Source organism: Dreissena polymorpha, chromosome 2 (assembly GCF_020536995.1).
Source record: "Dreissena polymorpha isolate Duluth1 chromosome 2, UMN_Dpol_1.0, whole genome shotgun sequence".
NCBI lineage: Eukaryota > Metazoa > Mollusca > Bivalvia > Myida > Dreissenidae > Dreissena > Dreissena polymorpha.
The window spans coordinates 132854453-132926541 of NC_068356.1; the positions used below are offsets into that span (position 1 = coordinate 132854453).

Here is a 72089-nt window from a genome sequence, read left to right on the forward strand (position 1 = left end):
TCCATTCATTTCCAAAGTAGCTGTTAAGTAACCTATATATTTGAAACATACAGATCATAATCACGTATATTTTAAAATTACAAAATTCAACCGTAAGTTAATATTTTCGTACGATCTTTGATAAGACGGACCCCTGAAGTTCGCATGGTGGTTAATATAATTGTACAGTTTTTTTTTTTTTTTTGGCTTTTGTTCTGTTGGCTTTTAAATCCGTATAATGTTTCATACAACCTAAAAGTCACCTAAAGATCCAAAATTAAGCTAATCAAACTGAATAGAGACACAATGGCGATTATAGTTCATTATATTCAATGCATGTTTCAAAAGTAAAATAGCGAAGTCAAATGCTAAAAGTCAACTGAATACAGAAGATAAAGTGACGGAACATAACTAGAGTGCCGGCTCTTAACATTTTGAAGCTGAACCAGACCAGAACAGAACAAGTGTGAAGACGTACTAGGTGGTATCAATTTATAAAAATCCGGATTTTTTTTTAAATAATTCGAAATCCTAATTGAGCCAATATTTTTCAATTAAACAACACTTACATATGAATCATCTGAATTTTGCGTTTTACAAATTCATTGAATTTGCCAGTGAAGTCCGCATAGGCTAATCAGGGCCGACAATTTCCACCTACACAAGGTTTTCGTTTGAAAGAGACTTCCTTAAGACAAAAAAATTCTCGCAAGCTGAAAGTATTGTTCCTGATTAGCCTATGCGCACTGCACAGGCTTTCTTACTTGTTATTGTTGCGAATTCGTTAAATAAATATTCTGTGTTTTAAACATGCAAATTCAACCAACAAATCTATGGTGTGGAATTAAATGTTACACTTTGTTATTCTACCCTAGTGGTACGAAAATGATCATGCAATTTAACTTACGATTGATTTGCCATGGGGTTGTCATGTATGAGTTTGTAATAAAAAAAAATACAATGTTTTAATTAAAACAGATATTTAAAAAAAATATCAAAACTTCATCTCCATTGTTTGTTAGTTGCGCAGCTACTCCCCTTACCTAGTTATGTCAATTATATCGCAGTTGTGTCCCTTGACGATCTCGCGCCGTGATTGCGAAAACAATTCGCCGGAAGTTAGCCTCTTTACCTCCGTCTGGAATATCGGTTCAATGGAGACATGTCAAAATTTGGGAATTACAAGAATTTGGTATGATTTATTCACATACTAAGTTTTGGCGCGTTAGATGAAATATTCGTATCGTAGGACGTAAAATTGTGAAAAAATACGGATTTCCATACAATCCTAACCTGTGATCCGATTTAACAAATTTTATAAGATATGACAGAAGAAATCAGACATTTCTATTGTATTTCTTTCAATTTTAAATACAATAAAGATTAGGAAAAAAATATGCTTACAAAACGGTTTGCGTAATTTTTTACAAAAATGCATTTTCTCTTTAACGCTTTGTTCTAATGGGGCCATTTCTTCTATGAAGTAAAGATAAAGTTATACAATTTATATGTGGAATTTTTGACGTAGCTCTTAAAGGGGCCTTTTCACAGATTTTGGCATATTTTGAAGTTTGTCATTAAATGCTTTATATTGATAAATGTAAACATTGGATCTTAAAAGCTCCAGTAAAAAATCAAGAATAAAATTAAAAAAAGGAAAAAAAGTAGCCGGTACCTGGGCTCGAACCAGTGACCCCCGGAGTCCTGGAATTAGTCTGAAGTAAAAACGCTTTGCCCTCTCGGCTATTCCGCCGGGTTGACACAGGTGAAGTATTTTATACATTATATAAGAAATCATCGTAGTTTCGTAAATTTAAACGACAACAGAACTCTCCAAATTATTCAATCGTTTCGCGTTGCAACGCGTTATAATTTTTAGGTTTTCAAATCGTCAAAAGATACATATAATGTCTATATATAACTATGGTAAATGTTCAGTAATACTGTTTCCTCACAAATATCATAACTAGAACGAAAATTTGCGAATCTGAAACAACTTCAATTTTGTCAATTTACCAAACCGTGAAAAGATCCCTTTAATGGGAAGACATAATTTAAAAAAATCGCCAAGTCGCGAAAACATGTAAAAATAAAGGTAAAATTTCGCAAATGTTCAGGGGAGATAACTGGAGACTGTTGACACATTTGAATGAGTCAGTGTGAAGAGCAATTTTAATTTTTTGGGTGGTTTAAATCCAGTTTTATACATATATGTGATCATTTTGGGCCTAATATTACCAATAATCAAGTTATTTTTGCATAGTATAATAAACAATCAAGAAAATCGGTCCCAAATTGAGCGGTCCGCAATATTTTACCACGAGTTTGCGTTACCTCCCTTGACGATCGTGCAGGCCAGCAATGCGTGTCCCTGACTAATTACTTGACAGGATTGAAGCGTATACACTAACAGTGTAACTTAAAATACATTTTTGAAAGAAAATCTAACCCCACATTAAAAAGCACTATATATTTGTTAATATGACAGAATTGAAGATTGCATTAATATATTTTACATATATTAAACATTTCACACAGAGAAGGAAACCCGGTTTGCTGCAACAGTGATGTATACGAGTTATTTAGAACTTCCCCCTCCTGGATTGCACGCTGTAATGAATTGAAATGCACCTTTTTATGATAATAATGAAAAATACTGTGTCTTTTTTGCAAAAAATACCTCATTAAGAAAATATAATGTAATAATATAAATTTTAAGTGCATAATTGTGTTAATTTACTATACCTGCACAATGTAATTTCATGACATGAAAGTTCATTTATATGACATTTTATGACAAACCATTTTTTCAAATGGTTATATATGTACATTAAATAGCACATGCTAATCAGGGAAGACACTTTCCGCTTTTATTGTATTTTTCGTTTAAAGATCTCTCCCCTTAACAAAAATCCAGTTTAGGTAGAAATTGTCGTGCCTGATGAGCCTTTGCGGACTCCACAGGCTAATCTGGGAGTACACTTTATGCACAGGCTAATCCGGTAGGACACTTTATGCACAGGCTAATCTGGGAGGACACTTTATGCACAGGCTAATCTGGGAGGACACTTTATGCACAGGCTAATCTGGGAGGAAACTTTATGCACAGGCTAATCTGGGAGGACACTTTATGCACAGGCTAATCTGGGAGGACACTTTATGCACAGGCTTATCTAGGAGGACACTTTCTGCACAGGCTAATCTGGGAGGACACTTTATGCACAGGCTAATCCGGTAGGATACTTTATGCACAGGCTAATCTGGGAGGACACTTTATGCACAGGCTAATCTGGGAGGACACTTTATGCACAGGCTAATCTGGGAGGACACTTTATGCACAGGCTAATCTAGGAGGACACTTTATGCACAGGCTAATCTGGGAGGACACTTTTTGCACAGGCTAATCCGGTAGGACACTTTATGCACAGGCTAATCTGGGAGGACACTTTATGCACAGGCTAATCTGGGAGGACACTTTATGCACAGGCTAATCTGGGAGGACACTTTATGCACAGGCTAATCTGGGAGGACACTTTATGCACAGGCTAATCTGGGAGGACACTTTATGCACAGGCTAATCTGGGAGGACACTTTATGCACAGGCTAATCTGGGAGGACACTTTATGCATAGGCTAATCTGGGAGGACACTTTATGCACAGGCTAATCTGGGAGGACACTTTATGCACAGGCTAATCTGGGAGGACACTTTATGCACAGGCTAATCTAGGAGGACACTTTATGCACAGGCTAATCTGGGAGGACACTTTATGCATAAAGCTCATTTTCCCAGATTGAGGCTCATATATTTTTTGTTTAAATAATAACATTGTGTACATAATTCGAAAATTGGGACTGTGAAAATACTAATGTAAATAATATACACTAAATATATCAATAATACCTAATTTGTCTACACTGTTTTCTTAGTCTCTGATCACCAAAGGATGGAATATAAAAATAATAATCCTGAAATAGAGATAAAAATTAAATAATACATGGTTTTACTTTATCCCACATTACTGCTGCATTAATTAAGATGACAAATAGTGAAATTTAAATAAAAATTCAATACTTTTAGATTCATTTAAATACAATTTAAATGCAACTAGAAATGGCGCGGCAGAGGACGACGCGTATCCCCACGCCGCATGTTTGACCCAGTGGCGCCCCAGAGTTGGTAATTGGGCCATGCATAGTTGAGATGACCGTATTGTCATAAGAGAAGTTCAGTATCAATTTGAAGTGAATCGGTGTAGAAATGAAGAAATTATAGTAAAAGGCAATTTTGGGTGGGCGTGGCCAATGTGGGCGGGGCGCCCCAGGGTTGGTAATGGGGCCATGCATAGTTGAGATGACCGTATTGTCATCAGAGAAGTTCAGTATCAATTTGAAGTGAATCGGTGTAGAAATGAAGAAATTATAGTAAAAGGCAATTTTGGGTGGGCGTGGCCAATGTGGGCGGGGCGCCCCAGGGTTGGTAATGGGGCCATGCATAGTTGAGATGACCGTATTGTCATAAGAGTAGTTCAGTATCAATTTGAAGTGAATCGGTGTAGAAATGAAGAAATTATAGTAAAAGGCAATTTTGGGTGGGCGTGGCCAATGTGGGCGGGGCGCCCCCAGGTTGGTAATGGGGCCATGCATAGTTGAGATTGACTGTATTGTAATAAGAGAGGTTCAGTTTCAATTTGAAGTGAATCGGTGTAGAAATAAGGAAATTATAGTAAAAGGCAATTTTGGGTGGGCGTGGGCTATGTGGCCCATGGGTTGGTAATGGGGCTATGCATAGTTGAGATTAACCGTATTGTCATAAGAGAAGTTCAGTAAGCTCAACTATGTATGGCCCAATTACCAACTCTGGGGCTCTACGCCCATAATAGGCCACACCCACTTAAAATTGTCTTTATCCCCACGCTTTTTGAAAAGGTTGATGGGTCTGTTAATTTTCTGATGATGATTGATCTGTTTAAAAATATGCATTTCACCATAATTAGCAGATTTGAGTTTTTACATTGATAATCGAGCTACGAAGTTTTTACATTGATAATCGAACTATGAAGTGTTTACATTGATAATCGACGTATTTCTCATGTTCAAGATTTCCACTCCTCAGACAAATAAGTCCATGGCTCATACATTCTCGTCTAATGATGATGGACAGACCCTTTATCTCGAAAGAAGCTGATACACAGCATTCATTACAAAACGTATGGAGAAAATGGTGCACAACAATACGCAAAATGTTCTTTTATTGTTTTATTTGGTTTCATAATTACTAAAGTGGTCCAAAGTTTAACAAGCATAATATCAAATAATCAAGTTTACAATAAAATTACCTAACCTTTGTAAACTAAGTGTCATTTTTACACAACAATGTAGTTATCATTGAAGCATTGAGCGGGCAATTGTTGAATCTTCAATGAAAATGTTATGCAAATACAACATTTTTGCGCTTAATCCCTATTTCGTAGATGAACATAATCTCAATTCTTCAATAAAAGCAACATGTTCTAAGAAAGTAACACTTCTTAGAGAATTTAAATGTAAAACATGATTGCATTTTAATAAAACAAAAGTTGTTTAGCTGAAGCAGTTTTTTAAAACGAGTAAAACTGTAATTAAAAAGTTGGGTATAAAAAGGAACAAAACCGAACAAGAACAGCATAAACCCTGTTTTCACATAAACCATTTTCCATTTTTTCTGAGTTGTATTATGTCTATGTTTTTCAGTAATGTTAATTTATTTCAATGTTTATGTAAAACAATATGTAGACTTTTCTTTCTTCTAACTGATATTGATCCATCTTTTCAATAAAGGAAAGCAATAAAATTCAGTAAACATTTTGCCAAAATAAGTCTTAGTCATTTATTGCACACGAACATATTTCATTATAGACGAAAAGTTTTGGTAAACATATTCATCAGCCTGAAATGTGCCCTTGCATTAAGAAAACTAGTTTTAATGGATCATGTCAAATTGCTCTTAAATTGTTGACCAAGAACTTTGTATTATCTCAAATATGTTAAATGTTTATGCAATTAGTTTGATTACCATGACATAATTATGATAATATGATATGATATTACCTTGATATTATGTTTGGTCTTTTTAAGGGGGTGTTGAGCGTTAAAGCTGTACAATTTATTTCTCATATGAAATTCTTTCAGTGTCAGCACTTGATTCAGTATATTTGAATATCTTAAAATCTGCTTCATGTCTTATACTGTAATTTGAAATAAAACAATCTAATCTTAAATAACCCTGTGTCATTCTTCCCATTAAAGAACAACTCGTGAAGTCTAGTGTTAAAAGAAAAGAAGCCCTGCATCACTCAATACTTTACAATTATAACCTGCTTGCAATATCAGCAAAACAATCATGAACAAATGCAATACCCGAAAAAATGTAAATATTGCACAAAACATTTCATACAAAAACACACACACAACATATACAATTATTTTGTCAGCATTAAGATAGCTTAAACGGCTACATTTATAGATGCTTCATACACTGAAGGTTTTGACTATATAGCTCCTTCTTATATCAGATGAAATTGTCAAGCCGTTTGGTGGTTGTAGGGGGTTTCATTACGTTTAAAAGTAGGAGCATGATTTTCAAATGAGGGGATTTTTAGTTTATTTGTACTTGTGATTCAAAAAAGAACAAAAGTAACCATGTGTTTAAACAATTTTGGTCAAATAAGCAAGTTGATCAATCCGCCACCTGGGTTTAACCACTGCATCACTATTGGGTCATTTCATTCTGTTAACAGGTGAATAGTGGGTAAGAAATAATTTATCACAACCATAGAGTATAATCTTCTTCATTTTCCAGACTTGAAAGCCCACCTAGACTATTTCCTTCTGTTAACAGGTAAATAGTGTGTAAGGAATAGTTTTTATCCTATTACCAGATGAAAATCGATAGTATAACAACGATCGTATAAACTTTAGCTTTATACTATCGCTATTTTTAGACCATGGTTTTCCGATCTCTATCTAAAGAACACTATATGTTTCAATGTGACGTCATTGCAAATGATGTCGTTGAAATAAACAAACACCTCGGAGTCAACTTGAAAAACCAGCGCTGTCTCTTTGAATGTTAAAGTATTTTTACTTTTTTTGAACGATAAACGACCACAAAATAATAGGATAAATAGAATATTATGTGAGTGTCGGATAGAGATCAAGTTAATCACGCTCGGCTCGAAACTATGTAGCACTCGGCAAGCCACGCACTACACGTATGATAAACTTGATCTCTATCCGACACTCACATTATATTCTCTATATAATAACTATAGAGTATTATCTTCTTCCATATCCTCACATGTTAACCCAGTAAGACCATTCTTTCTGTTAACAGGTAAAACATGAATACAAATAGTTTATAATGACTATATAATCTCCATTATCCACACTAAAATCACTAACATACTTAAGTCAATACATGTCTTCTGACTCAACTTTGAGTTTTTATCTCAATTTTTGAGATGCCTTTGACCATCATGCTCACTTTGGTGTTCATTAGAGTCTTTTGAGTTTTGAGTCCAACTCAACCCGAAGTTTGAGGAGGAATATGAGCATATTCTTATAGCTGAGATTTGTTCTTGAGCTGAAAGACATTCCTGATACTCAGCTGAGTCATCTTCTAATCTAATCATAACAAATTGAGAATGTTTTTGATAATGGGCCAAGGGAAATATCAGCTGTGGATCACTTTACTACGGCTATGAGATGACCGTGGGTATATGGCAAACAGTGACAGCTGTATCAAGGCTAACATTGCTCCCAAGAAGTTGGGGACCTGAAAATAGACAAGTACTTAGTTGAATTTGTTTGAACAGTTATTTTGTATGCATAAAAACTATCAAAGAAGAAAACTTAGTGATCTATATTTAATCAAAATAATATTTTTTATCTGCAACAACAAGATTTGCTCTATGTGTATTCAAAAGAACAATACTTAGTGCTCAATGTCTTTTGGAGGGAACAATACTTAGTGCTCTATGTCTTTTGGAGGGAACAATACTTAGTGCTCTATGTCTTTTGGAAGGAACAATACTTAGTGCTCTATGTCTTTTGGAGGGAACAATACTAAGTGCTCTATGTCTTTTGAAGGGAACAATACTTAGTGCTCTATGTCTTTTGGAGGGAACAATACTTAGTGCTCTATGTCTTTTGGATGGAACAATACTTAGTGCTCTATGTCTTTTGGAGGGAACAATACTTAGTGCTCTATGTCTTTTGGAGGGAACAATACTTAGTGCTCTATGTCTTTTGGAGGGAACAATACTTAGTGCTCTATGTCTAATGGAAAGAACAAGTCTAAGTGCTCTATGTCTAATGGAAAGAACAAGTCTAAGTGCCCTATGTCTAATGGAAAGAACAAGTCTAAGTGCCCTATGTCTAATGGAAAGAACAAGTCTAAGTGCCCTATGTCTAATGGAAAGAACAAGTCTAAGTGCCCTATGTCTAATGGAAAGATCAAGTCTAAGTGCCCTATGTCTAATGGAAAGAACAAGTCTAAATGCTCTATGTCTAATGGAAAGAACAAGTCTTAGTGCTTTATGTCTAATGGAAATAACAAGTCTTAGTGCTTTATGTCTAATGGAAATAACAAGTCTTAGTGCTCTATGTCTAATGGAAAGAACAAGTCTTAGTGCTTTATGTCTAATGGAAATAACAAGTCTTAGTGCTCTATGTGTATTTGAAAGAACAAGACTATGTGCTCTATGTATTTTGAAAGAACAAGACTTTTGGCTCTATGTCTAATGGAAAGAACAATACTTAGTTCTCTTTGTCTTTTGGAGGGAACAATACTTAGTGATCTGTCTAATGGAAAGAATAAGACTTAGTGATCTATGTCTTTTGGAAAGAACAAGACTTAGTGCTCTATGTCTAATGGAAAGAACAAGACCTAGTGTTCTATACCTAATGGAAAGAACAAGACTCAGTGCTTTAAGTCTATTGGAAAGAACAAGACATAATGTTCTATACCTAATAGAAAGATCAAGACTTAGTGCGCTATGTATATTGAAAAGAACATGACTAATTGCTCTATGTTGGTTGGAAAGTTATTTGTTAATTTGACACGAGGCCATCATTAAAAATTTGTAAAATTAGTCCCAAATTGAAAATAAAAATGTAAAGAATGCTATTAAGTTTTCAGTAGTCATTTAAGGAAAACAGTGGCCAATTAGTTTGATAGCATTTGAAACAGGTCATCTGAGATTTATCAAGTGATCAAAATAGACAAACATATTTGAATGCATTTGATAAAGGGAGTCTGTATTTGCTGTATCCCTACAGGCTGTACATGTAGTAGATTTTGTCAATTATTTCCCCTCCATTTAGTTTTGTAGGAGTTATTGCCCTTTGAACACTAATAACTAGCATCATCATGAAGCATCCATACGTTTCACTGATATTTTGGGTTGAATTAAATTACTTTTTTAAAGTTAAGTAAACTAAACATTTGAATTACAGTTGGTAAAAACAAAAACAATGTGTATTGTATGTAAATTCAACTTTAACATTACCTGAACATTTCTGTCCTCAATGAGATATCCATACATAGAACCAGTAACATTACCTGAACATATTTGTATGCAAGAGTTTTCCATACATGGAACCAGTAACATTACCTGAACATATCTGTCTGCAATGAGTAATCCATACATGGAACCAGTAACATTAACTGAACATATCTGTCTGCAATGAGTAATCCATACATGGAACCAGTAACATTACCTGAACATATCTGTCTGCAACGAGTTATCATTACATGGAACCAGTAACATAAGTAATCCATACATGGAACCAGTAACATTACCTGAACATATTTGTCTTCAAGAGTTATCCATACATGAAAACAGTAACATTACCTGAACATATATGTCTGCAATAAGTAATCCATACATGGAACCAGTAACATTACCTGAACTTATCTGTCTGCAATGAGTAATCCATATATGGAACAGTAACATTACCTGAACATATCTGCCTGCAATGAGTAATATATACATGGAACCAGTAACATTACCTGAACATATTTGTCTTCAAGAGTTATCCATACATGGAACAGTAACATTACCTGAACATACCTGTCTGCAATGAGTAATATATACATGGAACAGTAACATTACCTGAACATATCTGTCTGCAATGAGTAATCCATACATGGAACCAGTAACATTACCTGAACATATCTGTCTGCAATGAGTAATCCATACAAGGTCCAGAGCAGGCCAAGTAGAAAGTTGGCAAGAATCAACACAAAATGAAGACTCTCAGTGCTTTTGGAATGTACAATGTCCGACTGGAATAAAAAAATACTGTGAAACAAAAATAATTAGAAAGACACAAATATTGGTGGATTTTAGTTGATCAGCTCAACCAGGACAATAATTGTTTAACGGTCATTAACATGCAAAGTCTAATATCATTAGTTAATGTAATATACTAAATGTGTGGATTTTTTAAAGATGATACAATTTTATAATAATTCAAACACATATATGATTTCAATAATCAAATTAATCTCAATCAACTAAATTAAATGGATTCACATTATAAACTGTTGTATTTTGTGCCTTAATAATTTGTATTTTACCAGCCTAAAAGCCTCCAACAACAAACAAGAGAAGTTTGTAGACAAGAAGACCCCCCTTCCCCTTCTACCAGACGTGTCTTGTTTTAAGTTGCCAACAAGTATTTTTTAAAGATATTTAAACATATAATAGACCAACTACTCATTGATTAAAAGATATTCATACCAACAAGGCTTATAAAAGACGAACATATTCACCGCAGTCCGAAAGACAGGTATAATCTCCTGCCATACCTTGGTGACCTTCAAATGGTGACCTTGTCAGTGAAGTGGATTTACTGCCACATGCGTTCTGCACATTGCATCAATGTGATCAATATTTAAGGCATGAATATAATTTACACATGAGAATTTAGGCTCAAACATTCAACCTTCACATGTGACCTTGACCTTGGCTTGGCATGCATTATGCCTTCAGCCCATTGCCTTACTACCTTTAACATTTGAGCATAGTTTCATGAAAAGCCTTCAAATGGTAAGGAGGATATGTGCAGTCACAAAATAGGGGTTTGATTATTTTGCATTCAGATGTGTTTTTGGCCTTGACCTGGCATGACTTACGCATCTTCACATTGTCTCCATGACCTGAGAATTTGAGTCAATTTCAAGGACAATCATATAAAAAAGTATTATCTGTAGCGGACGTGAAAATCTTTTCGATAGTTAGGAATGACTCAGACCGACAAATGGAAAGACAAACAAACAGATGGATTAAAGGCATCTTAATATCCCCCCTCCCAATAAGCAAATAATTTATAATCAGTTTATATAGTCACATTTAATGCTTACAATCTTCAGAAGTATGTTTCCCAATAGCAGTCTTCACAAAGAAAAATCCTCACCGATCTTGAAACCAAAATTTCAGATACCTAGTTAATAGTTAGTATCACAAATATTTTACCTAGTTTAATCATTTTACAGTAAATACAATGAAAACAGTCTTTTTCTCATAAGCTTTATGAAATCTTGAAGTTCATAATTACAAGTATTAATAAAGACCATTATGAAGACTGCTCAAAACAAGAGAGAACACAAACAGTCACTTACACTTTAGTTTCATGGAATCGAGAAGTTCATGTTAACAAGTATTATTAACATAAATTGTAGGTCATCTTGGTGAAGTGGATATGGTGTCCGTCTAGCAACTGTGAGGTTTCAATGCCCTCTATGAGAACTCTCCCACAAAACACCAAGTACTGGTTTTACCAAGGAAATTGACTCAAGAGCGTTTCAATAAGCCTTTTGCTTACAATGCCATCAAGCTAAAAATTTTTTTTTAAGTATTATAAAGAAGACTGCTCAAAACCTACCAGAGAGACCAAGGGTGCCCCATATCCAATGATGGTCAGGCAGACACAGTATGACCCAAGGTGACTCAGGGCCAGCTGTCCGTCCGTCTGGAAGTGTTTAATGTACACTAAAGGGCTGACAATCATCACAGCACCAAGGAACAGAAATTGATTGAACTGAGGCTGAAATGGCACAGAAATCTATTAAACTGAGTATGAAATTTTGAATATATGATAATTTGCATAAATGTTCAATTTTACAGTTGTGCATTTTAATATAAAAAAAAATAATATATATATATATATATATATATATATATATATATATATATATATATATATATATATATATATATATTATCTTTTTTTTAAAGAAAATCCTGGTATGTGAAACCATTAAGTCACTAAATACTCAGCATCTTTTAGAACTAAATGATGTACAAATGTTCAATTACAGAACCAAACAACAGATGTTTGTAATACATGTTTGTCCCCCAGCTCCCACTTAAAAAATGTGCAAAGTTCAACAGCAGCAAGCAATACAAATCAATAAAAGGATATTTGAATCTGGTTTTAACAGGTTTTTTAAGTAAACGTAAACACCATATATATATTACATGCTTTAACACATCAACCCCATGAAGTACCATAAAATCGTACATGTTCTTATCAGGGTATAACGTGTCAAATGGCCAGATAGTGTTGTATCACACCTGAAAGTGTAGACAGTTTACTTATAATTATTTTAAGAATAATGGAATTCCATATTACAAGCCCTTGTGACCTTGACCTTTGACATCACTATGTGCCATCCCTAGTAACCATCATTCCAACGTGCATGGTGAAAGCATTCACAAGATATAATACAGAAACTTAACCCTTAGCATGCTGGGAAATTTGTCGTCTGCTAAAATGTTGTCTGCTGAATTTCCAAAATTAGCATTTTCTTCGATTTTTTTCAAAGAATACTATAAGAATAGCAAACAGTTTGGATCCTGATGAGATGTTGAAACTTATTTATTTTTTTATTTTTTTTATAAACTGGGAATATGCTGGTCCTATTTGGGACAAATATGTTCTTTTTTTTTCCATTGGGAATGGCCTGTCCCTCTAATTTGAACGAAAAACACACACTGCAGTCTGTCTCACAGCATGCTCAAGTACTTATGCCACTTTGATAATACATTCTCTGTCAGTGATCTCCCATCATGTTTCCAAACAACAGAGATTGGTGAGTATTAACTTACTTCAAATGTAAAACTTCAATTATATATGCATAGTAGTTGCTGTAAGCTGTTTCATGTAAACCACGACCAGTACTGCAAATGCTTACATAAAGTGATAAGCATAGTTAAGTGAATAGTCATAAGTTCATAAATGACTTAAGGATTAATAACCAAAGAATAAAAATACAATAGTTACAAATTGAAATTAACGATGGTTAACTAGATTTTCATGTAATTTCCTAGTTAAATCATCTATACCCTCTTTAATTACATACAGTCTCCAACTTCACCTCTCTATGCTGTTCTGATGCATGGCTATTAAACAGCACTGACTTGATCTTATTTCTACGCATCAAAACTCCTTATAATGTTTAAACAACTGTCATTTAGAGATTGCTAAAACATTATTTATCAAACTAGTGTAAATATGTTTTCCAAATGACTGCCTAAAATTGCCAACTGAAGGTTAAAAAACAAAACAAGCAAATTTATTTAATATATTTTTTTAATATCCCCCGCCAATAATACATTTTGTGACGGATGGACGACCAAATTCTCTTTATACCTCCGCCTTTGGCAGGGGAAAACAAAAATTGCAAATAAGTTTCAACATTTAATTAATTACGCTTTAAAGCACTACCAGCTGAATCCCAGTAAATATAATACTTCAAAACACTTTTTTTTCTCAGTTTAAAGTATTTGTCAACAAAAAAACACAGTCCAATTTCACAGTTTTAGCCAAAACTACAAGAATTTTCCAAATGCAAAAGAACCTCATTCCAAAAATGGTGAAACAAACACTATGGATTGACCAACAGATCAACAAAAGCAGTTATTCCAATTTACCCATTCTCAAACTCTGTTTGAAGCGGTACAATAAATCCTACCTTTTTAGAGCTGTACCTGTAGAAGACAATGATATATATGAAGTTCAAGATGCTACCAAACGAGTTTGTTGCTATCACAACAGTGTTCTGCACCATTAGACCGTACTTGAGCCAAACTGCGCACCTGTAGAAACAGAAATGATTCAGCCTAAGTTAACCCTTTGCATGCTGGGAAATTTGTCGTCTGCTAAAATGTTGTCTGCTAAATTTCTAAAATTAGCATTTTTTTCGATTTTTTTTTTCAAGGAAAACTATCAGAATAGCAAGCAGTTTGGATCCTGATGAGACGCCACAAAATGTGGCGTCTCATCTGGATCCAAACTGTTTGCAAAGGCCTTCAAATTCGGGTTCCAGCGCTCAAAGGCTTAACACAATGATTTGGTTACACAACAACCTCGCTCTGGGAACCTGCGCCTATCCGCTCTGGGAACCTGCGCCTATCACTTTCTTCCTAACCTGGATTTTTGCTATGATGAGACTTCCTTTAAACAAGAAATACCCTTAAAGCAGAAAGTGTTGTCCCTGATAAGCCTGTGCTTACTGCACAGGCTAATATATGACGATACTTTAAGTACATGCATTAAGCCCCATTTTTACCGACTGAAGCTCAAATAATTACAGAATTACAAAGCCTCAAGATATCTTCACTAAGCTCTACGAAAGATGCAGTAAATCAAAGTCAATGTCTTGCAAGTTTTTTATCAATGACAGGAATATGTTTAAATAATACATAAATGATTAAATACAGATAATACAAATTGGAAAAAGTACCACAAATATTTTTAAACTACTTGAATATTATTTTAAATAACTTCCACATTAGAGTTTCTCCTATTTGGATACAAGTATTTATTTCAACAAAAATTATGGCTTAGCATACATTTTGGAACTGCCCTAATGTTCTAAAGTTAAAGATAAATCCAGGTATACATATGCTAGAATGTATATAAATTGCTTTAAGACCATTTTCATCAAGTTAATACAAGTTTAATTTTTCACTTATATTAAGGAATGAAACTTCCAGGTGACTACTGTCACAATCGCTAAATGTCTTAATATTTGTATGTCTTAATATTTGTACTTGCATAAATATCTCATTAGTTTTTATTTAATAAGTAGGCTAATACATGCAATACTTACGCAACAAAATAGGATATAAAAGTGAATGGTGACATGTCCCCTGTAGATCCTTTCTTCACAATCCCATGGCATACGTTTCTGAAAAAAACAGATTAATGTTAAAATTTAACTTTACTTTCAGCCTTAAAAAAGAAGAAATGTATAACCCCAAAACTTGCAGCCATGGTGTAAATATGTGCAATTAATAAGAGATTTTGTAATATTTTATAGTGATCTTTCTCCCCTCAGGACTGACTGTAGTGTTGTGTTTTTTCCACCCTTTTGGAAATGGGGCTGGGTTCCTTTGCATTGGGAAAAATTTAGATGTTTTCATTAAAATTGGTACATAAGTTTTGTTATTTTTTTGCTAAAAATACTAAAATTTTTAGAATACAAGTGATTTCACTAGAATACAAGTGATTTCACTAGAATACAAGTGATTTCACTAGAATACAAGTGATTTCACTATTATATTAACTAAGGCTTAACGTATAGAGCTGGATTTGAGATTAATTCAATGGAAATATGTAGGTCTCATTAGGGAAAAATATATACTTCTTTTCCTTTGGGAATAGGCCCCCCCTGTATTTAGTATATTTATACGATCTTATTTTATTGCAAAGGTCTTGTTTGGATTTGGTTTTAATATTACTAATGTGACCTTAACATCTGACAAGATTAATGAAGGACCTCAAATCAATGAGCTTCATCCTGTTCATACCAATCAGAACAATAACCAGTGGGTTTATTTCTCAACATTTTTGAAATGAGGCTGGGTCCCTTTGGATTGGGAAAGAATCCTAGCGTTTTGACTAAATTTGGGAAATTAGTGTTGTTGATGTTTTGCTAACAAATGCTTCAAAATTGAGATCACAAGTTTTTTCAATATTCTACTTATTAGGTTAAACTTATAGAGCTGGATGAGAGATAAAATAAATGTTGAGGTCCACAAATAAAAAATTGGGGAGGGGGGGTCAATTGGGATTTTTTTAGGTCCCATTTGGGAAAAATATATACTTTTTCCATTGGGAATTTTTCAAATCGAATTAAAATTACTTGGATGATCTTAGCTCAAACCATTCTTAAAATATCCTGCTGAACAAAATTGTCAATGGAGAAAATAATCATCATGATACTTGCCTGAATGGCATTAACTAAAAGCTGTGTAAAACTCAGAATACCCCAATACTTTTCTTGACCCTTAAGTTGTCTAGTCATTTTACTAAGAAGTTTTACGAAGCAATATAAAGAAGTGAAACTCCAGCTGCTGGAGCAGTATTGAATTTTCATTAAAAACAATTAGTTGGTCCTTTATTTAAGGCAAGTGACCGATTGCCCAAACAGTACAAAACAGCACAATACAGCACAATACAAACCATCATAAACACAAGCCTTACAATAAATCTGACAAAGTTAAGCACTCCAAATTAACCCTTTGAATGCTGGGAAATTTATCTTCTGCTAAAATGTTGTCTGCTGAATTTCTAAAATTAGCATTTTCTTTGATTTTTTTCAAAGAATACTATCAGAATAGCAAACAGTTTGGATCCTGATGAGACGCCACGTTTTGTGGCATCTCATCTGGATCCTAACTGTGTGCAAAGGCCTTCAAAATTCGGTTCCCGCACTGAAAGGGTTAAAATTGAGTCCCACTAAAGGAACATGGGGCTTAATGCATGTGCGTAAAGATTTTTCCCTTGATAAGCCTGTGCAGACCATACAGTCTAATAAGGGAAAAAACTTTCCGCTTGTAATGTATTTTTCTTTTAAAGAGTCTCTTCTTAGTCGAATCCACTTTAGGCAAAAAGTGTCGTCCCTGATTAGCATCAAGACTGCACAGGCTAATCTTTGACGACATACATTAAACACATACTTTAACCCTTTGCATGCTAGGAAATTTGTCGTCTGCTAAAATGTCGTCTGCTGAATTGCTAAAATTAGCATTTTCTTCGATTTTTTCAAAGAATATTATCAGAATAGCAAACAGTTCTGATCCTGATGAGACGCCACGTTTTGTGGCGTCTCATCTGGATCCAAACTGTTTGCAAAGGCCTTCAAAATTCGGTTCCCGCACTGAAAGGGTTAAACCCAAATTTTCCCAAAGGGAGGCTCATTTTGAATTTTACCAGAGCAGATTCTGTAATCATACTAACATCCCGACCAGCTGGAAGCTGAATGAGGACATGGAGCAAAGCATTCCGACTATTGTGGTCAAATCCATCTTGGAACTAGCTCAGATCTCCTGCTGAAATACAGACGTACAACAAGCGAGGGTGAGATTATATTGTCTGTTAAAAACTCCACAGACTGTGCCATTACTTACTATATCTAGTAGTGACTGAGTGCATAAAGGATGTTGTACATCAAGAAAACAGGCACCTTAACTTTTGTGTAGTTATCTTTGCATTCAACTAGGTGTATAAACACTAAAGTAGGAACAACAATATCATAATAATACTATTTTTAACAATTTAATGTACAAAGCAAATTCGTGAAAAAGTATTACGTACCCTACCAAAAGGTCCACACATGTACAGTAGTATAAACGATCAAATAGTTCAATACAAATTCATGTTGTTATATAAAACCGAAATTAATTTACTATTTCCAACATCATTTCAGAAATTTGCCATACAAAATATTATGAACTTTTCAATCAAATAAAAATTGTATTTAATCTTAAGTTTTCCAGAGACCATTTTCATATAACTCTTTTGACTACTGGCTTGTTAAAAGTAATGCAAGTCACTCAATTTTGCAAAAATATATATTTACTACCATGATGCTTTTATAAACATGAAAGATGCACAAAACATGTGCAATATAGTTATTAGTGCCAAAGACATGATGTGCAAAAAAAAAGAGTCTTATATGTTATATACACATGCAGTTAAATATGATTGCCTAATTTCTTCAGTGCTTTTCACAAGCTTTTTAAAGTTCCCTCTTTGGTGCACTTGAACTTCAACATCAGAGTGTGGAGTGCTTAACTTTTACTGATTAGTAACTGCAACTATCCATTCTTAAGATCAAAGTGTTATCCACTTTGCAGGATATTTTGAGAGCCGATTTATGATCCTCTTTCATTTACATCTATCTCATCATCCAATTAAAGCCTGCCAAAAGGCGGAGCGTCACTGTATTGGAAAATAGTCAATTGGTCAATGAGAGCCCAGGCTGTGCATGAGCGACAGCACTTGTATGCATTCAATGCATGGAGTAGTCATGCAAACAACGAGTGACGTAATTGCCGTGTGTGGTTTGTGACAGTTTGTTGGCTTTGTGACTGTAAGGCTACAGTGTACACCTCAAGGATGAAATCACAGCTAGTTACTTAAGAGACTGATGATGGTTACTGGGTGTTATATCTTGGAAATTGTGCATTTCATGCATAATATGGTTTAAATTCTTATTCCACATGTAAAGCGTTTTAACAAATTATAGTCATTTTTGTACAATTACCTTTTATATGCATTAATATGTAACATGGTTGCATATTAATATGATTATAGGTGCTACCTTATTTACAGGCAAAAGCTTTTTTGATAACGATGTATTTTTTAAATAAATATATGGACATTATTGTGTTCAAAATATTATAGTTGTTTCAATAATAAAGTAATGCATCCAAAAAAGTCAATCTTCAAACGAGTAACATGTTCCTAGCTTTAAGATCTAGCATCTTATAATTGTGTGTGTTTTCTAGCCGCAGAAATTTAAAGCTGGTTCAATGGCTGCGGTATAGTGGATATGGCGTCTCAGTGATATTTTTACAAGTTTTCTCATATGAGTCCTGGGACTCAATAACTTGCAAATCTATGAGTCCCCGAATTGGAAGAATGAGTCCAAATATTAAAAGATATTATTTTTTTAGAAATTTCAATGCATTTTTTGTGACTCGCATAATTCAAAACTTTGCATCTCCAGAGGTTTTTGTGAGTCCAGGACACAGGACTCGCAGGTAAAAAATCACTGGTGTCTGCTAAGTCACTGGGAGGCCTCTGTATTGATCCCTTATGTGGGAGCGTTCTTTAGATCACCCTAAAGACACTTAGTACTGGTCTTACCAAGGAAACAGTTTGTTTCAGCAAATGTGTCAAATCAACATAAGCTTGCTAAAGCAGTTGATTTTAATTTAGCATACATTGATTTAACATAATCAAAATAATGTGAAGTGTCAAATCAATTTTGTTTGACAGGATTTTTTGTATTATCATTATGTGGAACAGAAAGACAGCATACTTGTTTTGAAAATTAAAATAGTTCATAAATACAGGTATCTTGCAAGGTTCTAATTTTCTTTCGCAAACTATTGGCGAATAGTTGAAATTTTGTTGACACTAAAAAACTAGCCATTTTGTAGCAATTCATAAATCACAGTCTAAACTGCATACACTTAGTTTGTAGCTGTATAGTTACAATTTGAATGCAAATAAACATAATGTTATATCATCCATATGTTTTTATTTAAACATTCAAATAACACATACAATAAGATATAGATTATCAGTAATCATATGAGCTTATTTATATCAGTCATTGTTCTTGGCTGAGCCGCTAGCAGAAGCATGTAAATGATGTTAGTATATATATTCAGTACATATATAAAAAGGTTTGAGGAATTGTTTGGAGATATAAAACACTTCACATCATTCATTTGCACATAAAATAATAGTAGCACAATAAGTAATACTAAAACGCGATCATCAACTTACAAGAATATTTACGTATATGAAATTACAAAGTGATGTTATCTTTTGAAAAACTGTGGAATCTATGAAGTAACATTTTATTACCTTTTACAAAATTAACAATGCTGATTTTTTACGAGCGCATAAAACATTTATCATGGAACAACAAGTAACAACGAATTTATTAATTACCGGTACACAATAGAAAGGAAATGCATATTAATGGCATTATGAATTAACTAAACAAGCTTTTTGCTAATGTTTAGAATTACATCTTACTAACAAGGGACAAAATTGTCACAAAACCAGGTTTTCATTGTGAAAAAAAAATCTGATAAAGGGAGAAAACTCAAACTGAACTTTTGAAATGACCAAAAAAAATTAACCCCCTTTGTAATTTTTTTTTTTTTTTTAATCTATTTTTAGTCGTGGCGACCTTGACATTGGAGATATTGACGTGATTCTTTTGTGGGACACACCGTCCCATGATGGTGAACAAATTTGCCAAATGATTTTAAAATCTCACAATGAATGACATAGTTATGGCCAGGACAAGCTCATTTATGGCCATTTTTGACCTTTGAACTCAAAGTGTGACCTTGACCTTGGAGATATCGACGTAATTATTTCGCGCGACACACCGTCCAATGATGGTGAACAAATGTGCCAAATGATTTTAAAATCTGACGATGAACGACATAGTTATGGCTCGGACAAGCTCATTTATGGCCATTTTTGACCTTTGAACTCAAAGTGTGACCTTGACCTTGCAGATATCGACGTAATTATTTCGCACAACACACCGTCCAATGATGGTGAACAAATGTGCCAAATGATTTTAAAATCTGACAATGAACGACATAGTTATGGCCCGGACAAGCTTATTCCGCCAGCCCGCCAGCCAGCCCGCCCGCATTCGCCAATCTAATAACCAGTTTTTTCCTTCGGAAAACCTGGTTAAAAATGATCACAACACAGTGTTTTACATACTTAGTTTTTTTATTACTTATTTTCCCTTTTTCGTGGCTTTTTAAAGCGCTTTTCCCCATCGCCTAGACATCAATGGTTTTCTTACTGACTCGACAATGTGCTTTTCGAATGTCATTTGTTTTCTGTACCCAGGAATATTGCCTGGTTTGAAACGACACTTTCGCATCGCTGCGTTTTCACTCGCGAAAATTGATCACAATAGAGAACCTCTGACGTTGTACACATAATCTATGACGTGTACACATAACGTTTTGTACTCAAAAGTGAACAAAACTTTTATTTCGTACTCAACTTTTTGCGCGAAGGAATTTATGATAAATTTTCGTAATATTTCCCTTAAGAACGATATAAGTTTATAATTAAAGCCATGATAAAAGTAATTTTGAGCAGAAATAAACATTTTCAAGGCTTTTTTACTTGAAATAAGCACTTTTCAAGCACTTTTTCAAGGCCAACCTTTGTACAAGGGCTTTTCAAGCCTAAGACTCGCTTTCAAGCACTTTTCAAGCCCTGTGCGAACGCTGAACCCTTTGACAATGTTTGCACATCTGATCGTAGAATGCAATAGCTGATTTTTGTTTATGAATAGACAGATTTAGACTTTTCAAAGTTCTATAAAAGTTCACACATGTTCCATCCAAGTAAACCAACAGAACCAATAAATAAGATCACCACAGCTAACAACTGTGTGTATAGCTTGGAAACGTTGATAGTTCAGGAATCCCTTCTTTTTTGATTTCTGGAAACGAAAACTGTCAGTGTTGATCGATAGAATGGCGTGTGTGATGCCCAGCTCTTGCCTTGGCAGAACAGCTTCTAAAAACAGAAAACCAACAAATATCTTAAAGTTTGATAAATGATGCAGACACTTTATAAATGTCATGTTTTTGTTGTTGATTTTGAATCTGGGATATTTGTTTAGAAAGATTTTGGTACGAAAATCCAACGGTATAAGATTTGGAGGTTTTAGGCCTAAACTTTATATAGTGATGTGTTACCATTTGGGATGCGAGCAGACTCGGTGTAAATACGTTTAAAATAAGCTAAAAGACTAAAAATTTAATCGGAATATTGTTAAATTTTGTGAATAAATGTGTTGCTGATGGGTAACAATCAAAACTCACCAGAATATTGCCCATGATCACACGTAAAACAGCTGACTGAGAGCGAATGGAAAATGCGTCACGAATTCTGACAAGTAAGCACCGGACGCTGTAGATGCGCATTGGTTGGCTTCCCTTAAAATTTTGATAGCTCGAAATCAACGCCGATGTACATGAATTCAATGAATCAATTTTTTAAACAGTTTTATTTATTGTTTAGTAAGAATAATAATAACATAAAGATGTTGAATTTATAGAATGAAATAAATTCGCAACTAAACAAACGGAGGCAGAACATGGACAAGATAAGTATACAAGGGAGGTAATTGCATCGCGAAAATATATGTCGCGTGTCGATTTGTTTTTAGATGCATCCCTTGTCTATTTTTTTTGGTCTAAATTTCCATATGTATGAACGGTCAACGCCCGCTACGCGGGCTTTTGCCCGTATTCATGTATATAAACGGGATAACATAATATTTACACTGTTTAAAAATAGATGTAAACAATATCATAGTAATATCAATTCTTAAAAGATTTAGACACTACTTAGTAGTGTTTTCATAAAAGGTGATATTTATATAAGGCTGGAATGACATATCTATGTTACTTTGGGCCACAAACCTTGGACACTGTCTTGTTACTGAACTTGTCGAAAAAGTTTATTAGAGAAGGCTTTCATAACATAAAAATTAAGTAACGATTATTAGGTTGAAACTGCGCCACAATCAGTTCTAGTAACTCAATATTTTTGTCCGAAATTACCCCCATGTCCGAAATTACTGTTAACTCAAAACCCCTACTGTTTACAGGATTCTAATAAAGACGCAAATCTACCAAATCTAATGATATCATAAGACGTTAGATATTTTTCTGAAATCCTCACTTTTAAACAAACATTTAAGTAAATATTCACACATACAATGCACGTCTTAATGTTTACGTCTACGTCAAGACAAAGCATTTTGTGACAAGGAATAATACTGCTGAGGTTACACTATAGCATAAATTGCTGAGGTTACACTATAGCATAAAGCGAGCGTCCGTGTACATTTTTCGTATAAAAATTTTAATAAAGTTTTGATTACAATTATCATTGTAATTATAATAAGTAGAATAGTGTCTTCGTTACTGTATAACTTTCTCTATTGCCGCTTCCAATGGCTCGCAATACATCTACACAAAAGTATATTACAAGAAACCTTAAATTGCATGTTGTATTTGTTTTAAAGGCTCTATAAAGGTCACAAATCCAATTATTATGCATATCAACTGGTCTAATTTTTACCGGATTTCAGTTACTCTTTAACACAGTTTAGGTACAACGTTGTCAAGAATTATGGAAGATAAACCCGTTTCATAATTGGAAGAAATGTTTACATTTTTGCAACTAACGTGATGTGTAGCCTCAGAGCGTTGACATATGCTAAAAATAGCCGAAAAAAATTTCAATTTTAATTCTATTTTAACAACTTTTTACCAGCAGAAAGTAACTTATTAGATCACTACAAACGTGTTATCCATTTAGAAGAGACCTACTTTGTGAGTGATACCGGAAAACGTTAAAAGTCATCGTTATATTTGTGGTGACCTGAGTCACTTTCTCTTTCGCGAGTAAACAGCAATGTAAATAAACTGATTGTTTGTAAACACAATTGACTTGGAGGACACTTGAGTTTGAGCTCAAAACAAGTTGTAATGCTCATTTTTTTATTATTATGTCCAGTAGCATATATATATTGTTTTTTGATAACCTTTATAAATAAAATATGAAGAAAATATTTAAAAATATGTAAGTAATTACGTATCTTCACCTTTATAGAGCCTGTAAAGAACCAAAAGACCTTATTCGCTAATCTAGGCATCAAATAACAAATACAAATAACTTTTTTCTTACAGAAACACGCGTCCGTACCACATGATTATTCGCACATTGAAAGAAACCTTGAGGTCATTGAAATTTAAACACTATTTTATAACTGATTGATACAGTTAATTTTAACGTCATGTTACTCAGCGGAAACAGAATGTAACAAGGAAGGCAGTATATCAAGGCAAAATACAATTGTCATTTGCCTACTATAGATAACGTCGCCGAAAAGATAGAGCAGTAAGGTTGGCTGAACTTTGTGCCGTTGACTTTTTTCAACGATGCCCAAATTAATAAGAACTTGCACTGACATGCAGGATCTTCCAGATCTATACTTGCCAGTAAAGGCTTCGGTTACGGTTGTACCAGAATAACCCTCACTTGTTTCCCTTCTTTGCTTATAGAAAACAAGTCGAGTGTCGAAGTCAAAAGTATGATATCGACTCGCAATTAGCATGTCTCGCCTGTCCAAATTATCCTTCAATTACGAAACAAAATATGCGTACTCCTCTAAAATTCGCCAGTGTTTGATATTAAAGTCGTTTCTTTAGAAATAAAAAATTCTTCGCCTTCTTTTTACACGATTTTAAAAGCAGGGTCTATACAGCTGCAGCGATTCATCTCAAAGACCGCATCCACTGGCTCCTATCTGGGAGACGGACTAAAAATGGCCTCCGTGACACATTGCACGTGGCCTTAAAGTTAGACGATTTTCGTGAACACACCACAGTGGCAATTTATCATATAATGACTGGGGGTTAGTTCTACGCACGCATACGGCCATATTCTTAATCATAATCGTTCATGCTTCTATACAATGACGATCATTAAAACATGTATAATGCGTATTTGGAATGCCTTCCAGTCGTCCTTACACATCTGAATCAACCAACGGGCATTTTCAATCTTTCATTGTTTTGCAATAAACAACCATCGGGCATATGTAGACTATTTTGTATCACATTTAATAAGATAAATTGGGTGCTTAAATGTATAAATTGGGAAAACAAAACAAATTTTAAACAAGCGCGCATATGTTGCAGAACGCCAGTAGATATTATTAATAACAATGAAATTCCCATAATTTTTCTGCTCAGTAAACGTGCGTTGTTGACTTGTTTTTGAAACATATGTCACGCGATGGTTACATATAAAGTACTGTTTTATTCAGGTGGCTTTAATTGCGGAAAATGAATTCAATTATATTGGTGGTACTGAGTGGAATTGTATTTGTGTCGAGTAAGGAAATAATAACTTTCATATTTAACAGTAACTCATTATTAACCATAAAAAACCTAATATCGTCGAGACAAGCTCAGATTATATACACGTAAATTATATTGAAAACATTGATCGACACAAAATTAAATACTAGTTTATATAGATGTGCTGCATTCTTGCCGACTTAAGTATTGATGTGTATACTAGTACGTATTCAAACATGTCTTTTGTTCTGCAGCAGATTCTTGGTTGAGATTGCAAAAGACCCCGTAGGAAGGAGACCCATCATCCGTTAAATTGCCAACCATGAAATTGTATGAGCCTCGTTCTTGGAAAACTGGGCTTAATGCATGTGCGTAAAATGTCGTCCCAGATAAGCCAGTGCAGTCCGCCAGTGACGACATTTTCCGCTATTATGGAATTTTGCGTTAAAATGACGACTCTTCTTAACGAACATTCGGGCTTGGTGGAAGATGGTGTCTTTGAGGACGGCACAGGCTAATCAAGGATGACACATTGTGCAAATGCATTCAGCCCAGTTTTCTCCGAACGACACACGTGCATCAAGCCAACGTTCATATAATTAATACTTAAAATTTCTTATAAAGTAAATGTATATTGGATTTCGTTTGTTTATCACCAGTTAACAGGCAATCTAGCGAACTGCGATTCTGGAAGCAAGAATATAATAGGATCGATGATCGCTCATCAGAAGCATATAATTATGATACTAATGTTAACAAAAGTACATTAGGTTTTCTTTTTGTTCCACGGCGGTTCCATGGGACGTCACGATGTCGGATACTGTGAACCCCGGAAGCAATGAAAAGACAGGGGACCACCCATACGCGGATGTACTGCCAGCTATATAAACATTACATAATGCTAAATTGGTCGTTGTCGGTTCAGATACTACTTAAATGTACCCCGGGTACTCTTAAGTATACAAAATGTATACAGAGAACGGAAAATATACTTAAATGTTTTCAGCCATAATCCAGATGTACGTGTTAGTATATTGTTCGTACACCGGGTACATTGTAGTATACTTAAGTGTACCCGGGGTACTTTTAAGTAATATCTGAGTCGAAAATGACCAATCGAGCTTTACTAATTAAAGTAGTATACACCATTTTATTTCTTTTCTTGTTGAATATCAGTCGCAGGAGACGAGGTTCCAATATGTGAACCCGGAAGCAAGGAGAAGCTTCCTCACCCGCGGGAATGTCAGCTCTACATAGACTGCGCCAGCACAACGGAAGTTCCCTGGTTGCCGGGAGCCAAAACGCGAGAGTGCGAGTATCCATTGCTGTTCGATGAGCGGACACGGTTGTGTCAAGATTTCAGGACCGTCCACTGTGGTAGTCGCTCGTTGAAGGTTAACGCATGTGAGTACCTTACTTTTTGAACGTTTTATTTACATTTCTAAATTGGAATACACATGTTTCAAGCTCAACCATTGATAACGTTACATAAACTAAAAGCCACTGTTATTACCGGTAACACATTCTTTACCACAAGCACTACATTGTTAGTTCACGTATTCGTATACATTATAAAGGAAAGGTCCGTGGTTTCTTTTGAGTAACTTCGAAGAATAAACATCGTCAATTGAATAATATATGATAAAATTGTGTCATAAATACACTTACACTTATGTTGTCTATTTCCTAGAATACTGTTACAAAAACCTACAGTGTTCGAACATGCATTTATTCATTCATTCGGTTAATTTGTTCATATTAATCTTTTTGGTACGGGGTCTGCTTTAGTCACAATTTATGTTTGAATGGCGCCGTGAATTGCACTTTTCAATAAATATGTACATTTTTCTATTTTATATCATTCCAATCCTACAGTACTGAATTTCATCAAAAGTCCTAACAGTAAACAATTTTTCCGCATTCTGGTTTCATAAATTTCCATTTTTCATTTTGTAAAGGCGACTATTATGGAAACCAATGCAACGGCCCCAATTGCCGCCCCTGCGACTTTTCGTACCCTTCCTGTGAAGGTCGTCCGGACGGACGCAACGCCATCGAGTGGAAGTTGAACTCCCCGATGTACGCCGTTTGCGACAGTGGTCGTTTTATCGAGGAGGGAAAATGTCCCGCCGACACATCCGGTGCGCCCCTGTTGTTCAATCCCGCGTTACGTGAATGCGACAAAATGGAAAACGTACTTGGTTAGATGCTGATGACAATATCAACACTGGTTAGACGACGCACGATGAACCAAGTATAGCATATCATGGCAATGGAACTTGACGTATTTCTTTTATTTTATTCAGTATAAATAACGAAGTGTGATCTTCATTGTCTCATATAAGATGCGTTAATACGACGATATAAATAACAACATTGAAAACGAACACTATACCAATTATTTATTTATTTTAATTATTTTGATTGCAATAAAAATCTGCATCAGAGAAAAGCCAAATAGGAGGATCAAAGTCCACGTAAAACATAGTTTATTGAAAGTGTCTTACGTCGTGAAAATGAATGCGGACACCTCCATGTTTTAAGTCGTTATTGCCGGTTATGTTTATGTGGTTTTCTTTTGTACCAACAAATATTTTCACCATTACCGGTATATAATTATATTATGTGTTCATACATTGGCATGGGGCGTTTAGTTATGAAATATGTAGAGGCATGCACACAGAAATAACAGAACACGGCACATAGAAGCTACTTAAACAAACAAAATTTAAAGATTGTTTTGCTGACAATTCTCTGAAATTCTGTCACTTTACATTTTTTTCTTAGCGTTTGCAAGAAATCAACCATGTTATATTATAGTTGTAACTATAAACTGAACGTGCTTTTATGACTTACATCAATTTGATCCATTATTGCGCAATAATTCTGGTAATTTATCATAGTGATTGACGCGGAAAATTGAAAGCACTAGAATTAACAAATGGTAGTTCTTAACGGTGATTTATTAATACAGTACTCGACATCTTCTGCAATACAGCGTCGATGCACTTCATTTTCAGTGACGTGTTTGAATGATTATGTGGTACATGTAATGACAAAACATTTGGTTTTATTCGAACGCAGCAGCGAATAAACATCCAAACACACCTGGATTGCTCATATATATCTTTATTTAAAGAGAGAACTTTATTTTAATGATAATTAAGCAAGAAATGGCCAAGTTTTGATATTTTTCTCACGATAACGAGGTTATCATTAATTATAAACATTGCCGTGTGCAAAGCGTCTTATAAATAGCATATGACGATGTTTGTACATAATAGACGTGCCTCAACAAGCAGTTTCGATTTGCTATACGCCTATATATGATCATTCACTAGCTCACTTGACGTATGTTATACGACCTTGAGAAATAACCGATTAAGGTAGGTAAAGTTTGTGTTGAATTTACTATTGTGTGATTTTAATACGTGACCGACTTTTCATAAAAATAATCATAAATAAATTATTTATTTATATAAGATTATCAAAGTTATCTACATTCTCCACATGCATTAATAAACAGTGTTGAATGCTATTATAACGATATTAAAATGAAATGCAATATTCAGTTGTATGCATCATTTACAACTTCTACACTTGTGTCTTTTTGTACGTAATTTAACATTAGTAAATCTGAATCACATGGGCACATGTAGTTATTTCCAGCACGGTTATTCACTGATTATTAAATAGTTTATAGGCATTTATAGATATAATGCAACGTCTGTTAAAGCATCTACCCGCGCTCGATTGGTTATTGTCGGCTCGGGTACTACTTACATGTACCCCGGATACTCTTAAGTATACTTACATGTACCCCGGGTACGGAAAATATACTTAATCGGATCGGATTTGGGGCGGGAATACAACTCGGGTACAGTCTAACATCGACCGGGTACGTTTAAGTATATTTAACGTACCCGGGGTACATGCAAGTATACCTAAGAGTACCCGGGGAACAAGTAAGTAGTACCCGAGTCGACAATGAACAATCGAGCTCTACTCGTCGTAAATTAACCCATTTATGACTGGTGGACTCTCCAATCCTACTTAATTGGATCAAGGTATTTCCAAAATTAGGGATGTCTCGTATATTTATTTCTATTTTTAGAATATTACTTACTGAAAGTCATTTAAGCAAACAGCGCAGACCCTGATGAGACGCCGCATCATGCGGCGTCTCATCTGGGTCTACGCTGTTTGCAAAGTCTTTTTTTCTAGACGCTAGGCATAAATGGGTTAAATGAAATAACACATAATTTTAAAATATGCGCTTTATCTATAGTTATAATACTTATGTACATACACATATTAAGCTTCGTTATCGGTATGATGCGGCTACATATGCGACTAGTCGATACTTGAATGCAAAATTTCAAGGTCAACATCGAAAATTTTATACAGTGCAAATATCAAATAGCAAACTGCATTCAAATATTCAGTTGCTCTATAGCTGAGTAAGCAAACCTCATTCAATTTTTTATCGATTATATAGTCAATATTTTACAAGCCGTAATAGATCGAATGCTTTACACCCAAAGACATGTTGAATATGATTATTGGGACAATTTTGCAATTGAGCTCAATGCGGAAATTATTTACTGTGTTACTTTGTCGCCTGTTTCGTTGAATAACTCGCACTGAGGCAATCAATAAGAAATGGTCGTACACTACCGGCATGTATGAAAAGGACCTTGATAGATCATTTGCTGCAAACAGATAATTTATTCAGTGACATGTTTGTATTTATCACAAAACGAAGTCCAACATGCGTAACATGCGTTCTTTTGAAGATAACATTGGAAACAGGCTTCGCAGACTTCGAGATTAGTAAAATTAATATTGTGTCATTGAACATTACATACACATAAGCCATAATAACGAGGTCACGTGGTATGTGGTAGATAACTGTAGCACCATGAGATGCGCTCTTTAGATATGAATTTGAATTTGATTTTCGAAATTTTGTTCTCAACAAATGAATTCCTACTGTGCAGTGTAACCTCCTGTTTAAGTTGGTAGCTGCTCGGAAGCGCGGAGGTTGATCGGACATGGGTGGTCTTAATTCAAGGTTCTCCGGTTTTTTCTCACCGCTCAATATAACAACAAAAATGGAATATATTTCCATTTTCAATCATTTTTTTTAATTCTAGCAAATCTACCGTGACACACACATTCCTCATGTAATGCAATTTCGGTCACTGAAAGATCTCATGAGCAAATCCTTGCATTCATAACCAAGCCACGTGGTACAATTATTTTACAAACCATAACTTATATACTATTTTCTAAATATAAAAATACTACTTTTTATAATATGACACAAACAAATACCTACCACATCTGGTAGGAACTTTTGTGAGATTGTATGTGAGAGCATGGAACGAAATCTCTGCGTGGAGATTGTGAATTGTGCATGTATGAATACACAAATGGCGTAGTTTTTTTTAATTTGTCTTTAAGTTTTGTTTACTGATAGCAGAAGATCTGGGTTAGTTTTTTTCAGAGCGCATATTCCAGATTCGGTATGGGTGAACATTATATACGTACTTTTGTCTTCAGGCAAAACTCTAGTTATTTGAAACTAGAAAATCTTCAATTAAAATTCAAAACAGCTTACCCGTAATACCACTCTCGTTCTTATAACCATTGAAACGTTATTAATATAACGCATGACTTAATACGCTAGCGGTCTTTCGATTGTACAGTTTTGGCGCAACAATGGCAGTCGACAACGTGCGAAAGAACGCCATGAAGCGTTTGGCGCAAGATCTCAAAGAGTTGGAACAACAGCCCGAGGAAAACGTGTCCGCAGCGCCACTTGAGGAAAACATGTTCGAGTGGCACTGCAATTTCCGGCATGACGACATCATTTACCATCTCATACTGTACCTGCCCAACAAGTACCCGTACGAATCACCCAGCGCTGAGTTCGTGCCTGCCGGCTTTAGGTATGTGGAAAACAGTTTTTGTATAAATACAACGTAGACATAATTAAATGGGTTTTGATGGCTTCAGGTTTGTTGACATCTTGTTATGTGTCACTACAAATGAATTACTAACTATGTATTGATGGCTTTAAGTTTGTGGAAATCATTTATGGTATCAATACAAACGTTATCTGTTAACTGTTTAAAATTATTAATATTTGATGTATAGCATATAAGCAATATTCCGATGCTGTTTCACAACTCCCGGACCCTTTGCAAACGTCGATGATAACAAAAAATGCAATGACACGTGTTTTGTTTAGAAAGGAGTTTAAAAGATGAAAACACAAAACAGTCACGGAAGATTACTAATACCACAGCAATATCTCAATTCAAGGAGGTGCACACTTGAATATTAGCTGAGTTTAATCTTAAAATGTTGCCATCCGCTACTTTATATTGATTACAAACCAAACTCAAAAAGCTGAACGTTGCTTTATTGAATTGCTAAGTGCACATATCTTTGCAACAAAAAATGTGACATACATAAAGATAATGTCGTGCACTTCTACATAGTATTACAAAACTCGACACTCCTATAAGTTCCATGTTGATACACAGAAAACGGTTCTTAAGGTTTACTACACAATTTCAAATATGCATCCAAAGTTTACAAAAATACAAGGGAACACAACTGGGTGCACATAATATAGCGACATACATGCACGCCTTTTACTTCGTTATAGTATTGACAACATATCTGTAAAGTTTCATGTTGATAAGCAGAAAATTAGTTCGCGAAATAAAGTATACATGTGCAGCGTGATAGACCAACCCACTGACTTGCAGGGTGATTTCACTATACCCCGACAACCTTGTTTTACTTGGTTGTTGCAATAGATGATTTACGTTTTGTGAATTGACGTACGCCCCGACAACACTAAATTTACGACTTTAGACGGGAATTCGGATATTAAATCAAAAGTTGCAAGCTGACGCATTAAACATGCTGGTAAAAAAACATGTTTCAGTATTGATAACACACACAAGCCTGGCGAATACAATATACACGGAAAATGCAATATTACCGGGATATACAATAAAACCGTAAAATTCAATATTACCGGAAAATACATTATTACCGGAATAAACAATATAACCGGAAAATTCAATATTAATTGAATATACAATATAAGGGAAAATACAATATAACCGGAAATATAATCGGAATATACAATATAACCAGAATCAAAAACTGTTGAAGGTATAACAGCGGCGCCACGATGCCAGGAAAGAAGGGCACTAAGGTATGCCTGAACATTTTTGCCGACTTCGCCTTGATTCATACGGAGTGGAAGGATCAGAAAGGACTCGGATGGTCCCCTGGCTACACCATTCAGACGATTCTAATGAACGTGGTAGGTAGTTTCTCATACACCAAGACCGTCTTTAATCTTTAGTTCTAGAATACTTTGAGCTTTTATGGGTACATATTCTAGTAAAATTCGGTTAAAGCGGTCAGAAAATAGGTCAATTAAAACCTTAAATGTGTTCAATCTTTAGAAAACAGTTTGTCAAAATCTTGACGGAATATGGTTAAAATGTTTATCTTGACAGCATAAAGCCTGGGTCAAGTGGGGTTTAAATTAGGCCACAAGATCAAATCTTTGGAAAAAATAGTTGACGACTCTAGAAGCCACATTCATGACTCAATCTTGCTGACACTGTATGGAAATAAATCTTATCTATATCCATACCAAGTTCGAGTCTATTTCAAGAGGTTAAATATTAGATCTTCCGGTCAAATCTTTAAAAACAAACGTTAAATACTCGAATTACCATCGGCTTATTAACTATCTGTGAAGTATTTTAAAAGCGTTGTATGAAGAGCGGATGTTGCAAATGCAAAACGACACAATTCGAGTTGTTTGAAATGTGCGCACTAAAAACTCGAACACGTAATGCGAAAATGACCTACTGGATACGGATCGATGATTCTGGTAAATCTTACTAAGAAATATTAACACAAGACAAGTTGTCGAGCGTGTATGTACTATATTATCAAACATACATCTATTATTCTGTATTGCATTTTTAAATGCACCTTTGGGAGTTTTATGTAAAAAAGATAACTTCACATTGTTCACAAAAATACCACGCTCTTGGTATTACTTTTACCGATCTTGGTACAAAACAACTCAATTTAAAACATTATAACTTATTAGGGGAATTTTAAGTTGAAATATGGAATCAAGTTTTTCATTAGAGAAAGTTAACATAATTTTGGTAAGAAAAAAGGGGAAACAAACATAGTAGAGAGTAGTCTTGAAAATTCTTTCCTTTCCAGAAAACTGTGTTCGTTTAATCATAGCACATCATGATTTTCATTGGTTACTTTACACTATACAGGTGGCGTTTCTGGCTGAAACTCAGACAGGGGAGAATGAATGGCAGAAACAAACACATGCCCACAACCTAAAACTATCAAAGGTATACAGTACACATGAATGAATTCCGATGGCGTTTTACAGATGCAGCATTATAATTAAAAAAAACTTTGTTTGCCTCCCACCCCTCAGGAACCTACCCCCTCCCCCATCCCTCACTCCACCCCTTGAACCACTGGTTCCTTGGATATAAGGTTAAGGTTGATACGTGTTGGAGTCGATGTTCTAACATGATCTTAACAAGACAATAAAACTTTTATAAACACCATATTCACTAACTATATATATGTATACATATGTAATAACATCCTTTTTTGAAACCAACCAAACCACTCATCCAAGGCACTGTGGAATCAAGGAGTGTGGTCAGGGGATAGGTAGGCTCATGAATGGGGAGGCCAATCTTTTTGATGTATTTTTAAATACCACTGCCTGTCGTGTTTTACTTGTTGAATGCCACACGAAAGTCCGCCCTCACTTGTATATTTTTGTTGTTTTGTATGCAATCTGTGTAATAAAAGTGCACACAACAGGTGTTAAACTATCAACCTTCAGGCAATTAAAGCTTGTAACAGATCTCAACTGTTAACCTTCATTTTGGTTATATACAAATAGAAAAAATGATTATTTAATTTAACAATAAAAACAACGCAGGTTCGATCAATTAAATTGAGATGAAAAGTGACTGGATTTTTGCAGGGATTCAAGTGCGAAGACTGTGGGCACACATACAACAAACCCTATCCTCAATTGCCAGAATCCTCTACTGTCAAGAAATCTAAGACCCAACCTAAAGGTATGATTTTCTCAACAATCTGTTACTGACTCCGTCACTACTCGCTGCTTCCTCTTGTTCTATTCCTAGCATGAACAATCTTCGTTCATCATCAAATTTCTCTTTCAACACTTTTCATATTTATTATTTATAGTACGTATTTCTGACTTGTACCAAGAAAAAAGTCTTAACGCACACCCAGTTATTGCATAAATACTACTGCAAGGAGAGAAACTAAATACGAATTATTTCTTTGGTTTCAAACGTTTTCTTTTAATCATTGTATTGTGCATGATTGATGAACAATGTATTTCCAACAGAAATAAATATGTATAAACTAAAAAATGTTATCATTCTTATCATACAATATTATCCTATGTATACTTATTACTAAATTCCATAGTATCATACTTATTATAAATTCAATACTATCCTTCTTATACTAATTACAATAATAGCCGTATTAAACTAAATACAATATGGCCCTTCTTATACTAAATACAATACCATCCTTGTACTAAACATACAATATTATTTCTTAATTATATCTTTCTTATGTTCAATGTGATAATATCCTTCATATAATTAATACCATGTTATCCTTTTTATATGTAATACAATAATAATCTTCTTATACTAAAAACAATAGTATCCTTCTAATACTAAATAAAATATTAGTTTTTTGTACTAAATACATTATAATCCTCATACTTAATACACTATTATCTTTCTTAGGCTAAATGTAATTCATATACTAAATACATCCCTCTTATACTAAGGTCCGCAGATCGTAGACTATATGTCAAAGGAGCCTCTTAAAGTCGAGAAACCTAAGGGCATAGAAGACTTGTATGGCTACGGATTGATAGTTTCTGGTCCAACTCACCGACCCGCTTTGACTACCCCCTGCGAGTTCCTGAAATTTGATTCATTTAACAGCATGAAAAAAGCTGTGGGTACAGTCCACAGCGTTCTTAAAGAGGAACTGAAGTTTTTTCTACCGTTATACATCCACCAGAAGCATGGGGAAGAAATCAAGGTTTGATTCATATAGAATTTTCCTCTCAGTAACTCCAGCATGGAACAGCACTCATAAATGCATTGTAGATGGTTGTACTTTTAATATATGAACGGTTATATCATTGTTTGATATGCATGTGATTGTTATATATTATGTGTATGATCTAATAAATATGTTTTAAATAAAATCCAGGCGACGTTTGAAGACGTGCTTACCAAAGACATCGCAGCGATCATGCCGAAGTGCAAGGCGAACAAAACCCCGATTGAAGAAATGGTGATCAAGACCATCCCAAACCTTATGAGCGCCACGGTGGTGGAATTCAGCAAAGGAACGCAGCATACGAGCGATAACAGTCTCAATGGTTACTTCGCATTGCATCGTCTCTTTCTATGGGCATTGGAAACCTATCCTGATCTACAAGGAATAATTGAAAAACAAATTCAGGTAATAATAAGAAATTACAGTATTTTTAAGATGTATCTGTAGTGGTAATAACATTAAATATATAAATTGATAGAGGCATATGTTGAGACATTTGGTATCATGAACTGTATACAACCACTAAATGGAAATTAAATACTAAATTTCTATGCTAAATGTATAAATTATATCGGCAAAGTGATTTTCACTATCGGTCACATGTTCTATTCTACTTAAGACACAAAGTACTGGTTCCACCCAGGTAATATACTCAAGAATGCCTCAATAAGCATTATTATTTCAGTGCAATTGAGTCAAAATACATGTACACAGATTAAAACTACAAAACTAAATCTATTCTTGTGTAATCACGTATAATTATTCATGCAATAAAATACTTTTTCTAAAGTTAATAATTTGTTTGCATTCAATTATGTAATTCAATAATATTATATTACACTATTTGCATTGAAGGAGTTCATCGAGAGTGATAAAAATCGTACCAAGAAAGCCTGTCCACATATCGGGGAACGATTGATGCTGCTGGCCGCATCCCATAAATATAAGTAAGACATTGTTAAAAGGTACTTAAACCAATAAAAACATTAAAGGTACTTAAACCTATAAATACAAGTATGTATTGTTTAACCATCTACCACTTAGATACGCAATTTGACAGATGGGCACCAGACAGCATTAAACCTAAACAGACAGTTTTTTTGCCGGTTGCATATTTCTATTACCACTTTGGTTTTTAGTGGGAAAGGGTTAATTAGTACTCAAAACTTGTCATTTTTGCTATTTGTTATACAATATCATAATGAGAAACCTTGTTGTTGTTCCATCCTCCGGAGTATGATTTTTCCATATTGGTTTCTAAACAATTCAGTCATGTGATGTTTCCTCAAATGGCCCATCACATGATGCTGTTGCAATAGTTATTGATTAGAATGCCTTTACAAACCGGATGTTCCCTGTTGGATCCCTATTAAAGAAACATTCGCAAGTAATGTCCTCGAGCAATATACATTTGTCATCGATATACTTTGATCGGATTACTTTGCCTCAGCAAATCTATCAAAGAGCATGCAATTGCTGGTGATGGCATTGCCAAACATAAAACCACCCCCCCTTACACTTGTGGAGTGGAGGACAAAGCCTGTGCATACCTATTGAAGAGCATGCACAGCAGATAGTGTTCTCAGTAATTTCCAAAAAAAGTACATTAATATTTTTATTTTACTTAGACGGTAGAAAAGAAAGAAGTTTATTCAGCGAGGAAACCTAAAACCAAGCCTATAAGATGGTGTAATATAAGATAACAAAATAAATGTCTAAATGTAATACAAACATAATTGACCTGCCCATACTAAGATTGGAGGACACTACAAATGATAATCTTGGAAGACACTTAGATCTCATGCCCACTGTTTTCCCAGTGGGCATCTCAAACATAAATTACCTGCCTACACTTAGATAAGAGGATATACATATCTTCCTTTACTCAGATGGGAGGACTTTGCCTTGGCATACTTATCAGAGAGCATGCGCAGGCAGGTGATGTGGTACGTGAAGGAAGATGCCAAACTCGGGATGCTCGACACCCCCATGGAGTACCGGCTGACACACACCTTGGAGAGGACCGCAGTGAGCAGGAAACTGCTGGCTTTCCAGGTAATAAGTTTTAAGTCTTTCAAAAAATGTGCGTGTTTTTTTCTTTGTTATTATCTTTTTAAAACAATGGAGTAATGGCTGACACACACCTTGGAAAGGACAGCAGTGGACAGGAAACTGCCAGCTTTCCAGGTAAATTTTATGGACAAAAACTATAACATATAACACAATATAACAAAGGGCAATAGCTAAATAAAGTGTTTAGACACAGGCATGGGGGTATAAGCTCATATCTCACCTCCTACAAAAATGGCCTTATCCGATTGGCTTAGAGCGGTAAGGTGCACATGGTGTATTTTCCAAGCACCCCGAGTAATTTCCATACATCCCGAGTAATCGAGTATTCGGTTGTGAAATTATCGTAACGCAGTTACTAACTGATGATGTATGGGATATACATCCTCAGCACTTTCATACCATACTCGAGCTTCGCTCTCGTATGGTATGAATTTACTGAGGGTGTATATCCCACGCACCATCAGTTATTAACAGTGTTACTAATAACTCACACCTTGGAGAGGGCTGTAGTGAGAAGGAAACTGCTTAAATGTGAAAAACAGTTTCCTCAAAATAACTTCAGTTTGGATTGAGCTGTTGAACTGAAATTGTAGGCAGTTCCAGGTGGCGAGCCTTGAACTATAAGACCGAAGTCTTTGAAATTATGCTTTGGTGTGCCCCCTTCATGTGTTGTCAACAAGAAACTGCTAGATTTGTAGGTATGGAGCATCATATTAAAGGGGCCTTTTCACAGATTTTGGCATTTTTTAACTTATTCATTAAATGCTTTATATTGATAAATGTAAACATTGGATCGTAAAAGCTCCAGTAAAAAATCAAGAATAAAATTAAAAAAAGGAAAAGAACATTGCCCGGCGCAGGTTTCGAACCAGTGACCCCTGGAGTCCTGACAGAGTCCTGAAGTAAAAACGCTTTAGCCTACTGAGCTATTCCGCCGAGTACACATACTTGACGTAGTTTATACATTATATAAGCAATCGTCGTAGTTTCACAAAATTTAACGACAAAAACAGAACTCTCCAAATTATTCAATCGTTTCGCGTTGCAACGCTTTATAATTTTTAGGTTTTAAAATCGTCAAAAGATGCATATAATGGCTATATTAGACCATGGTAAATGTTCAGTATTACTGTTTCCTCACAAATATCATAACTAAAACGAAAATTTGCGAATCTGAAACAACTTTTTTCAATTTTGTCAATTTACCAAAGCGTGAAAAGATCCCTTTAAAACACAGGCACTCAAATTCATGTCCAGGGCATTGCTTACTCAAAATTTATCTTTGGACTTGATGAGCTAAAAAAGAAATATTTATGACACTGCGTCTTGATTTGCCCCTTAAATATGAGCAAAACCGATACATTACAGCCCAAGATGTATGTATCAATGTATTAGATACAAAATACACTGCTAACCAATTCATTCAATTCCATTATTCCACTGTTGCAGGTGTTGTTCCTGGATATAGCAATGCCCCCTGATATGAGCAGAAAAGACCTGATAAAAAGCTATGACGACAACCTGGGTTTTCCCACAGAGAAAATGGTTGCCAAGATGAAGGAATCTGTAGAACGGATCAACAACATGAAGACGTTTGTTGACTGGTACAAGGTAAGTATTGAGATAGGGTCTTATGTCACTATTTTTGGACCCTATTGGGCTATATTCCCAAGTTCAACAAAGTATTTTTCCCAAATCCTGCAGTCCCAAAATTCTAAATCGATGATTTGACTTTAAAAAGATGGGAAATGGTATATGTAGAAATAATATTTCTAGTTAAAAAACAACATTTTATTGCTGTGCTTTATTGAGGAATGTAAAATGTAACAATAATTATTTAAAAGTTTTTAATCAAGCATATAGATACTTTTTAAGAAGGTCATTGGCAGAATATACGCCTGTCATAAAACATGGACCCATGGACGCAAATATATTGTTTTGAATGCTTGTCACACCTGACTTTGATTTTATGAGAACAAACATATAGCAGCGGTTTTTGGTGATAAATCAGTGAAGAGAGCAAAAACTGCAAATTGTAGTTTTCTGTAAAAACAGCCTTGACTCTGGAGTGGGAAGCGCAATTTGGCTGGTTGTTAGGCAAAATATATAATTATAAGCTATATCAGTAAAAACATTTTACATTGTTGGTATAAACAAAATGGCAATCATTCTGAAGTGCCTGGTGAAAACTTGTTGGTTATTAAACTTGGCCTTCATTTTGTATAAACATTTTAGTAAGTTTGGGAAGAATCTATGAAAACTGTACGACTTAAAAAAAGGAAACAATGAATATGCTACCCACCAAACTGCCAAATCTCATCTCAGCATAAATTCCTTTTTTGCAATCAAAGGCATATTAAGGTCATTCAACTATAAAAGGTTAAGCAAGATCCATCTATTAGTAAACATGAGTGGAAAAAACAAGCTTCTGGGGACTATATTTAAAACAAGCTGCCGCGGACTTTATATAAAACAAGCTTCTTGGGACTTTATTGAAAACAAGCTGCCGGGACTATATTTAAAACAAGCTTCTGGGGACTATATTTAAAACAAGCTTCTGGGGATTATATTTAAAACAAGCTGCCGGGGACTTTATTTCAAAGAAGCTTCTGGGGACTATATTTAAAACAAGCTTCTGTGGATTATATTTAAAACAAGTTTTCGGGGACTATAATTAAAACAAGCTTATGTGGATTATATTTAAAACAATCCTCCGGGGACTATATTTTCTATGGTGGAAAAACAGACAAATGGCCAAAATTCTGCTAAAACTGGTTGAAGACTTAATCCTGGGCCCGTATTCACCAACCGATTCTTAGACTTAAGATTAAAGAATATACTTAGAACCAAGAAAAATGTGTTCAGTGTTTGAATATATACAGGCCTCCACTGGTGATTATGTCATTAACAAAATGTTCTATATGAAAAATAATATAGAAAGAGGTGTTTACTGCAGAGTTTGATTCAAAATTAAAGAAATTATTGAATTTTCTAATTTAAAGAATTTTCTTTATTCTTAGACTTAAGTCTAAGAATTGTTTGGTGAATACGGGCCCCGTTCCAATAATCTACACATAAAGGTCATTCTACTATGAAAGCTTGAACGAGATACACCCAGTAGTTGAAGAGGAGTTTAAATACAAGCTTCAGGACGTACATATGGGAAAGATGGACAAGTGAAATGCTTAATGCCTTCAGGTCGCTGTGTTGTAGTGGATATGGTGTCTGCCTCTAGACTGGGAAATCATGGTTTTGATCCCCACTGTGGGAGCATTCAATTACAAATAGTTCTACACAGGAAACGCACTTGAGAGGGTTTCAAGACTTGGGCTTTCCATGCAATCTAGCTAATATAAATAGTTTTCAAACTAAACTCATGCATTCCCTAAGCCATAAAAGATAATAATCAACAATACATTAAGATATTTTACCATTTGGTTTCAGGTACTGAAGTTGAAGCCCCCAAGTGAGAAGGAATTGTTTGATGGATTTGTGAAGAACGTTGAGTTCTCCATATGGAATGATGGCTACAACTGGTCCTTCTGGAAAACTGGAGGTTAATACAGTGAGCCTTGTTTTGGGAAAACAGGGTTTAATGCAACTGCGTAAAGTGTCACCCTGTCACCCCAGATTAGCCTGTGCAGTTGTCAGGGACAACTCTTTTCATGTAAACTGGATTTTTGGGTTAGAAGAAGCTTCCTTTAAATAAAAAAAATGATAACAACAGAAAATGTTGTCCTGGATAAGCCTGCTTGAAGTGTACAGGCTAATCTGGGAAGACACTTTATGAACTTTCATTAAGCCCAGATTTCCCAGAACGAGGCGAAAGTGTCAGTAGGTTTACTTACCGCAAAAATGTCAATAAAATCACGTAGAATACTTTGACAAACACAACTAAACTAACTAACATAAGTGAAAGGTTAAGAAAGGGCTACATTAATCCACAAAGATATGAGGTTCAGATATAGATGGTCCTTGTACATGCATGTCCTCTTAACTTAATCTATCTTCAAGTTTCATTTTGATAGCCTTAATCTTCAAACATGATCTGGAAACGTCACATGGGACACAGTCTTCAACAATAAAAGTAATATCTATGTGTTATGGTGACGCGACCAAATAAAGTCAAATTATTGCTGTGATTTAAAGTAAATTTTATTCAAAACAAGTTTGTTGAAATATTCTGTAAGATATTACTTCCCTTTAATTATATTTTTCTAGTTTAACAGGTAAATGTTTTTATATCAACACAGTTATTTTGTTAAACTTCACCAGTGTGTTTAAAACCTTCAAACTCTCAGAAAACACAGATGGTAATGTATTTATTAAAATAAAGGATATCTCAACGTCTTTGATATACAAGAATTTTTATTAAAAATAAATCAATACTAAAAGTCATACTATGCAATATAAAGTTAAATATCTCCATTAATATTAAAGAACCCATTTACACTCAAAGATTTGTATCATAATATGAAGTTATATATTTTAATCCATGTTTGTGTTACAATCTGCAACTTAAAGTTACACTATGCAATTTGGCTTCACACAAGTAATATACCAAGGGCAATAACTCTTGCACTCTGCACTTACATAGAAATATATCTGTAGATTTATCCTTATACCTTTTATTGTTATAGAGTACACAAGAAACTAACAAATGGCAATACCTCAGTAAATATTAAACAAAGCTGGTAATTTTACTCAACGCTTCCAATAAAAACCCTTCATCAATATAAAGATTATATTGAATTATTGAATAATTTTGAGTTACACAAAGAACAAAGAGAAATAACTAAAAAATACAATAGAAATAGTTATGATTCTGTCACACTGCACTTACGCTCAATTATCTAATACAGTATGTGAAGTTTTATGTTAAAACTTTCCATACTTATGCATTTATGGTTGGTGCATGGCAAATTAACAACGCGAAATAACTCTGTAAATACTGAAGAGAGTTTTGGTCCTTGTTCTCAGCATTTTCTCTTGAAGTCATTTATAATTATATAAACATGTATTCACATGCAGCAATCATGTTAAGGTTTGAGGAAATGAGTAATATTTGTCTTGGTTTAAACCTATTTATTTTAGCTCGATTGCATCGAAAGCCTTAGGTTTATCTGAAACGCTCTCGAGTCCATTTCTGTGACTAGAGGCAGTACTCGGTGTCTTTGGGGGAGATCTAAAGATTGCTCTCACTGTTGAGATTCGAACCCGTGAACCCGTTTTAATCAGTCAATAGCTAATGTTACATGTAAACTACCCCACCCAGGCTAATCAGGGACGACACTTTCATCTTTAATGGAAGTTGTCAAAGAAAGTCTATTCTTAACAAAGATCCAGTCTAGGCAGAAAGAGTCATCCCTGATTAGCCTGTGCAAACAATTTGCCCACATGCACTAAGAACCATTTTCTCAGATTGAGTTTCGTATAATTTCTGCTTTACAATCAGGTGGTTGGGGTGAGGTCCTACGAAGATACAAGCCATATACACCTAAAGAGAAAAATGCTGAAGATGACAAGCAAGCAAAAGGAAAGGGCAAAGCACCAGTAAAGGTAAATTTATACACAAGAAACACAACTTTGAATACATATAGAAAGATTTCAATTCAATTTTACGTAGAATAGCTATTTTTTTTTAAAGAAATGCAATTGTATTGCATAATAATAAACATATTTATTTAAGCTCGATTGTATTAAAAGCTTAAGGCTTATTGAAATGGTCTCACTTGCATTTCCTGGGTAGAACCAGTACTTGGTGACGTTGTCGCCATTAAGGTAGATCTTAAGAACACTCCCCCAGTGGTCATTGAATCTCTTCCCTTCCGGTCAATAGGCCGACACCACTACGCAATTTGGACCTTATTGCGTTATAAAAAGGACACGTTTGTTTGAATTATTTCAGGGTCCTTCAAAAGCAAAAGGCAAATTTGTAAAACAAAAACCAATGGCTGTGTCAGATGATGAAGATAATGATGATGATAAGGGCAAGAAAAAGAAAAGGGCCAAAGAACCAGCTTTAAAAGAAGCAAGCAGTGATGAAGAAGAAGATGAAGTCCATCCTGCAATGGCACATGGAAGGGGCAAAGGTCGAGGGGTCAAAAGAGCTGCGAATCCTGCTAATTCGGACATTAAAAGTGACAAGGACGGTGCTTTGAAAGACGTCCATATGAAAGGTCGTGGTCGCGGAAGAGGTAAAGCGAATGTGATTAAGGTAGAGGCCCACTCATTGAAGAATGTTGGAGGTGGAAGGGGAAAAGGTGGCAAAGGGGGCAAAGGGGGCTCTAAAGCTGAGGTGGTTCCAATACAACAATTAAAGACGGCTGACAGAAAACGTGGGGCAGCTCAAGCATTCGGAAAGGAGGTAGCACGAGGAGGAAAGAGGAAACGTTGAGTCTACCATAATGAATGTCAGAATCGTGATGTTAAAATTGTTGTGGACAATGTAGACTGACAATAGGGAACAACTATACAACTATAAAAAAATTCATAAAGTGATGCCTGCAAATATTTAGTGTACATATAAATCTTCATTTTATACATATTTTAAATAACTTCGGTAACTTCTTCTTTTATGAAAAGCATGTTTATTTTAGACTGTTTTGTTAATGTTAAAGTGTATTTAAAATTAGCATTAGGAAATAAATACGTGTCAAGAAAATGTTTTTTTTATCTGTATAATGATTCTGAAATCCAATGTTAAGTAGTTTTAGAAAAGGTTTCCCAAGTGTTAAATATACCCATGAGAGGGAAACTTCCTCGTTTTCCTTTTTGCCATTATGTGTTTCAACTTATTGAAAGGATTTGAAGATTTTTTATCAATCTGTTAGCAATGGTTGCCGACTGATCGCTACTGTGCAAACGATTTTCAAATCCATGCTATGACCAAGTTTACAAGAGCTTAGATTATTGGTTGTCCTGCCAATATCAGCATTAAAATAAATTCAAGAGAATTTGTAAGAGCTGTCTGAATAACAGTACTGCCAAGTTAAATTAAAACTGCTAAGAAGTTTGAAAAAAAGAGCTTTAGCAGTTAATGTAACTTGTTGACAAGAGAAGTTGAATGACTGGTAGAGCCTAGTCTCAAGCTCTTTTTGCTGAGTTTAGCTTTTAAGTAACCAGACAGATCAATTTTTATGTCCACCAGTCTATACTGGGGCACATATTATTTTTGCCCTGTCTGTTGGTTTGTTGGTTTGTTTGTTGGCTTGTTTGCGCCAAACTTTAATATTGGCCATAACTTTTGCAATATTGAAGATAGCAATTGATATTTGCATGCATGTGCATCTCATGGAAAACAATTTTCTGAACAATCAATAGTGCAAGTGGAATACCCAAATATTTCCCTTCCTAATATGAAACACATTTTTTGTCATAGCATTTCTGAATAAGATAGATAAAAACTGAAGAATAACGTACAACAGGGGTTAAGATATAAATATGATCCACGTTCTGGGAAGACAGGGCTTAATGCATTTCCATAAAGTATCGTCCGAGATAAGCCTGTGCAGTCTTCACTCTTTCCACCTAAAATGGATATTGGCTAAGAAGAGACTTTCTTTAAACACACAATACCATACAATTGGAAAGTGTCATCCCTGTCCGCATTGGCTGATCTGGGAAACACTTTGCACACATGCACAAGTCCGGTTTTCAAAGAACGAGGATTAAATGGTTTAACTGCCTGGGGTATGCCTCAGCATTGTTGACATGTGTCTCCTTTTCTTGTAGAGATAATTTTCTGTGTTGAAGATTTGTATGTACTTATATACTGCTATTATGTTCTTGACTGAAGTAGATTAGAAAAAAACACATACAAACAGCAATTCAAAGAACGTTTGATTTTTTGAATTAGTTTTATCTTATAGTAGAAATGAGAATAGTTTTGACATTATTCCAACAAATACAGTTACAACCATGTCCATGACTGAAAAATACAACATTTGTGGTGTGTTTTGTTATTGAAGCGGACCATTCTGTTAGTAAACACAGCTCCTCTTCGTAAAGCATATTAGTTGTCCCCTTTAGTTATAACCAGTTGTTGTCAATAGAAAGCCTGTACAAACATGTTTAGCATTGTACACCGATTTCTATTTCCAAATCAAAGTCGTGTAATTGTTAGACGAATCATTCAAGCAAAAAGTTTTGGTAGAAAGCATGCTCACCTTTTGGTTGTCATGAAAACTGTACAAGTTATTCTGATTTCCAACCAACAGTGGCTTTGTGTCCATATTCACCAGATCATTCTGAGGCTTCACCAACTCATTCTGAGGCTTAAGAATAAAGGATAGTCTTAGACTCAATAACAAGACTTGACATTTTAAATAGAAAAGGCTTAATATGGTGTTTATATTATTAACATATTGTTCTTAATGATGAATTATATCAACAATTGCCATGCGCAATCTGGTTTTAAGAATATTCTGTATTTTTAGACTTAAGTCTAAGAATTGTTCTGTGAAAATTCAGACAAAAATGAAAAGGTTTGAAAAACCACCAGTTCGATGGATAAAGTTTCTATATTCTCCTTTCAACATTGTTTGCACTGAAGTTAGAAATCAACTTTAAAAGTTAACATCAAACTACAATGTAATTTGCCTATAATGAAGTCAACATGGTTATTGTAAGCAATTATAATACCATTATGAATTATATGATAATTTTGCTTATATTTAAATTCAAGGGGACAATTATGCTCTCTGAAATAAAACATAAATGCTTTCAGTGTACTTTAATAGTTAATAAGCAGATGCAATATTAACTAGCGGTTATAATTGGGTTGTTCACATAAGGCGGTGACTGCAACTTCTGTCTATCTTTAGCTAAAGAAAATAAATGTTTTCGGTTTGATCAGGAAAATTTTCCTTAATTACCACTAGCGTCAGAAAAATGATTTAAGACAACATAAAGGTGGCGACCCAAGTTATTTTCCTTTTGACCACTTATTGTGAACATAATATTCCATCTACTGGATTTGTTTTTAGCCACATTAATGTTTGGCTATTGGTTCCTTGCAATAAATAAAAGATTGCCTGGTACAATAAAGTTTCTTTTTTGATGGTGCAGCTGAAGGTTAACTTTGCATATAATTGTTGAAATACTTACTGACAAAAAATATAAGCGCTAATGATTTACTTTATTTACCTTTTGGTCCAAGTGTTGTACACTGTTCAGGCCCTAAACAGCTGGTTTCAGTCTGGAGTCCTGAAAAAACAAGTTATTACATAGTTTAAACTTACAATTTATTGGCAATGACTGCCAATTTGTTGGCCACAACTACAACCATAAGACTGTCATTCTAATGCAAGATACATAGGAAAGGCAAGATAGGTAAGATAGAGACAATTTACAAGTCTGCGCTTAGAAAAGTCATGAAAAATACCACACTACCCTACCACAAATACTGCACCACCCCTAAACTCCATGTCCGTATATGTCATAAATTATAAAACTCATAAAATCAAAATGTCAAGCTCAAACATGGCACAACTTTAGCATTTTGACATAAGACAATAGAATATTCATATAAAAACTTCATGTTATATGGAACTTTGAAGCTTCGTGACAATTTAAATTCACATTCATAGAGTTCTTCATCATGCAAGTTTATTTTTACCGGCAGATGGGCCGACAGACAGACGGACATCTCTGATTAATCCAGTATACTCTCCTCTACTTTGTGTTGTGGAGGGGAATAATTATATATTATTATTAAGCTTATTTGCATTTGATACAACACACAATCTCGAAAAATAAGTTATTTAAACAAATGTCAGGAACAAAGCTAAATGGAAGGTAGTTTGCAATAATTATTCCCAAATGTAGGGTGTCTTTTTTACAATCAATAAATCTCATTTCGCATGTAATATGAATACCCCATTTATAGGTCCTCATTCGACATTTTTATGAGCTAACATCACCACAAACACATGACCATGACATTATGGGTGTTGTTAAATTTGGACTTTAAGCATCTATTGCAAAATGATTAAACTCATTCGTGTTTTTTTCTCCATTAATGCAGACAGGGACGGCAGGAATCTTAATTAATCTAGGGACTGATCATGTGTTTCCAACATTTTCCTATTTTATTCAGATGATTTTGTTTTTTTTAAAGCAGTTATGCTTGGTTAACAGAATTCTCGCTATCACTTTTATGATTAATGGATAAAGACATTAGTAAGTAAACCTGATGCAAATATAGGGAAAGCAATCTCTTGACAAAACAAAACATAGAAGATAAAGATATAAGAACAACAAGGAATGTACATCTTCTATACACAGAGAAAAGTTAATATAGCAAAATACACAGATCAACCAAATATATTGGTGAAATATTAAAATAATATATTAAATATATACTATATTAATATTCAAATGAACAGAAGCAGTTTGTAACAGTGCAAACAATGAAACTTCAGGAACTCTATCTGTAGAGAAATTATTGTTATTATATACTTTTTGTTTAAGGACAACAAACAAAACATGAAATGATCAAAACTGGGATGAAAGCATTTGAATGGTCAAAGCAAATCACTTACTCCAGATTAATCACAAACTAATCGAACAGCAAAAAAGATTTTAACCAAATGTAAATTGACAGCATGCATACAATATTTTATGCATATTTTTGTGTTTTAGAGTCGTAAATATTGGAAAACTATTAAAACAATCAGGGGATAGGTTTTCAAGCGGGACTGACACTCAGGCCTACACAAATAGTCAATGACAATTTTAACCATTCTACGTCGCATTCTTGATAATGAGTGTGCACAGGCAAAGTGTCATCTCACTTACATATCATTAATAATGACTTTACTTTTCTCACACACCCAATTGTCCCTGGGGACAACTTGTTCAATTTAAAAAAGCAACAACATTTTTTGAGAGTTTATAATCAAAGCAAAATGGTAGTAAGAACTGAATATGATGACGATTTGCAATCACCATCATATTAAATGAATATTGTTGAAATATCGAATACCAATCTTACTAAGATCATTATTTCATTATGTACAAAACTTTTTATTTTTGTCACCATATACAAATTCTAAATATACAATAAAATAATTGATAAAAATAAATAAAAAAATAAATCTGCGATCAATACTTTTTATTCACGAATCAGTTAGTCAGAGAGACAGCCCTGTTAACCCGTACTTTGTTGTTTATGCATTACTTGTTACCCTATCAGTTCACACGGTGTCATCAACTCTGACCTAAACAGTTTGGGATTAAGATATGCTGGCCGAAACGCTTAAGACCCATTTTCGCATGACGCGGCTATAAAAGTGTGATTTAAATGTGTCGAAAGAAAACACTGCGGGTAAATCACATAGAAAAACACGATATATTTCGATGGTGAAGAAATGCACTCATAATAAGCCATGTTAGGACACATGATTTGCACTCCCGTAGTATAATTTTTATCTAATTACACTAATGTGTGGTACTCCCGTAGTATAATTTTTATCTACTTACACTAATGTATGGTTTGACAACGAAAACACACATTTCATGCTGTGAGTATGCAACTAACAAGTTAACAAACACAATAGTTCAACTTTTGTTTGAATTTAATTATTTATAAACGTAAATTGCAAACTTTATTTCAAAGTCTAGCGATTATATAGCATTTTTGTTGTTGTCTATAGTATACCTAGTAATTGGCGAACTCATATTCAACATTTTATTAGTTAAGAACTGTGAATAAAAACAAAATTGACCTTCTACTATTGCATTGTTAGCACCCGTGAATACACAAGATCGCCGCTATATATTGAGAACAAAAGAATGTTTCCCAGGCATATCAAATGTAACCCCGCTATAGCAGCATGAACTACGAACAAGGTTACACAACATCCCACTATACTTGTTTATCAGCATCTATTAATAGCCTAAGATTTTGAATGACCTGTGCTGAGCAAAGCGGCGGTTATCGTTCCTTGCGTAGTTAAGAACAGACCGACTCTCAACGCGTGGTACTAACATTAGTTGTCCGCAAGCGAACAGCTAAAATGTCAACAAAGTGACAATATCCGTATAACTGTAACCATCATTATTTACAGTAGCATGTATAATCATCAACAACAGCAGTCAGCAGCATCACAGGTATTGGCTTTGCCATAGGATCAGCACTAACAGTAGCAAAAGCAGTAGTTAAATGACACCCTCTTAATTAGTAACAACGGGAACCAGAAAAAGGAAAAGAAAAGTGGCGATGACACGGAACTTGGTTTTTAACTATTTAACAATTAATTAAGTTTATAAAGTTTCAAGCATGTCTTCTATCATGACTCACGGTATTGAGCTAAAACCATTACCTGTACCCTAATGGTCTATAACGCAATCCCTCCCTAGGTCTTCATGTAAGCTACTTACAAACAGAATTAAGGCACAGTAATCCATCCATACTAAAGTTATCCAGTGCAAAGCCTTTTTATTTTAAGTAATGGTGAACTTCACCCCACTGTCCCAAAATGCAATGCTTCACTATACCAGTATGTGCTCTACCTTAAAACAAAATTTAGCACAATATTTTCATCCTATCTAAAGTTATTGAGTGCAACTGACCTTGACCAAAGGGGCACAAAAAAAAACTCATTAAAAGAGTTGTTGCGCGCAAACATATTTATGGACCTTGTTTGGTGACATCAAATGAATTTCAACTTGCGTCTTACTTTACTTACTTCTCTAAGTAACACACGGGTATAATCTAAGTAAGTGATTGCGTTAAAAACAACTGAACCAATGTGAAGTTTTATTTTATTTGTGTATTTATATAAACATATAATTAAATACAATATATATATATTTATATATTTTTATATTAAAATATCTGTAGTAGGCATACAGATATAATGTTGCACGCACTTTCCTGACTTGTCTAAGAATGAAAGGGGAATAAATCTCCTAAATTACGGTTCAGACTTAATAGCCTTTGTCAGAGCCTACAAATGATAACACAAAAGACATGCGTGAAGTTTCAAATTGTGATCAGAGTTATAGAACTAGTCATTTATCTGATATAGTAACGAATGTTAAGTAATTGAAAACCTATAATTTAAACCTAAATCTAAAAATTATCTTTTTGATACACTGAGTGTTTTCCTTTAATCAAAAATCAAAGCAGACATTTTAAATTCCATGCAGTGGGACCTGAAAACTTAACAGTTATTTTTTTGCCTAAAAGCTGGTTATTTTTACTGGTTAACTCACCGCAGTTTATCAGATAATGTTTAAACAATTTAAGCATTGGCAAACAAAATATTAATGTAAAGTAAACGCAGTTAGCAAAAATGACACTCAATATGAAAGCAATGTAAACTGCTTTTAAAATCGATGTAAAATGTTTATTAATCCGACAGAAACTTCATGTCAATGCTGTTTCATCTTTTCGAAAGCTGCATTTTGGCACGTCCACCTTTTAATATATATCGGTTTTGGTTCATCAATTTTGGGTGGTTTATACTTGTTTAATCTATTTTCAATTTAAAAACAGGAATATTCACTTAACTATGTTTGCCTTTACGTCATTATAAATAACGATGACTTCAGATAATTCAAGCTATATTATTCAAACGTGTGTTTGCCTGGAGTAATTCCCTGGTGATGTTTGCATTCAAACATTTAACATTTCGTCTAGAGTGTAATAAGATACGGTCATTCAACATTTTATCTTGTTGAAATAAATGCTCATATCTCTTGTATATCCTTTGAATTGATGTCATGCAAAATAATTGAATGATGAAATCTTCAAAACTCAATCCGCAAATATTTTCTTATTTCTGAAAACAAAATCGCGAAATGGAATGCCATACAGATGGAAGAACAGACGGGTTGACGGATAGTAAGACTGCTAAATGCCCCCCCACATTTATGGAGGACCTTTCATCTCCTTTTTTTTATATAATAAAACCCATAAAAATTTCAAAAATTTGGTTTAACAAATGTTTGCCCCATTCCTGAACTATTGAAAAAAACACAACTGATATTAATATATAAATACAGCTGCATTGCTTATCAGTCATTCAGCGTACACAATGATTGTAGAGCAGTGTGCCTTAAAAGACCATGGTACACATGAGAATATTTGAACAACTTCTTCTTGTTTCATCTCAACCATTATGTTTTTCATTGAAAACACACTTCATTTTAGTAATGTCTATCAGTTTTTTACCTTTTGCAATGTGGCCCAGACACAACACTTTGAGTGTTTAATCCGACCAACAAGTAAATAAACAATTCAAGTGAAAATGATATTGAACTGAAGCCCTGGCACCTACTCTTACTTATAAACAATGTCTAAAAGCAAAAGAGTATCAACTATAAACATTGTACACACGTATTCTGATCCATATCGCCCTATAAATAGAAACAGTTGTAAGGGACATAAATATTATTAATTATAGTTACATTGCCATCGGCTCTGTCACCTAAATATGTCTTCAACTTTCCTCTTTTTATTTTTGCTTTTTTGTTTATGAGAAGAACTATACACAAATGTTCAGTGTGCCCTACTAGGAGTTAGTTGATTGCTTAGTGATAATAATCTAATTACATCAGTGCTGTCCCATTCTGCACTTGAGACACTAATATCCGTTCAAAACACATTGACAAAGTTGTTTTGTGGCAAGACAGAAAAATAACAAAAGACATATTACCTATCTGGATAACAAAACACAAATGATAAGTGGTTTAAATAGCAAGCTATTTGTCTGTCTGGAATAAAAGTCATCATCTATAAAATTTGTTTATATAATTTTCGATTATTAAGACACACCACATAATATAAAATTATTTCAGTTTATTGTTTATATTTCGCAAATTATTACAAAAAAATATAAGAAATTGTTTATAATTGGATAACCAAATTCTTTATGAAGACAGTTGTTGTTTTTCATGTTTAATATCAAGTAATTTGAAATAAACAATAAGTAAAAATTAGTTTTCTCCAAAATGTTACTATACAATCATTTTTATATTTCATGAAGCGAAATTGGTCTCTGAGGTCAACACAAATTCAATTTACAGAAAGTAATTTTAATTGTTGGTCAATAATGACGGAAACTTCCAAAGCAGACATAGATTTAGATAAAGTAATCGTTATACGTGTAGTACAAAGAATAATAATGTGCAATTGCGAAATAATTTTGTATACTGCATGCATGCCCCTGTGACTTAGACCTTTGATCTATGATCTCAAAATTGATTGAGAAAGAGAAACTAGCATAATTATTTATGTGATCCTAGCTTCAAGGCCCTGAGATCTTGACAGGTTGACCTTAAATTTCCAGGCTAAATACCTGTCTCAGAAGTAACAAGCATTTCGTTTTTCTATGATCTTAGGTTAAAGGGTTATATAGATATCATGCTGAAAGAAATTTAACAATACCCTACGACCTTGATCTTTGTCTTAAAATCAAATATGAATTATGTAGGTCAAAGCTTTTTATGCTATTTTCTTCCTCCTGAATAACCAGCATACTAATTTAGATCATCTTAGGTGAAAGCAATCTCTAAATACCATACAGAAACAATTTTCATGTAACAAGTCCTTAAACTTCAAAAAGGTTATCTTAAAGTCAGTATGCTCCTCCCCACCCACCCTGCTCTGACATTTTACCAGTTCACACTAAAATAAATAGCGACCTTCCTTTCCTTCAAAGTAACCATCATATTCAATTTGCATCTTTAAAGGCCAAAGCTTTGTCTAGATATTGTGCTGAAAGGACATGGTCTAGACCAACAATTGTACTGACTGATAAACATGAGCAAAGCTATATTATATATTCAAATTAACAATTTTATATTTGCACTGTGTACAAAATGTAGTATTTCGACCTCACGTCAAACAAACAATACAATATAAACTGCAAATAACTAATGAGCCACATTATTTAATTCCTGATGGAGTTAATCCAGCACACCCCTGGAATGAAAATCATTCCATTTGTCTACCATTGGCTTTCAGGGTATAAGAGGCACTCCTAACAAAACAATTGAAATCCAAGAGATTGTGGTCTGACAATAAAACCCAATTTACATCTGGTCATAGATGTTACAAGAATTTTTTTTTTTGAAGATAAACGTGTTGATTGTGGTTGGTGTTAATGAAAAATCAAAAGTTATATCAATGAAATCAAAGATATAAAATGCCTTTTTTCTGCACAGTTCTTAGCTGCATCACATGCAATTTAATTGCGCCAAATTTTGTGGCGGATTTCGCTTTATTAGATATTAATGATCATATGTCTATATATAAAAATTAGAAAAACACAAGAAGAATGAAAATAGATGATAACATACAAGTCAAACAGGCACACAAATCATCCGTACATATTTGAAATATTTATATGAGCGTTCGTCGAACATACCTTTTTTAGTGGTTTGTAGGGAATTGTTATTTGATTCGATAGTTAATAGTTCTAATAGTAACGTAAATCATTGCGCTCGTGCTTTAGAAATTGGTCTATATGGTGGAATATATATAATTAAAGTAATAAAACCTGGTTCTTATCATGGAACACATGAAGAATATATGAGTGACATACCATAAGGATAATGCCGAGTATCTTAATTCACGATCGTTCTGGTCAAACACAATTGAAGTTCACTTAGTTCACCCGAAAGCATTTACATAACGATACTGTTTCTGACCTTGATACCTTGCGGGCTGGAATTCAATGCATTACATTAAGGTTATGAGTCCACTGCTTGAAAGCCGGCTTGTTTGAAATTTTATGCATTTACGTGTTTAACGTTCAATTTCAAAAACAATTTAAACTATGTTTTTCAAAGAGTATATCCGGACAGGAAACAACAGTAATAACATGATCTAAAATATACGAGTGCACAGCATGCAATACGGTAGTTATTACTAAATATGAGAACACAGAAGTACAAAAGCTCTGCCGCTAGCAAGCTAATTATAAAGGGCACACACAAACTGTATTGATTTCGAGAGTTGAGTGTGAAACAATTTTATCTTGTAAGCCTTTTCATAAAATATAAAATTGTTTAATGCTGAGCACGCAGTTAAAATCGTTTCAAAACGCACTGTAGTATTCCTTTCCATACACTATACTTCCCCAAAATATAATGTCAATTGAATGTAAATGTGAAAACTGTTAGTAGATTGTACGTCGTCTACTGAATGTTATTAGTTATGTAACTGACATACATTTTTACTTTTTTTCCATTTTTGTGTTTGTTAGGTGAAATACATCAACTGTTAAAATATTAAGTCAACCTTTTTGGTAAAAATAATGTTTTTACCAAAATTTCGAAATAAACATGACGAACACGTGTCATTTTTTAATATTAAAAGTAGCATTACAGAAATTTTGTTAAATTTGTAGGAGAAGCAAAAAACTGTTTATTTAAATAATAAACATTTTTTCGCATTCAATTGTTCTGATAAGTATTATAATAACAATTGAAAAACGAAACAAAACTCAATTAATATGTCGTTTTTTTTTAACAATAAAAAAAATAAGAATGGAGCAGTTACCATAATTTCAACACTGAAATATTTTGCATGCAAAAAATAACGTATTACTGTATTTCAGAAAATGTCGGAAAATTACTCTAGTTATTACATTCAGTAGACGACGTGTTCTATTTCTGAGATTGTCAAACCTACCGGCGGGACATTTTATAGTCAAATTCATTGGACGCTTACAAAGGTCAGCTAAGGTGAAAAGCTGGGTTAAACAGCTACGCAAAAAACAGTGCATCTATGTTAAAGGATCTTTTTGCACATGTATGAAGTGCGTTTGAGAAAATGCCAAAATGAAATATTTGTTTTCAATGTCAAACGATTGTTGCACAAATTCAAAAAGTTATGCAGCAAATATGACAAAAGTAAATGCTCTTGCATAATAATTTGCAGTTTACATTCAAGCATATTGGTACAATGAATGCATGTAAACATTCAAAAGATGGCAACAATACTCAGTGGCACTTCAGGGGCAAATATTACAATAATTCATTTCTCCATTAAAAAACACACACCTCTTTAAGATAATGATTAACTTTATTTTTGCAAGCTTATTGGTACAATGCATGTATGATAACACACAAAGCATGGATAAAATAGTTATCTGGACTGCATGAGCAACTATTCCCCTCCCATGGTCGTTGTCACTAATGATTTTCTAATATGGCGACCATTATCATTCATTTAACATAATACCTCCTTCAATCAGCAGGAATGTGAACAATCTAGCCAGATGGATATAAATTAGCAATGAGACATGGACTGAAAAATCTCTCTAGATTGTGAAATCCAAGGAAGCAGCAATATCAAAGAGTTCAGTTCTGGTACATTTCTTTTTGATATCGAAGTTTGAGATGGTTAAATCCAATAATGCAATAAAACTAAAGAATATGGTGCCAATACTTTTGCGTATCAAGACATTTGCGTGTAACTATTGGACTGAGAGAAGAAACCTCGTTCTGGGAAAAGGGGGCTTAATGCATGTGCGTAAAGTGTCGCCCTATACTCGCTTGTTCAGTGAGCAGAGGGTAATCAGGGACGAAACTTTTCGTCTAAACTGGATTTCTGTTTACAAGAGACTTCCTTTAAAATAAAACTTACACAAAAGTGTTGTACCTAATTAACCTGTGTAGACTGCACAGAATATTCTGGGATGACACCTTCCGCACATGCATTAAGCCCAGTTTTCCCAGAATGAGGCTCATATCAACATACAACAGTTTCATGCACTCGATATTCAATCTTTTAACATACTGATGTTGCTGGAGATATATTTAATGCAACAGGCACTAAAACATGAGACATATCAGAAGCTTATTGTTTAGAAATGTTTGCTGTTTGAACTTTGATAATACAAATATGAGTGTTTGCTGTTCTGTTTTCTTTGAAAAACGGCTTAATAAATTAAACATGCATATCATGAAACAACACTGTTTGTTTACGGAACCAAACATATTATATATCAGTATGAAAAACTGACATTAAAACAATAAACACTATTTCTATCACAAACTGATTTGTAAAATGTATATCACTTGCTATTATTTGCATATAAACACATAGGACATATCATAGCAAAAATTTCATCTGTTATGTTCATGTTCACACAACAGTTGTTCAAAGTGAAAATTGTAGTGAAATATGCCCAAAAGAAGAAAAGGAAGTACACTTTAAACACATATTGAATAATCAGATAAACTATGAAATAGTGGTTATTATTGAGTTGTTCTTCTGTCAGTGTAACTGAATATTGTACAATCAGATGCAACATGAAGAAGTGGTTTTTATTGGATTGTTCACACGAAGGTTACTGGAATGTTTCCTGTTTTTAGCAACTATTGTATATCTTTAGCTACAGAGTGTTGTTTTTCGATTTTGCTATTTTTTATCCTTAATTACCAAGCTCCACGATAATTTCTCTCCTAATGATGCAGCTGAAGATTCACTTTGTGTATTATTATTGATATACTTAATGACACAAACTATTGACGCAAATGATTTACTTTATCTACTTTGCTCTTTCAGTATTTTACACATTTCAGGTACACTATGGACGATTTCAATCTGGAGTCCAGGAAAACACAAGTTAAAGTTAAAGCTCACAATTTATTGACAATAAAAGCAGTTTTGATTCTTGTTGGCCTTATATACAACAAATAAAATGACATACAATCAGTTCCATATTAATTTTCGTGGAGGCCCATATGCAGTAAATCTTTTGGGGCTCATGACCCATGCCCCTAGTTGGCCTAGTGCCTATTTTGCAAATAATTTGGGAAGATAATGTTAAGCCTTCAATCGGAACAAAACATTTATACAAGAGCACCGCCTTGCGGGTGCAGACCGCTCATCTATTTTTCTTTTTAAAGGTGTAGGGACCTTTCTCAATTTCAATCACAAACGAGGGAGGAGTGGAGTGGAAAGTTCTTCCAAAAATGCAAAAAAGAAATGCAAAACAAAAATTTTTTTTTGGGGGGGGGGGATTCTTGGGTGGGATGGTTGGACGGTATTTCAAAAATAAAATAATAAAAATAAGCACTTGTGTGTTTTAACCATGTTTAAAAAAAACCAAGAGATGTGTTTGTCAGAAACACAATGCCTCCTAATGCGCCGCTTTGAGCATTTTTTTTGTTTTTCTACCTTTACCTTGAAGGATGACCTTGACCTTGAACTTTCACCACTTAAAATGTGCAGGTTTATGAGAACGCCGCTTTGAAATATTATTATTTTGACTATTGACCTTGAATGATGACCTTGACCTTGAACTTCCATCACTCAAAATGTGCAGCTTCATGATAACGCCGCTTTGAAATTATTTTACCTTTGACCTTGATGGATGACCTTGACCTTGAAGAACGACCTTGACCTTGAACTTGTACTGCTCAAAATGTGCAGCTTCATGAGAACGCCGCTTTGCAATTTTTAAATTTTTGTTTGACCTTTGTCCTTGAAGGATGACCTTGACCTTGAAGGATGACCTTGAACTTGAACTTCCACCACTCAAAATGTGCAGCTTCATGAGAACGCCGCTTTGAAATGTTTTTTGTTTTTTTACCTTGAAGGATGACCTTGAACTTGAACTACCACCACTCAAAATTTGCAGCTTCAAGATAACGCCGCTTGGAATTATATATATATTATTTTACCTTTGACCTTGAAGGATGACCTTGACCTTGAAGGATGACCTTGACCTTGAACTTTCACCACTCAAAATGTGCTGCTTCATGATAACGGCGCTTTGATTTTTTTTTTAATTTTACCTTTGACCTGAAAGGATTACCTTGACTTTGAAGAATGACATTGAACTTCCACCACTCAAAATGTGCAGCTTCATGAGAATTCCGCTTTGATTTTTGTGACCATCGACCTTGAAGGATACCCTTGACCTTGAAGGATGACCTTGACCTTGTTCTTCCACCACTCAAAATGTGCAGCTTCATGAGAACGCCGCTTTGATTTTTTTCACCTTGAAGGATGACCTTGACCTTGAACTTCCACCACTCAAAATGTGATGCTTCATGAGATACACATGCATGCCAAATATCAAGGTGCTATCTTCAATATTAAAAAAGTGATGGCAAATGTTAAAGTTTTCGGACGGACAGACGCCATATATTTGACATTTTACCTTGAAGGATGACCTTGACCTTCACCTTTCACCACTAAAATTGTACAGCTCCATGAGATACACATGCATGCCAAATATCAAGTTGCTATCTTCAAAAGTGAAAAAGTTATGGCCAATGTTAAAGTTTTTTTCGTACGGACGGAAAGACTGACATACTGACATACTGACGGACAGTTCAACTGCTATATGCCACCCTACCGGGTGCATAAAAATGATTTGTTTGGGGTGGGGTATGGAGGTATAGTGTTAGGGTGTGGTGGTCATTTATTAGATGATCTTTAATTAAAAAAAATAATCGGGGGATTAAGAAGTGAAAAATAAACACTTTTTATAAATTTTGTCAAATAATCATTTATTATTTTCATCATATCACACATTTATGAACATAATACATATATGAGAAAAGTTAGTTATAAGTTAATAATTATGTTAAGATTCTGCAAAAAAAAGGCAAATTACAACATGCAGGTGGGGAACCATTGACAGATTTTGTGATTTTGTGATTTAGAATTGCTATTTGATGGATATAAAACAAAATGTGAAGTTATTATTGCAGATATAAAAGATGATGTTTTACTGGGTATGGACATTTTAAAAGGAAGTAACGGTAAACCTGCTGATAGTATACTTAGCCAGAACAAAATTTTACTCAATGGCGCAGAAATTACATGTCATCAATACAGTGGTAATACTGTACGGAAAGTTAAGTCTGCAGATCATTATGTTATTAATGGCTATACAGAACAAATAATTGATGCATATGTAGACAGATATGAAATGGATGACAATTGAAAGTGTGCTGACATTTTAATTGAGGCATCAGCTTGTTTTAAAAACAAATTTCCCTGTTATGATGGCCACAAGTTTAGCAAATATCAATAGTGCCCCAACAGTTAAAGTTAGACTGATAAATCCATTTCCTAATGATGTTTCAATCAATCAAGACACAGTGATTGGTACAGCAATTCAATAAGGAGATTACAATTTGTTCAAACACCTAAAACAAAGTCCTAAGAAATATTTCTCAGGACAACATTAAAATAGCAAATGATAACAGCATAAGTGAGCAAATACCAAAACATTTAAACACACTGTACACTGACTCAGTTAAAGACAACAATCAGTCTGATATTAAAAAGATTGCAAATGTTCTTATAGAATACCAGGGTGTTTTCTCAAAGGATGAAAATGAAATTGGCCCTACCAATTTAACTGAGCACACTATTGACACTGGCAATGCACGGCCAATCAAACAACCTTTTCGGCGTGTTCCAATTGCTTATCAAGAAGAAGAAAAAAGGCCATTGATAAACTTCTTGACCAAGGGGTAATAAGACCATCAAACAGCCCTTGGGCTTCACCGCTTTGTTTAGTTACCAAAAAGGATGGCACAATAAGGCCATGCATAGATTATCGTTTGTTAAACAAGGTCACTAAAGTAGATGCATTTCCAATACCAAAAGTGGATGAATGTATTGACACAGTAGCAGGATCTAAATATTGTTCAACACTAGATCTTACATCAGGTTATTTTCAAGTTCCTTTGCATGAAAATGACATTCCCAAATCAGCATTCACATCAAAGTATGGGTTGTATGAGTTTACCTCTATGCCGTTTGGTATGACCAATAGTGGAGCTACTTTTCAAAGAGTTATGGAACTTGCTTTAAAGGGTCTACAATGGCAAACATGTATCATCTATATTGATGACTGTATTGTATTTGGAAGCACAGTGGATGACCACATAAGCAGGCTATCTGAGGCTTTAATCAGATTTAGACAGGCAAATCTTAAGCTCAAGCCTAAAAAATTTGAGTTGTTAAAAGATGAGGTTACATTTCTTGGATACAGGGTGTCTGCTAAAGGTGTCAAACCAGATCCATGTAACGTAGCTAAAGTTTTACAATGGAAGGTCCCCGAGAATGTAACAGAGGTTAAACAATTTCTTGGTCTTTGCTCGTATTATCGTAAACATGTAAAACATTTCAGTACTATTGCAACACCATTGTTTGATCTCACCAAGACTGATAGTTCTTTGAAATGGACAAATGAATGTCAAATAGCGTTTGACAAATTGAAACATTGTCTTACAAATCCAGATTTCATGACTTTACCAATAAATGATGGAGAATTCATTATAGATTGTGATGCTTGTAATTTTGGTATAGGTACTGTATTAAGTCAAATACAAGGTGGAAAAGAAAAAGTAATCGCATACGCTAGTCGTACATTGAGTAAAGCAGAACGAAACGTTTGTGTGACAGATAAAGAATTACTTGCTATTCGATATTTTGTCGAATACTTTCGTCATTATTTACTTGGTAGAGAATTTAGAGTGAGATCAGATCATAGGGCATTACGTTGGCTTTTTAGCCTGAAATCGCCTACAGGCAGAATAGCACGTTGGATAGAAATCCTATCAGGATACTCATTCCAAGTTGAATACCGGCAAGGTCAAAAACATGGCAATGCTGATGCTTTGTCAAGGTGTCCCAATCCAAAAGATTGTAATTGTTAAGATATTGATACCGAGGAAATGCTTAAATGTGGACCATGTTTCAAGTGTAGAAAAAGAGCGTTATGGAACAAATATAGAATCAACAAGAAGTTAAGGCCTCCATTTGTATAATTCATTATTATTTTGCTGCGTTTGATTTTGTCGGGTTTACCATCCCATAAGAAGTTAAAAATTTCCTTAGTTATTTTTTGTATGGTGTGTTTAGGAGGGTTTGGTAATACAGTGAATGAATATACTAATTTTGGTAGGGCGAATGTTTTTATTACTGTAATTTTCCCTAGTAAGGTCAATTTTCTGTGGTGCCATTGTTTAAGACAATTACTGAATGCACATAATGTTGGTTCTAAGTTCATGGACATATAACTGTTGATTTTGAATTGTAAAGGTTTAATCCAGATGTTTTCCCAAATTGTGCTATTACATTGACCAAATTTTCAAAAGAGTTTTGTTCACCGTTGTTGAAAAATGTTGCGTCGTCTGCGAAGAGCGACTGTTTTATTTCTATATTATTTACAACAATACCCTTCATGTTCTGGTCTTTTTCAATATAATTAGACAATATTTCGATACATATTACAAACATGGACGATGAGAGAGGGCAACCTTGCCTAACGCCATTTGTTATCTTAAAACTTTCCGACATGTATCCATTGTTCATAATAATAATACTTATATCATGGTAAAACAGCTTTACCCAACGGATAAGATCATCGCCGAAATTAAAATGCTGTAAACACTTAAACATATATTCATGATTTAAAGTATCATATGCCTTTTCAAAATCTGAAAAAAATAAAAGACCGGGTATTTGTATGTTTTCAAGGTATTCGATTATTTCGAAAATTAGTCTGACATTCTCCCCAATATATCTCCCTTTTATGAAACCTGTTTGTGAAGGTGCTATTATTGAGGATATCGTTTTTTTAATTCTATTAGCGATGGCTTTTGTAGCTATTTTGTAGTCTACATTTAGTAATGATATTGGTCGCCAATTTGTTAAAATAGTGGTATCCTTGTTAGGTTTAGGGATTAGTGATATAATGCTTTGTTTTTGAAAGTCAGTTAGATGTCCGTGTATAAATGAATAGTTTATTGATGCGATGAAAGTTTTTTTAATGTCATCCCAAAATGTTTTATAAAATTCTACCGTTAGTCCATCTGAGCCCGGGCTCTTGTCATTTTTCATTTCTTTTAAGGCATTATAACATTCTTCTTCGGTTAGGATACCTTCGCACATATTTTTATTGTTTTCACTAAGGCGGTTTATCGGTGTGTTAAAGAAATCAATATTTGATGTTTTATGATACTGTTTTTGATAAATGGATTGACAGAATTTCACTTCTTCTGTTAATATTTCATTTTGATTTGTTATAAATTTATCATTCACTTTTATACATTTAATAGTTTTTTTCTCTGCGTGTCTTTTTTCTAGGTTTGCGAAAAAAGCACTGTTTTTTTCATTACTTTCAACGTATATAGCTTTTGATTGCAGTAATATACCGTTAATTTTGTTGTCTCTTAAATTATCCAATAACATTTTTTTATTTGATAATTCTTTTGTGTCTATATTATCCTTACGTATCAAGTTTTGTTCAAGAGCTTCTATTTCTTGAATTAGTTCTTTTTCTTGTTGATTGTCTTCTTTTTTCTTTTGACTAGCAAATTTTATAGTTACATTTCTAATATTTCCTTTTACCAATTCCCATTTAGTGTTTGCGTTTAAGTGTTTATTGTTGTTTAAAACTTCTTGCGATGTGTTTTTAATTAGTGATTTATATTCGGTATTTAACAGAAGGCTGTTGTTTATTTTAAAATAACCAGGTCCCCGTTTTTGTGACAAGAAATTCATTTTTAATATAACACATGAATGATCTGTTTTATATCCTGTTTGAATAATTCAACGTTTTGTTATATTGCATAATGTATCTGTGATAAGAAAAAGTCAAGTCTGCTGAAAATTGGCGGTTTACCGTTAGAGTGCCATGTAAATTGACATTTATTAGGATTATGCATTCTCTAAACATCGATTAAATTATTTTCGTCTATAATTTTATTTATATAATGCACTAAGTTGTTAACACCATACGCCGGTCCATATCTCATCCAAAGTAAAATTAGTGACCAAAATTATATTTTACAATTTTCTAAATCTGTGACTGATGTGAAAGTTGTACATCATGACAAATTAAAACCTTACAAGGGTACTTGTCCCCCAAAATGGATTTCCAAATAAAAGAAATTCAATGTAGATAAATACTGCCAGTTTTTCTGCCAGAAACAGAAACTATTATTTGCATGCTGTTTAAGCTCATTAATAACAATGATTGTTATGGTAAAAATATTAAAAATACTTGTATTACAATATCATAACATGTATTAAAACAAAATTTTGTTTATTTTCAGAATGTCTTACATCAACAATAGAGGAAGGATATTTGAATGCCAACATTGCCTTCCAAAGTATCAAGGCGAAAAATCTAAAGTTTTTGATCATTTTTACAAAAAACACGTCGCTTTGGACAAAGTTCCATTTTATTGTGCAATTTGAAAATTTGTATGTGATTCCGAATTGTTTTTGTTTCGTCATGTTAAAAAATGTTACTTTCCTCCACATGAGGCAACTGTAAATGCCATGTTGGCTAATAATGAAAACGTAAATGAAAATGCTTCATTAATCAAAAATGTCAATCCATATGTTCCAACTTCCTTGGACATTGTTCGCTTTTCGAAAGAAGATTCGTGTTTGATTTTTAACAGTCGTCGTAAGTCTTTAGACATTTTGAAATCTGCAATGGAATCTTCGGGCTTAAAAACGAATTCCATTCACAGTACCCCTACTGTTGAAATTTTGCCCGAGAAGTTAGGTGAACACGATTTGTCACCTTTTGACTTTCCAGAGTCACCTTTACATTCTTCCAATAAAAGAATTTTGTGTCCTACAAAATTTCCATGCAGTGTATCTTCCATGTCTTCGTCTTCTTCATCGTCGACGTCAACTTGTGACATTTGCATAAATGATCTCAAATCTGAGATTCTTGAACTGAAATCAGCGGTTCATACGATGGGCTTAGCGCTGGGCCAATTAGTTGATGAACTCCGTGAGTTCAAAGCGGAGAAAAGGGCTGTTGTTCCAGCTGCTGTTGTTTCAGCTGCTGTTGTTCCAGCTGCTCTTGTTCCAGCTGCTGTTGTTGCTCCCATTCAAAATGGAAAGAATGAACCAGTTATTGTTCGAAGGCCAACAATCACTGAAAGGTGTCATAACCAGCCATCTCCTGCCAGTTCACGTGGTCGAGGGTATCATCCTTACCGGCAACAAATGCGGAGGCCACCACTGTTCCCGCCAAAGCCAGTGAATACCCACATTAGATTTTGATACAACGTGTTTTGCACAGCAATTATTTTGCACTGGTTTCCTGAAAAACATAATAAGCTAACCATAAGTAACTTGTTTGTCATTTAAAAAAATCATAAATTTATACCAATTTTCATTGAAACATGCATATGGAAATAAGGTCTTAAATCCCAATATGCAAATGCATCCAAAATTACAAACTTAGTGGTCGGGTACATTTAGAAACAAATTCAAGAAATAACTAGAATCTTGGCTTAGAAACAATTAACGCACTTAAACATTAAATACTAATGAATTGTTAACATACCGAGTTTTGGTATCTCTCCTTCCATTACATGTAAATAATCTAGAAAAACAAATCGAAATTTGAATAGAAATTCTAACGGCATGGCTGGTAAAGTGAAGTAACTCTTTAAACCATGTAAACTGTGTAAAACTCAGATCAGCAAAGGTCGTAATGCACTAAATAATTCCGACGGTTACAACCTTAAATTGTCATTTTTGTTTTTGGCAACCGATAATTGATACTATGAAATGTGAAGTAAACATAGTCATTTTATTTATTAAAAATTTGCTGCATTATAACAAGATTAATGATAGTCAAAGAGTTTATTTAACATTTGATGTGTTGTTACTGTTGTTATAGTTTTTATTGTTAATGTTGATGTTCAAAGGTAAATTTAGAGAGCATTGGCTCTTTGCATTGTTGTAAAATTGATCTTTAAAAAGATCGGCATTTCCTCCAAATGTTTTAATCACTTTTGACATGCTCTGTTGTTTGAGATGCTTGTGATAGAGGAGGAAACATACTAGTCTTATCCATGCTCAATTTTGATATATGTACTTGATTTGTTGTTATAAGAAAAATGTCATGAGCATCACAATGTTTAATATAATTATTTGTTTAAAACCCTTGCTCATAACTTACTTGTTAGCATGTTTGTTCTTATTATTGTCACTTGTGTTTTACAGCACTAGGTGATAAGTATAGGAGGTTTTTGTGTGACGTCACAAGATGGGTTTTCCGTTACTAAAAATAGATTGGCCGTCAGCTTCTTGATCGCGGCCAATTACATTGTATCAGAGTAAAGGTCGTCGGAAGACTTAATACTTACAATTTTACAAAACAAAACTATAAATACCCGTATTCTTTATTAAAATAAGAATTTAATAAATGATATTTCAAAAAAAATAAAACATAATAATTTGAATATTATTATAAGTGGTGTGGATGCGATATTGTTATTTTTCATCCGCGATTGAAATTTAGTGTAAGGGGTGCATCGAATCAGTTATACAACAAAGCCCTAAAATAGCTCAATACATTTCAATCTTGAAATGTATTTTTAATTTTCTTTTACATTGAATGAATTTTCGTTTCGTAAACATTGAATGAAAATATAAATAAATTTAAGCATTCAAATTTGAAAAAACACCTGCATATTTTGCAAATTGATCTGTCTTTGCATGTACACGTACTAGTATATTGAAAACTCGTCTGTAGTGATTAATAACGATACAAATCTGGCATTTTATGATTACCATTAATCTACACATTTAATTTATTTAACGCAAGTATTTTATATCCCTATAATGACCAAACGCGATTGCTTGTTTTCATGATGATGTTTCGAACACTGTAGTAACGCATGATCTTTACACATTATAGCGGAGTTTACATTTGCAGGTACCCGTTAAATACGTTAATTGTGTAGCAGTAAATGTGTACAATATTTTAAATGTATAGTTATTTAACACTTTATTATTATGTTTAAACTGGCTAATATATATATATACTTAATAGTTCCTAGCTGTTAATCCATTTCGGACAAATGTCTATTTTTAAATATGTTCAAATATTTTATTCAAGCAACTTTTAAGTTTTTGACTAAATATGTCGAGAGATGACATGGAGGTATAATAAATTGTTTTTAATGACAAGACACATGTGGTTTATGCAGAGACCCCATACAGAGTCATACAAGTATAGGTCCATGGGTTTATGACACACTGTTTTCTAAGTAATTGTCTGGACAGTATCCGATCATATCGAGATAATTGGTTTGTGATAACGAAAGGGGCAATTAAACACTGGGTTAAAATGCTGAAACAATGAGTGTCAAAATTGGTGTGAACAATTCAATAAAAAACGTTAACATTTATCAAGGGGATTTAGTTAATCTGTAACAAGGTAAGTTTTTACAGACAAATAGGTTCAAATCAGTTTCTATATGTTGATTACATACAATCAATCAATTTGTTGTTTGTTTTCGTCCTTATTTGTGTTCGTTCATTGGATTCAATTTAATCAGAAAGAATTTCAATTTCTGAGTATGTTTTGTTCTTCAAAAGAGTCGCGAATATGTTTGTAACTTTATCACGATGCGCTTCATCAATGCAAACAATAGCAAAATGGCCGCAGATTTGACGGCCAAAATTTTAGCATGCGCAAACGTGACGTCATTATCGGAATCCCCAAAACCTCCTATTGTTATTATCGGAATGTTATATATGCTGAATATATTATCCATTTGTTAATTTGTATTGTATTAATTGTTCAATGTCGATAGTTAGACATTAAATTAATACATTGTATTTATTGAAAAGAAGTTATTTATTTATTGTGATTGTTTAAATGATTCTATGAACTTAATAGTTTTGTGAGGACACAAACAATCTTAAGAGGGGGGTAATGTAACACATGTATACCTTAGTGGGTGGGGTAATGTTTATTTACTGTTTGATATTTAACCTTTGTTTCGAATGCTGTCTGCAGTTAAGCTATAGTATTGTAAGAGACTCTAATGATAACAGACTTGAAAATTTACCTGGATTACCAGCTACGCGATTGTTTGAGTTTAAATCCAGATTTTTGTAAAGTTATTGTACACATGTTCACTTAGTGTTATTTAACCCTAGATGGCGTTGTAGCTGAGAATGACGTCACTATTACGTAAACAATCTGCTGTCAACTGTTTTTAAAATACTATTTGCATTTAAAATAGCAAATATGCAGGTAATTTATGAAGTATTATATATTATATTGTTAAAACATATTGAAATGTTATATTTTTCATTGAACAATCAAAAGTTATCGGTGATTCTGTCAGTCTTCTGCTGTTCACGTTATGACATTCTAATACTTAGCAGAATTCTGCGGTAACATAATTTCTGAGAGTATAAGAGGCCGTGAGTTCTGAGTTTGAATCACTCTAACCAGAACGGTTGGGTCGGTAGGTGGTGACGCAAAAATAGGGAAATAAAAGAAAGACAAAGGCTTTGAAAGTTGATGGTTTGTAATTAACAACCTCATAAGAAGAAGAAAAAACATACAAATATAACAGAAAAACTTGCAGAATATAACAGAGGAACTTGCAGAATTTTAACAGAAAACTTGCAGAATTTTAACAGAAAACTTGCACAATCTTAACATAATTATTAACTTATAACTCTAACTTTTTTCATAAATGTATTATGTTCATAAATGTGTGAATGATGAAAATAATAAATGATATGTTTGACAAAATTTATAAAAAGTGTTTATTTTTCACTTCTTAACTAGAAGAAATTTATCTTGACACGAATCGTGACAATATATCAATGCAGCGGTATGATTAAAAAAGTATATCTGTTTCTCGGATAATTATTTGCAAAATATCACTAGTTTAAATATAAATTATTATTAAACTATTGTAATTCTGAAATGCTCAGGACATATTGCGTCTCGCACTGTCCTTTACTTTAAAATGACGTTTTAAAATGATCACTACATGAATAAAAGGGAAAAAGGTAACACTCACGACTGGCCAAGTTTTCATTGTTAGATTGATAATAATTATAATAATTATATTGTTTAAGTTTGCATTTACTCTCTAAATCTAATGTTCCGATTATACTAACATTCCTCAATTTAAGTGTGTATATTTTACACAATTTTAAGTTTAATCTTAATTAACATTTTACATAAAAACGTATTTAGTTCCCTGACGTTTAACTATTGCATTGAGTTGAAATATACCATGTTTATATGTCGAGGTATTGATTATTGACATTATTAAATAGTGAAGGACGCAATACACAATCACATGACCGGAAACTGTCTGACGTTTGTTACTAAGATTGAATTTCAATGTTGAACGATAGAAAATATCAATAGTAACACAAATGGCTTATAATAAGGAGGGTTCATAAAGGACGTGACTTTATTTTTTATTTTAATTGTTTCACCTGACAGGAATCTGACAGAAATACAGAGGCTGAATGGTTTTGTGACGACTGTTCTAAATGTTACTGTTGCAAATGTGTGGAGTATCATAACTATCTTTTCAAGAAGCGTGCAATTTTAAGCAAAGAAAACATCAGCCTATGGCCTGAGACTGATGTGGTTGAACAAGAGAAATGTAAGAAGCACCAGAAAGAAAAACTGACAATATTCTGTGAGGAACACATTCAGCTGATATGTCATGTCTGCCATTTCCACAATCATCAGTAAGTACATATGCACTTGTTATGAAGATACTTTTTTAAATGTCTATACCAATTTTTAGCAATCCTTTATTTCTCCCAAGATAGTAAATATTTCATAAGAGTTCCTGATACATATTTTTTTTCAACTGTCTAATGTTTTTTCAACTGTCAACGTCATCTTATATTAGTTGAATATTGATATTTAACCACTGCATCACTCATGAAAAAAGAGATAATTGGAAAATGCAGCAAAGTCATACCTGTGGCTTTGACCTTTGATTTCTTGACTTGATAATAATTGTGGGTCATTCTTGATGAAGACAAACCAGCATACTGATTTAAATGATGCTAAGAGATTTCTAGATATAAATATATATAAACAATTGTGATGTATCAATCGCATGTGACCTTGATCTTTGACCTCTTGACCTCAATATAATTTTTCTTTCCTCCTAACAAGCATAACAATATAGATGATTATAGGTGAAATCATTCTATAGATATCATGCAGAAATCAATATCTTTATACAAACTCATACGATATTGACCTTTAACCTTGTGATCTCAAAATAAAACAAGCAAATTTGATGAATTGATATCCCCTGCCCAACTAAATTTTGTTTATGGATGGGAGCAAATACCTTAATAAACGGTATAATATAATGGCTAAGGCGCGGGTTAAAAACGTCTTTTCCACCCATTTAACCACTATACCAATTTTCATGATCACATGTCAATGTGTTCTTGAAATAAATATAGTGCGCAAACAAATGTCATGCTCCAAACTTATGTGACCTTGTACTTTGACTTTATATGTTTTTAAAGATAATTTGTGTGACAAAATAATATGATTCAAAATAAATTGTATGTCTTGGAATATTTACCATCCTTTGGGAAAACATATACATGATGTAAATTGATGTTTTTGTAGGAAATGCAGTCATTTGGTACTAATATCTGACAAAATGAAACAGCTGCATTAAAAAGGAGACTTCAAGCAGTTGTCAGCAACTATTTATACACAACACCAACAGTTGATACTTGAGAAATATGACTTAGAGGAGAATATTAAGTCTCTTGAGAAATCTTACAAGAACATTCTGGAAGGAATCAATGCTTTACGAAAGACAATTAATGATTCTTTGGATAAACTGGAGAAATATACCAAGAAGGAGTGGAACATATTTCTGGTCACAATGAGAACATTTATTCAAACTGACATTGAAAACTGCAGTAATACCATCACAATAGTACATGCTTTGATGAAGATTTGCTGAAAATAAAAAACAAAAGTGAAGCACTTTGTTTTATCAAGTACAGAAAATGTATTGACCTGTCCGTTAAGGTAAAATCAGTTTTACAAGAAATGACACAAAGAATTAGAGGACACTAGCTTTTAAGCCTGATACAACTATCCAACAAACCCTTTTCACTCTCTCAGAATTGGAACAAATACGGAGCACAATGGCACAATCACAAACAGGTGCAGTAAGCAAGTCTGATGAAATCATAAAAGTGAGGAGAACAGTGTGATGATTAAGGGTGATGCAAACACATGCTGTATCACAGGTATCTGTGAGACAGCTTCTGAAGCACTCCTCATCACAGACCAGCACAATCGTAAAGTGAAGCTCCTGGATAGAACCTACAAGGTGGTGGCCCACTATGACTTGCCTAATACACCATGGTCCATGTGCAGCATTGACTCCAGCCTGGCTGCTGAAAATATGAGTAACAAAGAAGTCCACTTTATCAGAGTGACCAATGGTCAGTTGATAAAGGACAGGATACTGAAGCTAGAACATTGTTGCATTGGTATTGCCCATCAGGATAGTAACCTGTACATTACAGATGGTACAGCTCTGTATCACTATACTGTGAATGGAACACTGGTGAGGGAGATGTTTCGTGATACATCAGGTCCATGAACAGGTAATATTTATTCCTAGCAATATTCTTATGTTCAAAACTTGTAAGGCCATGCTTCTACTGTCACTGAAATGAAGCTCAACATACTAGTAATCTTATCAAACAAATATTTTTTTTTGTAAATAATGATTAGAACAGCTTGAAACAAATTATTTATGTAGTTTTTAATGCATATTCCCTAATACAATTGCAAATCAAGGACATGTTGTTATGAAGCATATACAATTATATATTTAATTTAGACAATTATATCTTTGATAATTATTCCACAAAGTCAAACACTGAACCTACGTATCTAAATAACTTAATTGTTGACATTACTGTACTTTATGTTTAATAATCATAATTATTATTATATAGAGTGTTTTATGTATGTACTAAAAAAATAATACAACTGGACTTAATTTTATGAGAACATAAGACTTGCTACTTTTTATATCACACTTTCATTTCAACATTATAACAACACCTCATCATCACTGTCTTCAATAACACAGTTACCTCCTGTGCAATGAGTCCAGATGGAGACAGGATATATGTGATTAATGAGTCCAGTAAACAGCTGGTCACACTATCCAGGGATGGCCTGATCTCCACCCTGACTGATATTCAACTGAACTTCCCTCTAGAAGTACTACCAGGCCTACATGTGACAGATAAGGACAAGTCCTGGTGTGCGGATACTATAAAGACATAATCACCCAGATGGACAGAGATGGGAGACAGACTCTGGCAGAGATGGTCACACAGAAGGATGGTGTGACTAGCCCATTATATGTATACTACAGTAAGCACAGAGACTCAATCATTGTAGGAATGATGCGAGATAATGACATTTTAGTGTTTAAGGCACACCGACTGTTTCATTAGGATGACATACATGTATGCTAATGCACACAATCATATAAACAGTTGTCATTTAAAATAGTGTTGCAGTTTTTTGTACACTGTACATTGACTGTTGGAATAGGAAATATTCAATATTCCCTGTATAAAACTATAACAAATATCCAATGAAGCATGTCTTTACCAAATCGGTATCAGTGAAAAATTGAAATAGAAATATGCTCAAATATCATAAGTAAAAGAAATAACTTATTAGTTTAATTGAAACTAGGTTTGAAAGGATGGTATAAACATTAGAGAACAGACTGTAACAATGATTTTGTTTGAGGATCAGTTTACTTATTGTTTATAAATATCTTATGATATTTTTTATGATATGCATGTCATAAATTTGTGTATGAACATTGTCTGTCCGTGTGTCAAGTATTTGTTAAACTTATACAATGTATTTAAGACACTGTTGGAAATGATATATTCAATATTCCATATATGAAACTATTACACATAAAGCATGTCTTTACCAAATCGGTATCAGTGAGAAATTGAAATTGAAATTGAAATATGCTAATACATAATT

General features: G+C 34.0%; 3 protein-coding genes and 3 long non-coding RNA genes across 9 annotated transcripts in view; 3 read left to right on the forward strand and 3 right to left on the reverse strand.

Annotated features, from left to right (window-relative positions):
• Positions 1 to 6155: 6155 nt before the first annotated feature.
• On the reverse strand, positions 6156 to 22868 carry LOC127869062 (sugar transporter SWEET1-like). Of its 4 annotated transcripts, none has more exons than XM_052411339.1 (7): positions 22826 to 22868; positions 17273 to 17364; positions 15141 to 15218; positions 14001 to 14124; positions 11909 to 12070; positions 10188 to 10307; positions 6156 to 7793 (listed from the first exon to the last, which is right to left on the reverse strand). In XM_052411339.1, exons 2-7 carry the CDS (start codon positions 17338 to 17340, stop codon positions 7692 to 7694), a joined length of 654 nt encoding a protein of 217 aa, XP_052267299.1. In that variant the 5' UTR covers positions 17341 to 17364; positions 22826 to 22868; the 3' UTR covers positions 6156 to 7691. The 4 variants fall into 4 exon arrangements, with proteins under 4 accessions (XP_052267299.1, XP_052267301.1, XP_052267302.1 ...); XM_052411341.1 differs by having other exon boundaries at positions 17246 to 17364; XM_052411342.1 differs by lacking the exon at positions 17273 to 17364 and having other exon boundaries at positions 22826 to 22858.
• A 2095-nt stretch (positions 22869 to 24963) lies between these two features.
• LOC127870089 (uncharacterized) lies at positions 24964 to 27406 on the forward strand. Its single transcript, XM_052412749.1, has 3 exons — positions 24964 to 25012; positions 26155 to 26382; positions 26937 to 27406. Exons 1-3 carry the CDS (start codon positions 24964 to 24966, stop codon positions 27182 to 27184), a joined length of 525 nt encoding a protein of 174 aa, XP_052268709.1. The 3' UTR covers positions 27185 to 27406.
• An 814-nt stretch (positions 27407 to 28220) lies between these two features.
• Positions 28221 to 43933, forward strand: LOC127869059 (uncharacterized). Its single transcript, XM_052411335.1, has 13 exons — positions 28221 to 28364; positions 30690 to 30932; positions 32176 to 32329; positions 33321 to 33401; positions 34058 to 34154; positions 34913 to 35172; positions 35347 to 35601; positions 36052 to 36143; positions 37086 to 37251; positions 38719 to 38880; positions 40714 to 40825; positions 42725 to 42828; positions 43178 to 43933. The coding sequence occupies exons 2-13, from the start codon at positions 30703 to 30705 to the stop codon at positions 43664 to 43666; spliced, it is 2202 nt and encodes a 733-aa protein (XP_052267295.1). The 5' UTR covers positions 28221 to 28364; positions 30690 to 30702; the 3' UTR covers positions 43667 to 43933.
• Positions 34379 to 36735, reverse strand: LOC127869063 (uncharacterized). The gene is made up of 3 exons (XR_008044388.1): positions 36036 to 36735; positions 35370 to 35571; positions 34379 to 35049 (listed from the first exon to the last, which is right to left on the reverse strand). It is a non-coding gene; the product is annotated as an uncharacterized LOC127869063 (long non-coding RNA).
• A 116-nt stretch (positions 43934 to 44049) lies between the features above and the next one.
• LOC127869064 (uncharacterized) lies at positions 44050 to 49775 on the reverse strand. The gene is made up of 4 exons (XR_008044389.1): positions 49596 to 49775; positions 46417 to 46476; positions 45438 to 45545; positions 44050 to 45061 (listed from the first exon to the last, which is right to left on the reverse strand). It is a non-coding gene; the product is annotated as an uncharacterized LOC127869064 (long non-coding RNA).
• Positions 49776 to 68316: 18541 nt separating this feature from the next.
• The window catches only part of LOC127869065 (uncharacterized), a 4100-nt gene continuing 327 nt past the window's right edge, over positions 68317 to 72089 (forward strand). The window contains exons 1-3 of the long non-coding RNA XR_008044390.1: positions 68317 to 68758; positions 69669 to 70669; positions 71164 to 72089. The exon at positions 71164 to 72089 is cut by the window's right edge and continues 327 nt beyond it. This is a non-coding gene — a long non-coding RNA (uncharacterized LOC127869065). The remainder of the gene's footprint in view (positions 68759 to 69668; positions 70670 to 71163) is intronic.

Excerpts from the sequence above, each read along its gene's own strand:
- LOC127870089 (XM_052412749.1), top strand. The coding sequence starts at position 24,964 with ATGAATTCAATTATATTGGTGGTACTGAGTGGAATTGTATTTGTGTCG. Across the intron at positions 25,013-26,154 it reads TGGAATTGTATTTGTGTCGA|TCGCAGGAGACGAGGTTCCA; the intron begins GTAAGGAAATAA and ends GTTGAATATCAG. Across the intron at positions 26,383-26,936 it reads CTCGTTGAAGGTTAACGCAT|GCGACTATTATGGAAACCAA; the intron begins GTGAGTACCTTA and ends CATTTTGTAAAG.
- LOC127869062 (XM_052411339.1), bottom strand. The coding sequence starts at position 17,340 with ATGGATTTGACCACAATAGTCGGAATGCTTTGCTCCATGTCCTCATTC. Across the intron at positions 12,071-14,000 it reads ACAGGTACAGCTCTAAAAAG|CCTCAGTTCAATCAATTTCT; the intron begins GTAGGATTTATT and ends GTGCCATTTCAG. Across the intron at positions 7,794-10,187 it reads TTGCAGACAGATATGTTCAG|GTCCCCAACTTCTTGGGAGC; the intron begins GTAATGTTACTG and ends GTCTATTTTCAG.
- LOC127869059 (XM_052411335.1), top strand. The coding sequence starts at position 30,703 with ATGGCAGTCGACAACGTGCGAAAGAACGCCATGAAGCGTTTGGCGCAA. Across the intron at positions 35,173-35,346 it reads AGCATGGGGAAGAAATCAAG|GCGACGTTTGAAGACGTGCT; the intron begins GTTTGATTCATA and ends AATAAAATCCAG. Across the intron at positions 37,252-38,718 it reads GGAAACTGCTGGCTTTCCAG|GTGTTGTTCCTGGATATAGC; the intron begins GTAATAAGTTTT and ends CCACTGTTGCAG.